At 36.1% G+C, this 72089-nt stretch overlaps 1 protein-coding gene across 4 annotated transcripts; it reads right to left on the reverse strand.

Moving 5' to 3' along the window:
* Positions 1–16262: 16262 nt before the first annotated feature.
* Positions 16263–47451, reverse strand: Cpsf6 (cleavage and polyadenylation specific factor 6). Of its 4 annotated transcripts, none has more exons than XM_026386592.2 (11): positions 47338–47451; positions 39372–39581; positions 37588–37691; positions 34248–34393; positions 33053–33226; positions 32811–32921; positions 31879–32383; positions 31434–31549; positions 30811–30964; positions 27970–28159; positions 16263–21157 (listed from the first exon to the last, which is right to left on the reverse strand). In XM_026386592.2, the coding sequence occupies exons 1-10, from the start codon at positions 47395–47397 to the stop codon at positions 27973–27975; spliced, it is 1767 nt and encodes a 588-aa protein (XP_026242377.1). In that variant the 5' UTR covers positions 47398–47451; the 3' UTR covers positions 16263–21157; positions 27970–27972. The 4 variants fall into 4 exon arrangements, with proteins under 4 accessions (XP_026242377.1, XP_026242375.1, XP_026242379.1 ...); XM_026386590.2 differs by having other exon boundaries at positions 27970–28162; XM_026386594.2 differs by lacking the exon at positions 32811–32921.
* Positions 47452–72089: the final 24638 nt, after the last annotated feature.

Below are 72089 nucleotides of genomic sequence, written 5' to 3' on the forward strand. Positions count from 1 at the left end.
TATTTTTGATTATTCAGATTCTTCTCCATGATTGCCTTTATAGGTGGTTTGTTTCTAGGAATTTATCCATTTCTTTCAGATTATTCAATTTATTGGCATATTTGTTCACAGTAGTCTCACAACCCTCTTAATTCTGTGATTGATATCTTTTGTAATGTCTTCTCTTTTTTCCAGTTTTTGTTGTCTTTTTCCTTAGTCTAGCTAAGAGTTTATCAATTTTGTTATTAGAAAAAAGAATTGGTTTCTCTTTTTTCTATTGTATTTCTATTTTGTTCATATCTCCTCTAATCTTGACTCCTTTTGTTGACTTTAGGTTTGTTCTTTTCTAGTGTGAGGTTAGGTTGTTGATTTCAAATTTCTTCTTTTTGAATGTAAGCATTTGCCACGGTAACAATCCTCTTAGTATTACTTTCATTGCATCCTGTAAGTTTGGTAATGTTGTGTATTTGTTTCCAGATATTTTCTAAATGCCCCCTGATATCTTTTTTGCCTCACTTGTGGGCATATCTAATGGTAATGACTTCTGTTTTTGTGCATCTGAGAAAGCTTTCCTTTTTAATGACGTTTCGCTGGATATAGTGTTCTTGGTTGGCAGTTTTTTTCTTCCAGTTCTTTGACTATATTGTATCACTCCTGATCTGCAAGGTTTCTGATAATCTAATAGAAGTGTTCTTGTAAATAATGAGTTGCCTTTCTCTTGATACAAGATGCTCTCCTTCTGACTTTTTTTTTAGTTTAATGATGATGTGTCTTGCTGTGGTCTCCTTAGATTTATCCTAGTTGTAGAGTTATTTGAACTATTTCTCTCAGATTTAAACCATTAGTTTTTCAAGATGTTTCTGTTTTTCCTTTTCCTTCTGGAACTCTCATATGTACATTGTTCTGCTTGATGGCATCCCATAAGCTCCCTTTTTTTTTCTCTCCTCTGCCTTAATAGTTTCAAAAGTCCTGTCTTTGAGTTCACTCACTGGTTCTTTCTTCTACCTTGCTGTGGTTTGGATGAATGTCCATATGTTAAAGCCTTGGTATCAAGTGTGGTGCTATTGAGAGGTGGTAGAGTCTGTGAGAAATGGGGCCTTGGGGAGGTCCTTAGGCCACTGGGAGTGTATCCCTAAAGGGGATTATAGGATCCCAGTTGGTCTTCTCTGCTTCCTGGCTCATGATGTAAACAGTTTGCTTTGACAGGCACTCCCTGCCATTGCCATTCAGTACCCTCAACAGAGGAATAAAGCAAAAGTGAATTTTCAATTCAGGTATTGTATTCTTCAGTTACAGAATTTGTTTGGTTCTTTTTTACAGTTTCTTTTTTTTTAATTGCTAAGGCCCTTATTTATTGATGTTCTTATTTATTTATCATTTTCCTGATTTTATTTAGTTGTCTGAGCTTTAAATCAGTAAGCATGATGTATGTTTGAATTCCTTGGCAAGTCACGGTTTCCATTTCTTTCAGGTTGGTTTCTAGAGATTTGTTTCTTTACATGTGCCATGTTTCCATTCTTTTGTATGACTTAATTTTTTCTGGATTTCAGATTGAAGAATGAGCCACCTCTTCCAGATAATGTGGTCTGGTTTTATACAGTGAAGACTTTCTTAACCCAGTCTGGCTAGAGACCTTGGAAACATCTCAGGCCTTTTCTGACAATGCATTCTCTCTTGGCTTGGGTATATCATTCTAATTGAAGAGGTTTTCTGGTCAACTCAGAAGCTCCTGGTGTCTGTGATAAAGTGGCCCCTCTGGTGCTAGGGTAATCATGATACTTGATCTCCACCTAGCATCTATGTGCGGTACTTCAAATTTCCTTTGTTCTCAGAAACTCCAACCTCACCCATCAGTGATTGGATTCAGGCACAACAGAACCAATCCCTCTGACAGAAGAACATTTGACATATGTTCTATACTTTTCTCTCCCCCAAGGAAAAGACATGTTGAAGTTTTTCTAATTGTGCCATGCTGTGCAGGGAGAGGGGGTTGTGTTGGGATACTCTGGCAAGAGATACCACCCTTAAATTTCCTATCCTGGCCTCATTGAAGTTGATTTCAGCCTCACCTGTAGTACAAGAACCTTTAACTGGTTTCTGCATTTCTCCAGAGACATCTGGTTTGTACATCATTGTTAAATTCGTTTGTCTTGGGGGGGGGCCTATGGTTTCCTGTTCTACAATCTTGCTGATGTCCTACAACAGTTTTTGAAAGACTATTTCTTCCTCCCCTCTCATTCCTTCTTGAATTCACTTGAATGATCTTTTTGTCCTTACCAGTCCACAGGTACTACTCAGCCATTAGTGAGTAGTACTAACCATCAAGCCAAAGCTTCATCTTAGTCAATCTCTCGGTATCAGGTAACACTACATTGCTCCCTCTGAGGTGAAACCTGGCTTCTGTGACACTGTCTTCCTCTCTACCATCTCATCTTTCTTTCCAGCCCTCTTTTTCCCCCCCTTTTCTTATCTCCCTTTCAGTCAGTCTTTATTGAATCATTCTTAGTTTCCCTATTTAAATACAGGAGCATCCCATGATTCAGCCTTTCTTTTGTCCATCATCATTTTCTCAGTGATTTTATCTAGTCCCACTGCATAAATACCATATATACACCCATACTTCCCACAATTGGTCTCCTGGGCTGACACTGACCCTGAATTTCAGATATGTATATTCAGATGTCTAGATATTTCCATTTGATGGGTTAATAGTTTTCTCAAATTCAACATGAAACATTTTATTCCTACCCTCTAAAAAAGGCCCCTCGTGAGCTGGGGTTGTGGATCACTGGTAGAGCACTCACCTAGCACGTGTGAGGCCCTGGGTTTGATGCTCAGCACCACATATAAATAAATAAACATACTGTGACCAGCTACAACTAAAAAATAAATTTTAAAAAGTCCCCACCCCATTTCCCAGTCTTCTTGACCTCAGTTAAAGGCATTTCCATTTTTTTTTGGTCAGAAACATTGAAAATATTCTTGATTTCTTTCTTTTACAGCTGCTTGGCAACAAACAAAGTTGGCTTTATCTTTAAAATACTCAGCCAGATACAGTGGTGCACACCTGTAGTCCCAGCAACTTGGGAGGCTGAGGCAGGAGGATCAAAAGTTGGCCAACCTTGGTAACTAAAAAAGACTGTCTCAAATTTAAGAAATAAAAAATAAAAGGGGCTGGGGATGTAGGTCAGTGGCACAGCATCCTTGGGTTCAATTCCTAGTACTGATAACACACACACACACAGAAAATCTTAACTGTGCTGTGTCTCCACTGTAGTTACCCTAATTTAAACCACTATAATGTTTTACCTATATTAATGCAAAATTATTCCCTGGAATGCCTATTTCAACCGTCCCTTATGTTTCAAATAGCAACCGATAATAAAATGTTAGATTACATAACTTATTTGCACATACCTTTCCAAGTTTCCTTTCATACCATCATACCACACCACCATAAGGGCAGAAATTGTTTTGCACAGATGTTTTTACTATGGGGTACAAAGATATTAAGCATGGATACTGGTCCAAGATGGATAAAATTCCAAAGCAGTCTGATTCATGAGAGAAGATAATGGTTATTGCCTATTCAGATACATTACTTGTACTGATTTGTTATCCCATCTAAGACAATGAATACAACAAGCACTCTGTGTAGCATTATGTGTAGTCAATGTTTAAGATTGTTTACCTTGTTACGGACCTATAAATACCATCACTGGTAACTGCACTCTTCCCAACCTTCGGTCCAGTACCTGGGACACTGGTTGACCAGAAACTTCCTATACCCAGTGCTGTGTGTAGACTAATAAGGTCACTTTTTAAAAAAAAAAATATTTTATTAGTTGTCGGTGGACCTTTATTTATTTATATGTGGTGCTAAGAAACAAACCCAGTGCCTCACACATGCTAGGCAAGCGCTCTACCACAGAGCCACAATCCCAGACCACTTCTAATAATTTCCTTATGCTTACCAAAAGAATGGAATTTTAAGGTTTTTCAAGTCTCTTTTATGTTGAGATTCTCTGATACAGCAGATTATTGTCCAGGCTGGCCTTGAACTTATGATCTTCCTGCCTCAGCCTCCCAAGTAGCTACAATTATAGGCATGCACCTTTGTACCCATTTGAAATACTTTTAACGATCATCTTCTAGGTATGATGGTAACTTAAATGGTTTAGAATCCAGGTAGATTTATAACTGTATCTACTATTTTTATTGTATCTATTGTAAAATACATCATACATGTGCATTAAAATGTATATTTACAGAGTAAAAACATATGGGCACCAACATTGTGGCCAACAGCTAAACTAGGGGACATAAGGAGCCCCCAATGGAATCTCAATTGTATTCCTCTGCTTCCATAACAATGCTGAATTATGTTAATAATTTCCTTGTATTTTATTTTCTATTATTTCCCCAACATAGGAATCTCTAATGTACAAGTCTCAATTTTGCCTGTCGTAAAATTTTACATAAGTGGAATACTTATGTACTTACTTTCTTCCAGTCAACATAATTTAAAAACTCATTTATGTAGCTAGAGTTGTTTCCAGGCTACATAGTATTTCACTTATGAATGTCCTACTAATCTACTGGCATATACATATGTATTTTGGGGAGTATGTGTGTGGGTACGGGAAATTAAATCTAGGGGACTTATCAAGCTACAACTCCCTTTTAAAGACAGGGTCTACATTGCTGAGAGCCTTGCTGAGTTGCTGAGGCTGGCCTCAAATTTGTGAACACCTCAGCCTTGTGAGTTACTAGGTCAACAAGCGTGTTTGATGCCTGGCTAGGGGTGCATCTATTTTTCTTTTTTTGCTATTAGAAGTAAATGATCCTATTCACAATCTTGTAAATGTCTCCTAGCTTAAAGATCCAAGTTTCTGTAGGAAATACATGCATACTTACTCTACAAAGAAATACTAATTCGTGTTCCAAAGTGGTTGTACAAACTTACACTTCCTCCAGCAGTGCCATATACCAGCCAGTATTTAGAACAAGCCAAAAACTTTTTGCCAGTCTTGCAGGTGTAAAATGGCACCAGTGACTTTCATATGAATTTTCCAGATTACTAATAAACTTTTATTTCATTACTTATGGACAGTTTCTTCTGTGAAATATTAGTTCTTATTGGTTGCTCACTTTTATACCAGTTCTCTTTTTCTTATAGATTTGTAATTTATTTATTATTGATACTAGTTCTTTGTTGGTTATATGCATTTCAAGTATCTTCTCAGTTTGGGACTTCTCTTTTTACTTTCAATGATTGTTAGTTCCTAATGTATTCAAACCTATCTTCATTTACATAGCTTCTATTGTCTCCTTATGTTCCCTGATCTGTCTATTCACACACAAAATCTGTACTACCTTACTCATTACAGGTCATTGGTATCCATTAGGAAAGTTTTATCCCATCTCATTCTTATTTGCCTCTGAACCTCCATAAGATATAGAACCAGATTGCCACATCAATAACAAAAACACCATCTTTTGGGATTTTAACTCCATTTGAGGTGATGCTATGGGTCAACTTGGAACTGTCTTACGTACAATGCTAATTCTTCCTGTCAATTAATGTCCATTAATTTGGATCTATGTTAATATCTTTGCTAAAGGTTCAAGATTTTCTACAATGAGAAATTTATTTATTTATTTTTGTGCCTGGGATTGAAGTTGGGTGCTTAACACTGGCCTACATTCCCAGCCCTTGCTTAAGGCCCAAGTTGTTGAGGCCGGCTTTGAAACAGTAATCCTCCTAGCTCAGCCTCCCGAGTTACTGGGACTACAGGTGTGTAACACCATGCCCCAAAATTTTTAAATTTAACACTAGAAATATCAAGCTTCTAAATTGATTTTGAATTCACAGAGTTTGCTCAACTTTTAATTCTAATTTATCAGTAGATTCTTTTACATGGTATCTTCACACATTATCTGCAGGATGACTACTAAGAAATTTAGTCCTGCTGTTACATTCTATAGATGGCTACTCTAACTCCAAGATAAAATGGACCACTGCTTTACTACTATTACTTTGTTACCTTACTGGTATGATGAAGAACTCCAATGGGACTGTTTTGATGCTTATATAAAATTGCAAAGGGGAAAGTGACCAATACTTTTTAATTCCTTTCTTTCAGACAGCCAATTGTTTTATGTGCTCAAGGTATTTTGCTTGATGCAATAATTTTGAGTGTTTATTGGGTGGAAACCATTTTATGCCCTGGATCCCAAAAGACAGAAAGCATGTTGCTTGGCTTTGTATCCCTCTTCTGAATCCTACATGCACAGAATGGACACCTAAATGCTATTCACTTAGCGTTAAAACCAAAATCAGTGCTGGGTGTGGTGGCACACGGCTGTAATTTCAAAGACTTGGGAAGCTGAGGAAGGAGGACAAATGTGAGGTGCTAGGCAACTCAGTAAGACCCCACTTCAAGTACAAAACAGGGCTGAGTGGGGGTGGGGGGTTTGGGGTTGTGGCTCAGTGGTACAGTGCCTGCCTAGCACGTGCAAGGCCCTGGGTTCGATCCTCGGCAGCACATAAAAATAAATAAAGGTATTGTGTCCAACTACAACTAAAAAAAAAAAAAAAGGATGTGGCTCAGTGGTTGAGTACCCCTGAATTAAATCCTCAGTACTCCTCCCTGCCAAAATCAGCATCACAGAACTATGTAAAACTAATTCCAGTCTAAAGCACCTACTATAAGACTACGACTTAGGGGGTTGGGGTTGTGGCTCAGTGGCAGGGCACTCACCTAGCACGTGCAAGGCCCTGGGTTCAATCCTCAGCACACATAAAAATAAATAAAATAAAGATTTTTTTTTAAAATACAATTCAGCAAGTTGGGACACTAAAAATTCCTTTTAAAAAATGTTAAACATGTTCTCTAAGCAATGACCTATGTATTTAAGTATAGACTTCTTTCCTTTTAAATGACTCATTATATGCATCTTAACAAATTTAGAAATACTTTCAATATAAGGATGAATACAAAAAAGGATTGTGGGGCTGGGGATATAGCTCATTTGCTAGAGTGCTTGCCTTGAATGCACAAGGCCCTGGGTTCATTCCCCAGCACCAAACACACACAAAATGGATTGTGATTAGCTGATTTCACCACAGCAGACAGCATATTATCATACTCACCAGGATTTGAGTGTATTGCTTTTGCGTAATGGGGATTCTGGATTAGAAAACAACCTTTCAGATCTTTCTTGGTTCTTTCAGTTTTTGAGTTACCTTTTATTGGTTGTATAACTTGGGTCCTGAATGCATTCACTGAACTATTTCCTATTATAAAATGGAAATACCAAACTGAGGCTTACTTTCATTTTTTTAACACCAACTTACCACTAGATGACAGCATAGCACTAATATTTAAAAACTGGGGCAGGCATATTGCTCAGGCTTATTGCTCAGTGGTAAAGTAGTTGCCTCTCATGTGCGAGGACCTGGGTTCAATCCCCAGCAGCACAAACAAACCACTATAAAAAGCACAAAATATGTAAAACTAATATATCAGTTTTAATCTCCAAAACTGACATTTAAAAAAATTACTCTATTTAAGAAATGCAGAGAAACGGGTATTTTTACCTACAGCTATGGTAAAGGTAGGGCAGTTCAATGTGTCACAAACCTCAAGTTTCACATTTTGAATGAAGCAGTTCGTAAGAAATTAATTTTTGGAAAAAAGATCTTACACTTATATTTCTTAAAATTACATCCATTGCAGTACCCTTTATCCTACCAAAAATTTAGTGAAATAATTTGAATACCCAAAGACAAAAACTAGTTAAATTAGTCAAAATATGATGTTTTAGACAAAAGTCTAAAAACTCAACTGGCCAACCTTTCATGTGCATACAAATCACCTGGTCTTATTCAATTGCAAATTCTGATACCAGTTCCAAGGTCAGAACTGATACCTATGTTTCTGGTTTGTAGACCAAACTTTTAGTGCCAAGTTTTTTGGACCATTTAATAAAAAAATGTTGCTATTTAAGAGTCCTCAAGTCCCCCACACAAGCTACCCATATATTCTCTCTATAAAATGGACATTCATGCAGCATTGGAATCCAACATAATCCTACCAATTGAGCTAAAATAAATAGATAAAATAAATATTAAATAGAGTAGGCTGCATCTATTTCTAAACTTTGTCAATAGTATACCTGTGGTCTCATAAAGCAATATATATAATATATAAACCAACAGAACATGAATGCAAAGATAATTGGTTCCATGAGAACAAAGTTAAATACTTTGGAAAGACTCAATTAAGATGAGTCACTGGGCTGGGGATGTGGCTCAAGTGGTAGCACGCTTGCCTGGCATGCATGCGGCCCAGGTTCGATCCCAGGACCACAAAGATGTTGTGTCCACTGAAAACTACTGTTGACAATGAGATACCATTTCACACCAATTAAGATAGTTATTATAAAACAAAATAACAACAATAACAAAAAGGGAGGTGAGGATATTGGAGAAACAGACATCTTCATGCACTTCTGATCAAAATGTAAAATGGTACAACTGCTAGTTAAAAAGTTTCATGATTCCTTCAAGTTTCTTATAATTATATCCATTGCAGGACCCAGAAAATACAGACACACCATTATGATTCAGCAACTTCCCTCCTAAGTATATGCCCAGAAGGATCAAGAATGGACTTTAAAACGTAGTTATACATCCAGGTTGACACCAGCATTACTCACAACAGCCGGAAGATGGAATCAACCCAAATGCTTATTGATAAATGGATAAACAAAAGTGGTATATACAATAAGATATTATTCAGCCATAAAAAGGATTAAATTCTATGTTTACATACTACAACAAGAACTTTGAAAACTTTATGCAAAGTCAAATAGGCCACACACCAAAAGATAATTACTATATGGTTGCATTTATGAGACACCTAGAGTAAGTAAGCTGAGAAGTATAATCTAGGTTGCCAGGGCTGGGGCTACAGTAGAAATGGGTAGTTACTTCTGGAAAATGGGGGGGGGGGGTGATGGTTATACATCATTATGAATAAGCTTGGTACCATTGAATTGTACACTTAAAACAGTTAAAAACTTGCAAAGCATGGTAGTACATACCTATAATCCCAGCTACTTGAGAAGCTCAGGCAGGAAGATCAGAAATTAGAGGCCGACCTGGGCAACTTAGTGAGACCTGAAGCTAAAATGTGATATATTTTTTAAATTTTTTATTAGCTGTTTGAAATTTTTATGTGGTGATGAGAATCAAACCCAGTGCCTCACACATGCTAGGCAAGTGCTCTACCACTGAGCCACAATCCCAGCACCAAATGTGATATATTTTTTACAACTTAAAAAAATGAGGTGGCTAACTAAGGGTGTGGCTCAGTTGTACAGTGCTTGCCTAGCATGTGTCCTGGGTTTGATTTCCAGCAACACCAAACAAAACCCCAAACAGCTCTTAAAACTGCAGTAAGTTTAAGCTAACAAAATATGGTACAACTAAAAGGGCATTCATTCTTTTGAAATATTTGCTGAGTATTTATGTCACACACCGATAGACACTGTAATTTAACAGGATCCTTGCTTTCATGAGATTTATATTCAAATGGACAAAACCCAAGATATGGTCAGAAAAAATAAAGCAGAAAAAAGGGAAGACTAAGTAGGTTCTATATTTCAATAGAAAGGTGAAAATAAATCTCATTTAGATACTTGTCACATGCAGATATCCACAACATTGCAGGTAGGTGAAATAATGTCTCCTTCAAAGGCTTTGAGGGAGGAGTATGCCTGGCTTGTTTAAAAAAAAAAAAAGTCACAGTGGCTGGGATGAACTGAGTACAGAAGAACTTGATAGGGATTTTATTCTGAAATGGGGAAAGCTGATTAAAGCAGATTAAAAAGTCTTGACAACTATTCTGAGAACAGATTGTATATGGTGGCAAAGGCAGAAAACAGTGGGGATAGTATTAAGTGATGGCATGTCCAAGACTTCTATGTGAGATGTGAGGAATCAAGAGCAACCTTCAGTTTTGAGCCTAAGCCACTGAAATGAAGGTACTGATGTTAGCTATAGGAGAAGGCACTGGGCTAAGGGAGTGAGAGGGTAAAAGATTTAAGAATTTAGGGGCTGGGGATGTGGCTCAAGCGGTAGCGGGCTTGCCTGGCATGCGCGGGGAGCTGGGCTTGATCCTTAACAACACATAATAAAGATGTTGTGTCCACTGAAAACTAAAAAATGTATTTGATATCAAATCGGAGACTCTTTGCCTGATAGAAGAAAAAGTTGGCTATGATTTACATATTGTGGGGTCGGGCTCCAAATTCCTTAATAGGACACCCATAGCACAAGAGTTAATAACAAGAATCAACAAATGGGACTTACTTAAACTAAAAAGTTTTTTCTCAGCAAGAGAAACAATAAGAGAGGTAAATAGGGAGCCTACATCCTGGGAACAAATTTTTACTCCTCACACTTCAGATAGAGCCCTAATATCCAGAGTATACAAAGAACTCAAAAAAATTAGACAATAAGATAGCAAATAACCCAATCAACAAATGGGCCAAGGACCTGAACAGACACTTCTCAGAGGAGGATATACAATCAATCAACAAGTACATGAAAAAATGCTCACCATCTCTAGCAGTCAGAGAAATGCAAATCAAAACCACCCTAAGATACCATCTCACTCCAGTAAGATTGGCAGCCACTATGAAGTCAAACAACAAGTGCTGGCGAGGATGTGGAGAAAAGGGTACTCTTGTACATTGCTGGTGGGACTGCAAATTGGTGCGGCCAATTTGGAAAGCAGTTTGGAGATTCCTGGGAAAGCTGGGAATGGAACCACCATTTGACCCTGCCATTGCCCTTCTCGGACTATTCCCTGAAGACCTTAAAAGAGCATGCTACAGGGATGCTGCCACATCGATGTTCATAGCAGCACAATTCACAATAGCTAGACTGTGGAACCAACCCAGATGCCCTTCAATAGATGAATGGATAAAAAAAAATGTGGCATCTATACACAATGGAGTACTATGCAGCAATAAAAAATGACAAAATCATAGAATTTGCAGGGAAATGGATGGCACTAGAGCAGATTATGCTTAGTGAAGCTAGTCAATCCCTAAAAAACAAATACCAAATGTCTTCTTTGATATAATGAGAGCAACTATGAACAGAGCAGGGAGGAAGAGCAGGAAGAAAAGATTAACATTAAACAGAGACATGAGATGGGAGGGAAAGGGAGAGAAAAGGGAAATTGCATGGAAATGAAGGGAGACCCTCATTGCTATACAATATTACATATAAGAGGTTGTGAGGGGAATGGGAAAATTAACAAGGAGAGAAATGAATTACAATAGATGGGGTAGAGAGAGAAGATGGGAGGGGAGGGGAGGGGGGATATTAGGGGATAGGAAAAGTAGCAGAATACAACAATTACTAATTGGGCATTATGTAAAATTGTGGATGTGTAACCGACGTGATTCTGCAATCTGCATTTGGGGTAAAATTGGGAGTTCATAACCCACTTCAATCTAATGTATGAAATATGATATGTCATGAGCTTTGTAATGTTGTGAACAACCAATAAAAAAAAAAAAGACACAGACTGGCAGATTGGATTAAAAAAAAGACCCAACTCTGTTGCCTACAAGAAACAAAACTCACTGGCAAAGATATACATAGTCTGAAAGTGAAAGGATGAAAAGATTTCAGTTAAGCAGGAGTAGCTACTCTCATATCCAATAAAGAACACTTCAAGCCAAAATTAGAAGAGACAAAGAAGATCCCTACATATTGCTAAAATCCACCAAGAAGATATAGTGACTGACAATACCTATGCATCAAACTTTAGTGCACCCAATTTCATAAAACAAATGCTATTTGATATAAAAGGACATATAAACATCAATATAATAATGAGTGACTTTAATACCCCATTCTCATAAATACCTGTTATCTAGACACCCCTTACACCCCAATCAACAAAGAAACATCAGAGCTAAACTACCCTATAGACCAAATGGACTTAACAGACATCTATATAATTTTTCATTCAGCAATAGTAGAATGCTGTGATGATGGATTTTTTTTTCATTTCTTTCTGCAATTTCCTGTGTGACTTATACATTTATTTGGGAGATATTTTATGTTTGCAGTTTTAGAATATTTTTATATCTTAATGAATTAAATATTTTAGTATTGTCAGTCAATTCAAATTTGGAAACCATAAAAGTAAAAGGAATTTATTTAGGGTCTTAGGAATTGCAATTCAGGGGATATAGTTCAGATAGTTATGAGTCAGTGTTCCAAAGAAGACAGGAAAAAAAAAAACTAAAAAATGAATATTAAAAAATTCTCTCTTTAAAAAAAAATTCAGCCTTGGCATTTAAAATGCTAGTTTGGAAGAAAGGTCTGAATTGGAAAATATTTATGTGGAAACTGACATTAAGACTTAACTGAATAAGAACACCAAAGAGTGCCCCCAATTTTTTTTTTAAATATCAGGGAAAAGAAACAACAAAGCATATCAAAGGTGTAAGAAATGAATTTCAACTTGCACTTATGACTCCTTGCTTTAACTGTCCCCACTAACTGATGAAGCATCAGACTGGCTGAGTTTGATAAGAGGGCATGTTCTCCGTCCTTTGTATGTAAACAGGGGAAATAACTCTTAGAAGCCAACTTTAGGTAATAAAAGAGGTTAGACCATTCATGCTCCTCTTCCTTTTAGTGTCCACTCACCTATTTAGATCATTTATTGAAAACAATGTAAAATGGGTCGCTATGGAACTTTGTAGATAGGCAATCTCCTTGTGTGCAAATACATATATTCATAAATTATTTGAGCTCATTCACTTGGAGTAGAATGGCTGCAGCATTCCTGGATCAATTTTTGAGTTGTATATAAATGATTTCAAAGACTGGTGTTAATAATGAATAAACTAAGATATGCTATTAATTCTGAAAAGCTAGTCATAACTAGCTTCTTATTGTTCCAGTTTGTGCAAATTGCTTGCTAATTCTTAGGATGAAAGATGCTTTACTAAAGTGATATACAGGGCCCAAGTTTCTATACTATACTGGGATGATATTTAGCGTTTACATGTAGGGCCCAAATTCCCCATAAGTGTTAGTTATACCTGTCTACCTTATATTCTTAATATATAGCTATATTATATAGGTAGAATCTGTACAAGTATTTACATCAGACTTTTTTTTTAAATAACAAAAAAGGTACCACTAAGTTTCTAAGGTCTTGTATACATGTAAGCATCTAACAGCACCTTACAGAGCAGGTGTTCAAGATATGTAAAAACAAACATTTATAAGAAATATATTCCCAAGTGTGTACAGTTTCAGGATGAACAAAGTTTAACTGGAAAACTGACATCATAAAATTATTCTAATCTCTACTCACCCATTCTTGCCAGTCCCTCGGAGCTGCCTTTGTAAAAGTAGAACATTATCTTACCTATTTTAGTAGTCAAACTAGTGAGTTAGCAAGTACAAAATCAATTTTTAAGAAATGCGGAATGGCAATTTGACCCAAAATGGGAGGGCAGGGTGATTCTATTTTGTAGATGGGTTGACAATCACTAAATTGTAATATTAGTAAGATAATTATTACTTTCCTCATCCCACAGGTTTATTCACCCTTATGGCTATTATAACTACAATATAATCTTATGGCTATTATAACTCCTTTCGTGGAAAAAAATGTTACTGACTGGACTGTTACCACAAAAATGGAGTGTTCAATCTTAGTACACTCACTGAGTCCCCAAATCCTACCTCTTGCAAACTTAAGCCATACTCACATAACAATGTTCTCAATTTCTACTTCAAATCACCAAATATAAACATTTTTAAAGTTTCTACCACCTACTACAAGCCTACAACCTTCCATATTTTGTATCCTTTTCCAAGAGAAGTTCCTCTTTGTTCCCAAAGCTACTTTTGACACTATTTGTTTTGATGCTATTGTTTTTGGTATCATTCAGTTTGATTCACACACCAAACATGAACTCCTCAGGATTCCCCTTTACAGACTCATCCCACATTGGGATGTTTTCTTCTCTATTTTAACTCCCTTATTTCAGGCTACAAAATTAAGGCTTTAACCTATACTTTCTTCTCAATTCCAGAATCTTATGGCTATTAATAACTATTTCTTGGAATGCAAATGTACAAAATTCATACCACTGCCCAATGTTTTTCTGGTGTTTCCCCCCCTGAGTGAATGGCACACTATTATACAACCTCCAAGTCATCATCTTACCTTCTCATAGCCTAATTTTCACAGCATCCTGTTGATTTTGCCTCCTAGGTCTTTCAATCAACTTTTTTCTCCTATTTTTATTCCACCTCCAGGTAGCTAAAGACTCTTGTAAAAGTTTCATTAGACTACCTTATTTACTTCCTTCCCAATTTAATCTGCAACTAATCTACTTGAAATGCTTTATTCACTTCCAAGGATTCCACAGCATTCTTAGGACAGTCTTTAATGTGAGTAGGCCTTGCCTGTTGCTGAGTTTCCACTCAGGCTATGTTCTTCACCACTTGCTTCATCCAACTGGCATTCTTTCAATTCCTACTAATAGATACTCCTGCCAAAAGGTCTTTTTCCAAATCTCTTTTTTTGCCTAGAAAGGTACCTTCCTTCTTTTTCTCCAAGTCTTAATTCAGATCTACATTAAGATAATAAATTCTATCTTCTGAAGTTCTCTTGTAAGTGGGGTATGGACTTTTGAAAAGAATGTAAAAATAAAACAAAAGTATGATGGTGCCTGGTGCCTGCCTATCAATCCTAGCAAACCAGGAGGCTGAGGCAGGGGAGTCCCAAGTTTGAGGCCAGCCTGGGCAACTTAGCAAGACCCTGTCTCAAAATGAAAATGGCTGGAAATATAGATTACTTGGTAGAATGTCCCTGTGTGGAGGACAGGAATATATATATCTTATCTAGCATTGACAACAGCTGATCAGAACTGATGTGCCATTTAAAAACCCAAGAACTCTGTTAATGAAATATAAAAGGGAGACAAAGACCCAGGATAGCAATGGAAAACACTTACTATTAACAATTCTTGTTTCATGTATTTGTTGAGAAACAAAACTAGGAAGACTGGGGAAACTATCAATCCTTTATTTAAAAAAAATCTCCTTGTAAAACTTAAAAAGAAGAATAATAATTTTTTAGTATCTCTTTGTTATACTGTATCAGGCCTTGACTGACTCCTGGAGTGTCGGCTGGCATTTGATCAAAATTGCTCTCAGCCATCTTTTATTGTGGTTAAATGTTCCCTGCCTCTGTAGGCTACAGACAAAATCTCAATTTAATCCAAGTGGGATTAATGAACACCATCTTCTTTAAAATGTAAATGTATAATAACATAGAAAACAATCAGGGGGAGAAAAAAGTAACAGAACCTAACAAAACCTGACCCACAACTTTAATGTAAGCACTGAAAGAGACTCCACTAATGGTAACTTCCTTTCTCAAATGATAATTTTGATTGCTCAGAACTAATCTTCAACATACTCTAAAGCCTGCAGGTGACTCATCTGGACCCTGATTCAACTCCCCCCCACCCCCACCCCGCACGTATTCTTTCTCATTGAAATAACAAATATGTCACTGTTTAAAAGCATTTTTAAGGGGCTGGGATTGTGGCTCAGTGGTAGAGCTCTTGCCTCACACGGGCAAGACCCGGGTTTGATCCTCAGCACCACATAAAAATAAAGATGTTGTGTCCACTGAAAACTAAAATAAATAAATAATAAATATAAAATCATTTTTAGTTAATAATCCCCTAAAACTGGGCAAATCTGAATCTTAGATTTACAAATAAAACAGTTTACAGACTTTCTGAATTCCTTCATCTTAATTCTAACCAGATACCATCTACTTGAAAGAGCATCAAAATGCCAGCAAAGAATTTAAAAAGTCTCCAAGAAGGCTGCCTTAAAGACAAAATGTAAAGTCCAATTATATTACCCTTCATATTACCCAATAGTACTCAAAACTACACACAATGATAGCTAGATATGGTGGTACACACCTGATTCCAGAGGCTGAAGCAGGAGGATCACAAGGTAGAGGATAGTCCAGTAACTTAGTGAGAAACCTTGTCTCAAAGTAAAAATAAGGGAGAAGGAAGGGGTTGTAGCTTAGGGTTAAAGCACCCCTGGGTTCCATCCCTGGTACCAAAACCAAACCAAAACAGAAATACTCCATACACAATGTTTAACAAATTATAAATCAAACAGGACAAACTGCAAGTATTATCAAAATTTTGTTTTATTTTCAATACAAGATAAATACCATGCTTGTTACTAGTGCAGTTTAAGGCCAACAATGGCCATATAGCAAACTGCTGAACAGTCACCTAAATGCTAAAGAAAAGAAAAGACAAAAATAAACATTAAACACAAAATTGCAATTACAAACATTTTAATAAAATGTGAAAAAGCTTTTTAGTAGAAGCTAATATGGAAGTGTAGTTCTCATGGACATCAAAAAGATGTCTATTTGATCAAAAATCACCTTACCTTTTGCACAGAAATCTTATTGTGAAGTCACCATAGTCAATAGCTAAAATTTTAAGACTTTCTTTGGCCTTCTGATATTAGACAAATTATTTACAAACTGTGATTCAGTAATCCACGGATACTGGTAATATGATACAATTTTTTTTGTCTGTTTGTTTTTTAAGGACTTTCCATTAAAAATTGTAAAACAACTTTGTAAGGCTGTACCGGGCTGTAAACTACTTTGCTAATACACCATGGGATGCAGAGGAAGAAGGAATAATAGACCTTTTTTTAAGGCTAAAGTCATCAATATTATAGATGCATTCCTTAGAATACATTATGATTTACCTCAAAGGATCATTTCCCATTAAATACCACCTGAGTACTACATTTTCAAAGTAAAAAAATAAACAAACATGAATTTACCATTATATTTTAAAATAATTTAACTTACAGAATGCTGAGAAGTGTTACGCAGTAACAGTGTGACAAAAAACACACCTTCAAATTGAATTTTTTTTTAACTAAATGCAGGGTCTGTCCAATTATGAAATTAATGTAAAACATTTACACCCATGGTGGAGTTTTAGGATACTCCCACATGAAAAACTGGTAGTGTTCATTATCCACAAATACCATATCAAGATTTGTTATGACTTCAATTAAATTTTACCTAATATTTTTAAAGCCTCCCATACAATGTTAATTAATGCAGCAGGAAGTCTTTAAACATTGAAATCTATCTGTAGGTAACCAAGTGTTTATTTATACATCCCATACAAAAATCATATACCTATATACTCAGATAGTGAATGCCAACAACCTGAAATTTTAAAGAAACATTAGTTAAGACAAATCTAAATCAATCTGACAATACAATTGCCTGAATATTTTGAATATTCATAAAAATTCATATTGCTTCTTTCTAATGCCAAGAAAGAAGATTATAAGAACTTCCTCCCAGAAGCCTAGACATTTTAACACATTTTCCATTTCAACTTAAGACGAAACTTTAATCCTGAATCTTGATTTCTCTAAATAAAACATCTCATATTATAATACAAAGAATGCCATATGTAAGGCCACATCTTAATAAATTTATAATTTTTGGTTGAATATATATTTAAAAACTAGTCTAAGGCTTCTAAGAGTCAAGTTGCTAAAAAATAAGTACAACAATGTTTAAACTGAAGGTTAATGTTAAAAAAACAAACAAACAAAAAAACAAAAAACCACCACACACACGCACACACTTTAAGAACAGAAAAACAGAACGCTTTGCTACAAAAATCCCACTTATATATTACCACAAAAAATGACTAATATGTACAATGGATAAGCGTGCATTTAAGTACATACAACAGGGGAAAACATTTACAGACTATGGGATGCAAATGAACTTAATGAATAAAATTTAAAAAACAATTACCCATAAAACAGTGAGAATCTCAATACTATATTCTCAATAAAGAATTAGAACATAAACTTCCTCTTAAAATAAATTAAGCTGAAGCTTGAAACACAAAATCGGAGCCACCTTGTAAGATACAGAAAATGCAATGACCATTTAGAAAACCAAAATGTTGAGCACTCCAACAGAAAAGTTTTATAGTAGCATGTCATTATATAAAACAGTGTGTAGTTAGGTTATTGGCACATTTAAATACATTAAGGGAAAGATAAAGTCTTTACCCTTTCAACAATTTTCCCCTTCACTATAAAATATTATACAACATTCATTAAAACCTCCATGTTTATTTTTAGAATTGACCTTAAACTAGTAAAAAAGTAAAGCAACATTCTCCATAGGAGAATCAAATGAAAATAATACCTTAAGCTACAAGTAATTTGTGAACTTCAAATTGTATTTAACTGCTTAAGAATATTCCGGTAAAGGGGGTCATTAAATTGGTTAACCTATGATCAACAGCCATGGCAAGTTATTTCAAATCTTAATAAAACAAAATAAAATACATGTAGATTCACATTGGAATATCCTTTCCACAACCTATTTCCTTTAACCAAAAGCAAACACATTCAATTCAAAGTGTTGCTTCAGAATCAACACCATTCAGGTGCTGTTATCACTCGTCCATAATTTTACCACTACCTGAAAAGGAATGTGACTGCATAGCATAAACAAATGCTATGGCTCAAAATCAACTCAAGTTTTGTTTTCATGTCCACTAGTTATTATAAATTAAGAAAAAAAAAAAAGGTCTCTGAGACACTCACTTTTTTTTTTTTTTTGGCGTCTTTGTAAAGATTTCTCTCTTTGGATTGTTTTTAACATTAAAAAAAAGCTTTCAAATAACATCAATTCATAAACAACAGAAGGGGTATGACAAATAAAACAAGGTTTGCAATTTTTAGCTTTACTGCTATACATTCATATGTTACCAGGTGGAGAAAGACTTTGCAAAACTACTTGGTCAAACCAAAAGTCCTCCTGACAACACTTAAAACAAAAGACTAGATAGAAGCAAACAAATCTAGTACACTCACACTGTCTGCAACAAAAGTCATGTAATGAAGTAAGCCAAGCAGGGAGAAGAATAATATAGAAGGAACAATTAAAAGGTTCCACTGATAAAAAAATGAAAAGGTAGATGAAGGATTAAATTAGTACAAAACTTCCAGTTTCACTTCAAGTAGAGATTTTTGTGATTTCATTTTTAAACTGTTCATAGAAAATTTTATTCTCATGGACATTTTACTTACCTTTTAATCTTACTATAAACTAATTTCCCTTGTAATATATGTAAGTCCAAACTTCTTCACATTAGGGCATTGTAATTAAAATATAAAAAAGCTTAAGAAATGACAAAAACTTACAACACCTATACATAAAACAAGAAAACAGATTTTGATACAACTTTCAAATAATGTTAAAAAGGCAACTGCATTTTCAACAAGATAAAATACTTTAAAAATCATTTTTGAGAGCAAACAGTTCTGGTAAACATCAATGATCCCTTACACAAATACTCCACTCACAAAATATAAAACTAGTAATAATATAATTTGAAACAGCTAATTTTGTGAGTAGTTTGAAAGCAGACAAGACAAAACTGAAGAAAGGCAATGCAAATTTCTAGAGGGCTTGTATGGTTGCACATTAGATAATAGCTATGGTACCAAAATATGTTTAAGCATTGTCCTAAAATTTGGCCATACTTTAAAAACCAATGTGTACTATCCAAAGGTCTCTCAAAGATTATCAGATCTTAAAAATATATTTAAAAAAAAAACAAATTAGCCTGTTTAACAATTTTAACTCAAATTTCTGAAATAGTGATTCAGAATTATCTTTCCATAAAAATATCCAGTTGATGATCTGGTCTCTGCTAATTTTACAATTAAGAACACGTGTAAGCCAGATGCTTTTCATGTAGGCCTTCATGTAAGGCAGGTTTTTTTTTTGGGGGGGGTGGAATCTTTGATTAACTCTAGCATGAAATCAACAGGCTGCACAAAAATATATAGAATTTCTCAACTGTAGAGACAGGTACATCTATAATCTCCCATTACACTGGAGAAAACACCCCTATGTTAATACAACACATCCTTCAGAAACTGGTACCAACTGGAAAATAAAACCAAGGCTCTTCCTACATTTATCTGCTGCATGACTGTATTTACACTGCCTATGGCTTCAAAGTTAAACCATAAGCATCATCAATAAAAATCAGTAAATCACTATAGCATCAAATCAGAATTCAAAATCTCACTTCAATGCTAGCAGTTCACAATTAAGTGTTTCAGTACACCTGTGTTGTAATTAAACTGCACTACTGTAGCAAATATGTGAGACTTTTCTAAAATGTTAAAACCTCAACATTCTTTGACCCCTAGTGCATCGATGGGATTTGCTGTGTCTGTCAAATTTCAGTTTTTACAAGTTTACATACCATTCAGCAAAGTCACAAGCTAACTAGGTAAAAACAGCTAGAAAAGCAGAATATAGAAATATTAAATATCCATGTAATCACCTATTCTAATATCAAAATCAAGGGCAAGAGACACTTAATTAGTTATGTTTAATTCACTGAACGCAAGATTAGATTGATGCATATCCAAAACCGCTATTGCAATGCTTTTTTTTTAAAGGACAGTAAAAATGTTGTCATAGTAACATTATCTTCAGATATTGCTGAACACAAGACTTTCCCTGAGGTGTAAACATCAAATAACTTGAACAGCTTTACACATCAGCCCCATTAAACAGTTTATTACAACACTACATCTATTGTAATCAAAGTGGTGCTGTTTACAGACATTATCATATGAACATTTTTAACAAGAACAAACTACTATAAAAACAAGCATATACTTGACTTTTTTTTCCAATTGCTTGCACATTATAATGGCCAAATGTATATAACCAGTAATAAAGTTGCAAAAGCTATTAACTTTTTAAATCACACAGGTTTCCTTCAAATAAAACAGTTAAGCAACATAAAAAATAAAAGTAGAGCTACTGGTTACCATTTATGCAGATTTGCTTTATTCAGATCTATTCCTGTTCAGTTTATCCATGAATCCTTACAGGTTCAGTTCAATCACAAGAAGCAAACTGCTGGACAAGCGTCATTTTCCCCCATGAAGACTGTTTTGTCTTGGAAGTTGTTCCTCTTCCTTCAGCTGTAATGTGTCAAAATTTGTGATGTAGATTTTGCTATTCCCCATCATACACAGAAAAACGCTGGCTTAACTATACATACACAAGTCGTGCATCTACTTCACTGTTATGTATTCTAGCACAAAATAAGAATTAAATGAAACAGTAGCTGCCTGTGTGGTGGAGAAATGCTCCCAATTTATTTGATAATTAAAAAATGAGACACTAATTACATTCTTCTTAGATATTATTGCCTTTGAAATTTAATGACTAAGACAAATTAAAATATAGCAGCTACTGTTTCTATGATGATGGAAAACAGTCATAAGTCATTTTCTAAAATATGTATACTACAAAAATAAATGGAAAAATGTTTGGATGATTTTAATGTAGATTTCATTCACCCACATATCAATTCTATATTAATTCATTTAACAATGCTAAACTGGATATAAAATGCAATAAATTTTACAAATCAACTATTTGACAGCATACAGGAACTTCTGAAATTGTTATAAATCAAATGGTGTTCCGTGTTACAAAATTTATAAATAGTTCAATATGGACATTAAATAAATATGACATCCACGTACAAATCTTTTAGACATAATACAAACTTGACACATTTACTTTACTTTCACTCTATTCCACCTATTTCGAAATATCTAATATAGAAGCATAAACTAACCAAAAACAAGCTAAATAGGAATCGGAATCTACAATGATAAACTTCATTGTAAACCCACATAAAGAAAAAAAAAAACAATAAAATTGATAAACCAAAGTCTCAAGAATACATATGTAAGCAAACTGCATGTAGAGTTCACAAAAGAAACATTCATTTAATTTGGAAGTGTTCCCAGAAACAACGAAGTTTTTAAGTGATTTAAGCATCCAAAGGGCACAATGTTCAGTACTAAGTAAAAGTAATTTTAAAATACTTTTGCTCTACAATTAATTTCTGTCACAACTATAAATTTATCTTTATGTCTTTATCTTTTATCTTCTTTCTCCCCCTAACTAGGAAGTATCTTAAGAACATCAACACACATATGTATGTATTCATACGGCCCAGCAATAACAACTTATTTTAAAACTAAAAGGAAAAACCAGATGTTATATAACTGTGGTCTTTCTCTCCTAAATAGTGTCTATATGCCTACTTTTTTTAGATACATGTAAGTCATTTCCAATGTTACCATTTTAATGTTCCTTCATCTTATGCTGATGAAGCTTATTTGGTGGAATTATTTCATAGAAAAAATATAAAATGTCTACTATCAAAAGTTTTATTTTTATTACTTGTAAAGTATTGGGGGTGGGATGGGGTGGAGATTGAACCCAAGACCTCATGCATGCTAAGCATGCACCTTACCAATGAGCAACACCCCCAGCCCTGCAATGTATATGCATTTAAAAAAAAGTATTATTAGGAAATTCAAAAATCTTACTGCAAAAGTATACTATCTCCCTATTTTAATTTTTTTTTTAGTTGTCAATGGACCTTTATTTTATTTATTTATATGCAGTACTGAGAATTGAACCCAGTGCCTCACACAGGCTAAGCAAGTGCTTTGCCACTGAGCCACAAACCCAGCCTCCCTATTTTTTTTTTTAATTTTGCTGAAAAGGGTGAAGAAGAAAAACAACAATAAAAATAAGCCCACAGCAGGTCATTAGGAGGAAAAAATATTTTGAAATCATAGTGAGCAAAACAAAAATATTCAACCCTTCTATGACAGGTGTAGTATAAGGCCAGCCTGGGCAACTTGGTGAAACCCTACCTCAAGAGTGAAAAATAAAAAGGGAAGGGAATGTAGCTCAGTGGTAGAGTACCTCTAGATTCACTCCCAGGTGCTCAGAAGTGGGAGGAGGAGGCATGTACTGCAATTTTTTATCAATCAGTATTACTCCAAATGGAAATTTTATTACTTTTAATATAGAGAATCCGTTTAAGTTACAATACACATTTTTATCCAGAATTAATGCACTCATCTTTTGCATGATTATACTTTATAGATTTAAGTCTTTACTATTAATAAATCTCTAATTTTCACCATACGCACATAAAATTTGGGGGATAATTTAAGTATTTGTTTCTATTCCTAAACACTTTTACATTTATCCACTTGGAAATACAAATTTTACAATCTCAAAAGGAGGCAATAACCCATTTCCAATAATCCAATTTCATATTATAGTCTCAAATATCTAAGTAAACATCTACATAAACAAAGATATCAAAAAGAAGCTTCAAAGTGAAAAATACATTCAATGCCCATGTTTTCAGAATAGTATCTGGTCAAATCTGCATTGTCAAAGCCACACAATTACTTGCTTTAGCTAAAAAAGACAAATGAAATCTACCACTCTACAGACTAAAGTGACCACTAAGTAAAATCTTAATACACAGAGAAGTACCTGCACTTTCAGATAATATAAAATCAACCCATTATTAACAACTCAAATTATGAGTGTTTCTGTTAGAAACTTATCTAAGCAAATTTGTTAGCATTAGTATATTAAACTCACGGTAAATTCAATTGTTAAGTAAAATGCTCTAAGGTGTATTTGTTAGAGCACTTTTATAGGTTTCCATGTTAATATATTTAATTAAAAAGATCTGAGGTGGGCAAGAAAAGTGTTTAAAAACGTGTTAACAGATATTTAGTTTCTTCTTATAGTGACTAGAACATCATACAAAAACCATTCTGTTTATTGTAGATGTTTACAAAAAGTTCCTTGCTACCACATCTCCTATTTTTACCTTTCTACTTCTGGACATGGTACTTACCTCATTTCAACTATAACATATTTACTATTCTATAATTAAACACATATACAATTGTTGCTCTAGGCAACTTACTGAATATTAGAAATAAACCCCATCACAAAGAAAAATCAACGTTGTTCCAAAGATTCACAAAATAGACATTTCCAAACAAGCTGCTTGTTATTTAGAATTCACTGTGAGTTAAAACATGCTACCACGGACGGCAAATTCATAAATTTGGATAGCATCAATGGCATCCTTACCCCAATTGGTTATCAGGTTTTCTTTAAAACAATGCTAACTAAATAGTCATTCAACACATTATTTATTCAAAACAATCTAATTTACAAACTAAAACAATGGTAGTAAATTTCACACTGAGATGAGGGTGAGAGCAAGGTGACTCACATTGGCATTGGCATTGAATTTTTTTTTTAACAAGGAACATTATTCATTTATAAACAAAAGTATATTCTTAAACCACAGTGAGCAAAACACACTATACATCCATTAAAGGGATCACTTCCTGGCCTCTCTTGTCACTTTTGAGTAAGATAGCTGTGTAGTCAGACAGGTTTTGCAAATAACACTAAAAGCAAGAGAAATTAGAACTAACGAAATTAGAGCTAGCATATCCAAATGAAGCAGAGCAGTTAAGCTATTTGAGAAGGCACAAGGAAACACAGGGCTGGGAAATATTTAGGCAGATCTCAGATGACCTAAGAATTTCAGAAATAATTTTTACATCTTATTACAACCAGTTATCATTCATCAGGCAACCAAGAGAATGTAATTTTCACAAATGGCTCAATTTAACACTAATTTCTAAGCAGATTAAAACACCTTAACACAAGAACTTTTTATTCTTTAGGCTTTTTCTTTTTCCCCCAATTATCAACAAAACTATAATAAGCAGAATAAGCAATGCAAAGCACCCTACTTCCTGTGCAGTAATAAAATCTAAAGACATGTTATTTGTGGTAGAAGTAATCTCATAGTCAAGGAAAAGTATAGTTACTAATCCAGACCTGATACACAAATGTTAAAAACTTTTATCAAGGAAATGGATAATTATTTGAGAATATATAAAACCTTATAACTTAGAGAGCAGGAAAGTGAAATAAAGAAAATTTAAAAATACAATTTGCTTTCATTACTCTTCAGCATGCAAAAACTGAATTACAAACAGAAATTTGATGAGTAGGCCTGTTTCAAACAAGTAATAAGGAATAAAACCTAAAATAAAATAACTAATGAATGTAAAGTTATTTTTGTAATAAGTGTACAATCTTAAATCACTTTTATTTTGCTCAGAGTGGTCTGAGAATAGAGGCAAAAATTACAGAATATGAAACACAATTTACATACTGAAATTTACAATATTGATATTTTCCTCATTGAAATATTATCTACTCAAACTTAATATTAAATGCTTTTAGAAAAACTAATACATTTTTAAAATGAGAATGTAATTAACATTACCCAACAGTTCAAACACAAAAAAAACCAAGATGGGACAGACATTAACAGCTTGCCAACATCACTGTTTCCAGTTAAATTAAGAACTTGCCCGTTTAGCCATTCATCATCTCTTTAATAATAGATTACATTATTACTTATTTGTATACAGACTTACTACTGACATTCACTTTAGCTTTCAAGTCACTTTATTCATTTTAATCCATTTAAGATTTACATGAAAGCTCAAAAGGACTCATATTTAAAAACTTCTAAACAGGTCACAATAGACCTTATAATAGTAACGAAATTTGTAAATCTTTTTTAAAGAAGTTTTTCACTTGAATGTAATCCCAGTCCCCATTCCCTCTATTCATGTCTACTTCCATAATAAATAATGTTTGGTATAGCAAAGGTACAATAATCCAGAATAACAGAATTATTTTTTGCAATGGAAATGCTTACGTAAAGTTTTGCTTGGATGAAGCAACTGAAGCATTACAATATTACAACTCAATTCTGATTAATGTACAAACAACATGGGAATTCTGGCATGGTACATCAGGGATTCAGAAAAATGTCAACAATAGTTTTCACGTTAGGAATTCATAGTTAATGTCTGAATGTTATGAAACTCAAATCATGATCTGTTTTGGTGCACTCATTACTGAAATATAAATCCAAAGTATTTAAAATCAATGGACTTTTCAGGAGGAATTTACTTGCTTGACTTCACTAGCTTTACTAAAACCGGTATGAAAACTATCCCTAATTAACTTTGGGTATAAACTGGTTTAGAGACCCCTTTGATGGGCACATCCAGGTTTGAAAATGTTCTCAAGTTTCATTATCATGCCTTTGGTAACCAGAAAACTGGTGGCAACTTATAAAGTCTTATGGAAAAAAAAAAAAAAAGATTCAAGTTGTAGAATTTAAACATTTCTATAAATGAAAAGGATAATACAGTTAAACATTGCAAGTTATGCCCTGGCAACAATTCACCTTAATCACTGCTAGACAATAAGAATTTTTCATAGGACAGGATCAGAGGTATTCAACTTGTGTGTGTGTGTATGTGTGTGTGTGTGTGGGGGGGAGCTACATCTTTAAAATTTACTATTTAGACTTACAAAGCACAACATTCAATTTTCACATCCAAAACAAATATCAATTTCAATAAGCTTAGTTTTAAAATAAAAGATGTTTTGTTTCATATTAAAGGAATGCTTTGAGAATGACATGTTAAATTTTGTAATACAATACTTAGAACTATATAAAAAAATAACATTTTGAAAAATATCCAAGCTGCATATTCAAAATGCAAGGAAAAAATGTATTAAAATGGGCCTTCTCATTTTAAAAGTCCCTAAAATTGCAAACAGTGTAATAGCTTATCTGTGTTCCATAAAAATGTTTTAAATACTTATTTCCTATAAGTATTATTCAAAAATGATTTTGTTTGCTAATATATGTGTTATGGTTAAAGAAATTTCTCTTCTGTTACAGAATTACATACACTTGATAAAATTTCTGATATATGCCTATTACAATTTAAATACTAACAATTACCATTGCTGAATTTTCAGTAAGTTTCCCATGAATTGCACTTATTTACTTATAAGGGGTTTGTTTTAAGCCTAATTTAATTTGTATATGCCACCAACATATGAAGAAAAAAATATCTTGTTTACAGAATAACCTTCATGTCTTAAGCACAAGACTTATAGTGACCTCCCCACACTCTTCACATGGATAAAATGCTATTCACAAATATAAAAATAAAATTACATGTGAAAATGAAGCATAAACAGACAATTCTCACTTTATGAAAAATGTACAAGAAATAGTTTAAAATACAGAAAAAAAGACAATGATTATGGTTTATGAATGAAACATCAAAGGAAATTATTATAAGATTATTCTAACCTGGGATGTATGGCATGACACAATTAAAAATTTTGGTGTATGTACCCTGAACCCCATTTTAATTAAATAACTTTTTCATCTTCTTTGCAAATTAAAGGATAATGTTTTTCTTTTAAAAACAAAAACCAGATGCCAGAAAAAGTGTCTTTAAAAAAAAAAAATTAAAGAAAAAAGCTCTTTCCATGACAAGAAAACATCCTTTTATAAATTATTATAGTGTTAGACTTTCTTTAAAAGTTTTAGGGACAAATGAAGTTAGTTCAAGGAAGTACAGAAATCTTATTTTTAAAAATCCAAGCACATAATATTTATATCTGAAATGACTCCCTGATAGATATTTTAATACTTTAAATCACATGCAAACTATGTATGTGATTACAAAAATCCCGATTTTTAGATTTTAGAAGTACACAATGAGTCCTCTTGATTATTTTTCTTGCTTTAATACCATTAGTGATCTGAAATCTAAAAACAATTAATACAACATTCAAGGACAAAAGTCAAAATTTTTACCTGTGATCACTTACCTGTTTTCTCAGATGTTTTCAGAATTTTAAATTCAGAACAAGTACTTGGACCATTTATATGTAGATATATACTGTATAAACAATAGCCTTGGAGTTATAATGACTGTTAATAATGCACATGCTAAATATACTGGGAACAAGGAATACCCACCTTCTAACGATGACGATACTCTCGCTCTCGGTCACGTTCTCGGTCACGATCCCGGTCACGATCCCGGTGTCTCTCTCGTTCTCTGCTTCTCTCTCTATAATAATCATCATGGCGATCTCTACTACGGGATTTATGACGCCGACTCTTTTCTCGTGATCTACTATGGTCCCTCTCTCTTGATCGTTCACGTCTTCTAAAAGAAATTACTGGATTAATACTCTCCATAACTGAAAAATATAGTACAGTTGTCCTCCCCCAACCCTTATATGTGGTTCCACTTTCTGTGGTTTTAGTTACCCACAGTCAACCACAGTCAGGATTACAGTTTTAAACTGCACACCATTCTGAAGTATATGATGAAATCTCACATTGTCCTGCTAAATCCTACCTGGGATGTGAATCATCCCCTTCTGCAGAACATGAAGACTGTACATACTACCTGTCCATTTAGTAGCTATCTTAAGTTATCACACCAAGTGTCATGGTATTATAGCACTGAGTTAATTAAGCAACTTTTATTTCATTTAATAATAGCTCCAAGTGAAATTCAGATATGGTTAAGTGAAAAGGTGAAAGTTACTGACCTAATAATAAGGAAAGAAAAATCATGCTGAGATTGCTAAGCTCCACAGTAAGAGCCTGTGAAATTGTGAAGGTATTTGTGTTTTAGTATCACATCTCAAAATGCAAAAGTTACACACAGTGTTTGGTACGTGCTTAATTAAGACAGAAAAGAAACATGATGAAATATTACTCAATATTACTCTATATAGTTGGTTTTCCATATCCAATAAAAAAATTGCAGCTGTATTGAACACAGACTTTTTCTTGTCACTATCCCCTAAACAATACAATATAACACAACTATTTACACAGGATTTACACTGTATTGTATATTGGAAGTAAAGTAAGGATGTTTTTTGAAGTACACAGGAGTAAACGGTAGGAGAGAGGGGAAAAAAGTACAAGAAAGGATGAGTGTGGGCCATACATAAATATTCCATTTTATGTAAGGAATCCAAACAACTACAGATTCTGGTATTTTCAGGGGTCCTGACACAACCTCCCACAGATGCCAAGAGATCAATGTATATAAATATCAATTTTACATTTCTAGCTAGCCAAAATATGACTTAGCAGGAGTACTATACCTCATTAAGAAACTTTTTTTTTTTTTGATACCAGGGATTGAACTTAGGGGCACCTGACCACTGAGCCACATCCCCAGCCCTATTTTGTATTTTATTTAGAGAAAGGGTCTCACTTAGGTTAGCACCTCACTTTTGCTGAGGCTGGGTTTGAACTCACAATCCTCCTGCCTCAGCCTCCCAAACTGCTGGGATTACAGTGTGCGTGACCACGCCCAGCAAGAAACTTTCCTGTGTTTATCTGGAGGAGGAGGGAAGGCAGATGAGAAGCTCACAATTAGGACTTGTAGAAAGAATTGGTATACTATTCACACTGTATAAGTAGAAATATTTTCATGAGCTGCCTTTTAAAACAACAATGACAAAAAAAAGTCCACAAAAAAAACCAGACTTTTAACCAGAGTATAAAGCCTAAAAGACCATTAGATCTTCAAAATTTAAAATAAGAAAATAATAATTGTTGGCTGAGCAGGTTGGTACATGCCTGTAATCCCAGCTAATTGGGAGACTGACACAGGGGGGGTCTCAAGTGCAGGGCCAGCCTGGGCAACTTAGCAAGAAGCCCTATTGCAAAATAAATAAAAAAGGGTGAAGACATAGCTCAGTGGTAGAGCACCCTGGGTTCAACTCCCAATACTGCTAAAAAAATAAATAACCACCATCTATTAGTTTGAATAAGAATACCTTTTATCATGCATTTCTGAACCAAACAGCTAGATTTAAACATTATTAGGTGCTAAGCCTTGATCAAAGTGCAAGTTCTTACTTTGTATTAAAACAAAGAAAATGCATGATATGGCCTTTAGTTATGAAATTTCTGTTTGGATATAAAGATCCTTACACTGGGTCAGAAAGATAATAATAATAAATTTGGAGACCATGCCAAAGACAAATTCCTTTCCTTCAACTTAACGAAGACTATCTCCAGATAAAGTCCACTAGTCAAAAATATACAGTATTTCAAGATTGCCTAATTCAAAAAGACTTCAAAAATCTTGTCTATTAAAGAAAAGATTAATCATAACTCCCTCATTCAAAAACATTTATTCTATACCAGGCAATGTTCAGACATGAGAAACACTATACTATAGTAAACAGAATAGCTAAGGCCCTTCTCTTTATTATGTGTTGTAGTCAGAAAAAAGGGGGAATAACAAACAAGAAAAGGTTATAGTAAGTACAATGAAAGAAACAGAACGATATGACGGACTAACCTGGGATAAAAGGCCGCCCCTTAGAAATCAAATTAAGTTGAGATGTGAAGGAATACGGACCCAAAGATATAGACAGGGAAAAGGGTTCCCAACAGAAGGAATATCAAATACACAATCAGAGAGATGGCCAAATATTTGATGTGTCCCAAAGAAGGGATTCCAATTTGGCTAGAGAATAGTGACTAAGGGGAGAGGTACAAAACAAGGCTAAAAAGAGACTACATCATATAGTGCCTCAATTTTTACAGGTAAGAGTGAACAGGAGCCATATAATGCTTCAATGCTTACAAATTAATTTTAAGTAAAAGCCTTCTAAAGGATTTTAAGCAAATACCTGATTTGATATAGTTAAAAAATTCACTCTGGCAGAGTAAAAAGTAAATAAAATCGAAATCATACTTTAAAGTCCCAAACACAGTAGTATTTTCTCCTTTTGCTAACTAGCAGCTTTAAAAAGACATGGGACAGGAAAGTTTTACCTTGATCCAGAACCATATGACTTGGATTCAATTCCATGAAGGCAATCTTGCAAAGAGCTAATAAGAACTTTGCAACGATCATCTGCAGATACTTTGGATTGTTTAATTAAAGAAATTGCAGTTACCAATGTCTCAATAGCACTCCCATAATCACCTATAGGGGAAAGGAAAACAGTTGATGTCAAACAAATTTTGTTTTCAAAATGCCGTTAAAGCACTTGGGGATAAAAGTGATAAAGCATTTTACCAAATTATGTGCTTTTAAATGATAATATCTTTTTCTGTGTGCTTCAAAATTTGCAACAGGCTTTTACGTTCATGAAATCAACACAATTTATTGTTACAGCTCTATGAAACAAGTTATTTTGCAAATATGAGAAAAAAATGAGTTGTCATAGGTCCCTAAAACATTAACAGTGAAGGTTAGAACTTATATCTAAACCTAATAAAATTAGGGGTCTTTCCACTATATTGTGACATACAGCTTCTTTCAATGCTTTTAAAATAGATAGCTAACGACATCAGAATATAAAAAGACTAAATTTTTAAGACTGCACTTAAATTTTTAGATAATTCTTAATAACATAAACAAGAAATACCAATACTGGGAGAAATATACAAACCAGCACTGGCATCAGACACAGCTCTTGAAATAGCACTGCTTGAGATTGCCCTATTTCTATTCATGATTTCTTCAAACTCAGCTTCACTCAATGGTGTTCTTGCAGTATCCATTTCCCTATAAAAGAAAAAAAATCATAAATTGCTATTGAATAGATTTTAGTTAGTCAAAACAGTGTAAGCCAATTCATATTAGCAGTTTTTAACATGTGCATGAAAGATAATAGTTACTTGTCCATATGGAAGATGTTATTTTTCCTACACAAAGAACAAGTCTAAGCAAAATTATCTTATACTAGTGTCTTTCAAGTGAAATAAAGGACTTAGAATCCTCATCTCTTTGGAGGGCAGAAATGATATATTTACATTTTATACAATAGAATAGATTTCACAGAATCACTGTTCTTATCATTAATCAAATACTTTCACTGCTATATACAAACTTACCTTCCAGGAGGGCCATAGTCACCCCTATCATATGGTGGAGGTCGGCCATATGGGTCTGTTGGTGGTGGACCTCTACTATCTGATGTAGGCATGCCACTGTTAGTTGGTGGAGGAAAGAAAGCCGGATTCACATGTGGAGCTGGCGGCGGGGCACCTGGAGGTGGTCCCGGAAGATGCGGAGGAGGAGCAAGTGTAAGGGGTGGCCCAAGTGGACCAGGTGGGCGAGGTGGAAAGGGGCCTGGAGGTGGAGGTGGTCCCTGTTGTGGAGGTGGTGGCCCAGGAGGGGGGCCATAACCTGGAACTGGAGGTGGAGGCCCAGGAGGAAGTGGACCCAATGGAGGCTGACCAAAAGGTTGTCCAGGAAAAAGAACTGGTGGTGGAGGGCGATCTCCTCGATTAGGAGGCCCAGCTAGAGGAGGAGGCAGAACCTGACCGGGAGGTGGAGGGCCAGGTGGGCCAGGTGGGCCTGGAGGACCTAAGGGCGGACGTGGTGGAGTCTGTCCAGCTATAGAATAAAGGAGAGAGAAAAAAACACTTCAATAATAAAGGCATTTTAACTTTTATATGACAAAATTTACTTTTAAAGTACAACTTATAAACCAAGATTCTTTCTTTTTAAATAAAACCCATATCGTAAACACTACACTAATAACTACAAAGATGAAGAATATTCTTACATTTATAACTAGCTTACTTTATGCTTAAGAAAAATTACTAAAACAAAAGATTACAGTGCTTAGAGTTATTTTCCATCTTTCAGTGTATATACACTTCTTACAGTGAAATCACCCACCTTATATTCTACTCTGATGCCAAGCTAGAAAGTGAAACAAGGAAAAATGGTCTTGAAAGGATTTTTTAAGAGGTAAGAAAATAAGACGGATGTAAATATTCTATATATAAGTCAAGCAAGTTTGGAGAAAAATAAAGACCTTTTAGGCCAAAAATGGGTATTTCCTCTATGCTGTGCCCCATATGCCATGGAATCCTAGTTTCCAGGAACAAAGGCCGAGTTCCTTTAACAAGATGCTTGATCAAATTTCCTGGATTCCAAAAATAGCATAACAAGGAGAGTAAGTCACATTAATAATGCATTACTTGAAAAAGAGAGAAAAGGAAAAGAGGTATTAAGGTAGATACGTTTTTATCCATGGTAATTTAATAAAAGTTTTACCTGGAAAAGGTGGGGGTGGCCCTCCTGGTCCTGCTGGCCCAGGAAATCTGTCCCCACCGGGAACAGCCCCTGGAAAACGGCCCCGTCCTCTACCACCTTGTGGAAATGCTGCTCGTGAACTGCCTCCTGGAGGACCAGCTTTACCTTCCCCAGACATCTGTCCCGATTGTGTAGCTGCAAACATCCAAATACTCATAAATAGCACTTACTATACATTTCTCTGAAATGTAACCATTTACATTACAAACTATTCTATTTCAAAGTTCATTTATACTATACTACATATTAACTTGCAGATGTCTTAGGCCTGTGCAAGTTACTTGAGAAGTATTGGTTAGGGAAACATTCACATCTATTTAAGTTCTTTTGAAGTCTTGAAATGTCCATATTTAAATGTTATTTTCACTGAGTAAGAGATTCTTTCAAAATACCAGTACTCTGCAGCAGCCAAGACCGAAATTCTTCAACAGAAATCTTAATTTCAGTAGCACAGATTCATTTAAATTTGATAATGTATTCTTCAGATAAGTGCTAAAACATTAAAAGAGAAACAACCACTTGAATTTCTGTTAATTACATGTTCATCCGTGTTATCTATTTAAATGTTAACATTAGCTAAGTGTGTAAATGACAAATCTTTTCTATATTCACTTTGATGAAAAAAGGTCTTGGTGCCAAAAAGCAAACTTGATAAATACTTTCTGGTAATAAGTGGTCTCTCACCAATCATAACATAACATATAACCATAACATACATATATCTTTTCTTGAGTCTAAGGATTAGGATATAGTTTCTTCCTTTCTCTAACACGAGAATGACAGGACAAGCATGGCAGCTATAGAACTTACACACTAGGGCTGGGGTTGTGGCTCAGTGGTACAGTGCTTGCCTAGCACGGGTGAGGCACTAGGTTCAATCCCCAGCACCACATGGGACAAAAAAAAAAAACCAAAAACTTCTTACACTATCATGTAGTATTGAGTCTGACATCTGGCGAAAAATGGAATGGAAATAGGGGTCCAGTATGTGGATACACAGTCAAAACCAGTAATTAAATCAATTCAAAGCATGAACTTTATAAAAACAAGTCTTCAAAGAACTAAATATTAAGACTAAGTATATAACACCTAACAAATGGTAGAAACAATGGTTAAAATACACATCTTTAAAAAAAAGACCTAAGAAATTGCTTACTTTTCCTGGACTGCATTTCAAATTGACTCAGGAACTGTTTATTGCAGGGAGTTACAACAGGATTCTGACCATGAAGTTCTCTCTTAGGCAACAGATCCATTAACTTTTTTGAAGATGCCTCAGATCCAACACCAACGAGGGCAAATCTAAAAGGTGTTTAAAGGAGTAGAGGTATAAAAGTAAGGAGGAATAAATAATGATAATGTTATTAAAAAGAAAATGGTCTGAACTTACTTTTATGTAAAACCAAAACACAATCCTGAGAATATTTCTTAAAGTTACACAAGTTTACACTTTCATACCTATTTAATACAGAACTCACTCACTTAAAATGTACATTTCAGTGGCTTTCAGTTTGAGTTTTACCACCATCATCATAGTCAATTGTGGACCATTTTCATTACCCTCCAAATGAAACTCCATACCCCATTAGCCATCACTCTCATTTCCTCCCATCCCTCAATCCTAGGGAACCACAATTTCACTTTCTGTATGTGTGAATTTACATATTCTGAAATTTCATATTATAAATGATATTATACAATGTGTCTTCTTTTATGACCAGCTTCTTTTATTTAGCATTAATATTTTTTTTCAAAAATTGTTTTGTAGTTGTAGATGGTCAGAATGCCTTTATTTTATTTCCTTTTTTATGTGGTGCTAAGGATCGAACCCAGTGTCTTGCAAGTGCTAGGCAAGCACTGTCACAGAGCTACAGCCCCAGCCCCAACCTTAATATTTTCAAGGTTCATCTATGTTGTAGTATGAGCACTTCATTTTTTACGACGAATATATTATAGACATAACTTTTTTTTAAAAATCCATATCAGTTCACAGGCATTTATGTTATTTTCACTTTTTACTGCCATGAAATATGTTCAACAAATCAAACAATGATGAAATACCATTTCATACTCACTAGTATGAATATAATAAAAGATTTTTAACAAATGCTAGTGAGAATATGAAGAAACTAGAATCCTTGTGCATTGATGATGGGCATATAAAATCATGCAACCATTTTGGCAAACAATCTAGTGGCTCCTCAAATCATTAAATATAGAGCTGCCATATAACCCAATATTGCTACTCCTAGATATAAATCCAACAGAATGAAAAGATATGTTTACACAAAACTGGTAAACAAATATTCACAGGGATGTTTTCAGTAAGAACACAAAGTGGAAACAACCCAAATGTTCATCAAAGAGTTTTATTGTTGTTGTTTTTTAAAGTGCTATATTGCAGTGGTGCAAACCCATAATCCCAGAGACTTGGGAGGCTGAGGCTCTCAGCAACTTAGCAAGACCTGTCTCAAAAAAAAAAAAAAAAAAAAAAAAAAGGGCTGGGGATGGAGCTCAGGGATAAAAGCACCCCTGGGTTCAATTCCCATTACCAATATATTAAAAACAAATTTTAAAAAAGTGCTACATCCACATAATGGGACATTATTCGTCCATAAAAAGAAAAGCTAATACCTGCAATGACATGGATAAATCTTGAAAACATCATTCTAAGTGAAAAAAAGCTAGATACACAAAACTGCATATTTTATGATTTAACTTACATGAAATAGCCAAGACAGGCAAATCCAGATACAGAAAGTACATTAGTGGTTGTAAGCAAAGAGGGGGAAAGAAATTAGGGAGTGACTAACAATAGGCATAGAGTTTCTGAAATTAGATAGTAGCCATGATTGCTCAATTTTGTAAATATGCTAAAAACACAAAACAAAAACAAAAAGCCACTGAATTATACACCTTATAGGAATATATTTTATGTTGTGTAAATTATATTTCAACAATAAAAATAATTTTTAAAACCCTAAATGATTATCAATTTCAAATACAGAAATTCGAGATTACTGGGGGTAAGGATTTTAGGAGCTTACAGCCCTAATTTTCAATATGGTTCTTATTCTTAACGAGATCCCTTATTCTAGCCAAAAAATTCTGTTGCTGATCTAATATTATCTTGGGTCACAACATTTAGAAACAACTTAATTGGGACTGAGGGTATAGTCCAGTAGCAGAGTATGGACTTAACATGTGCCAGATCCTGGGTTCATTCCCCAGCATTAAAAATTAAAAACAAAAGCAAAATAATTCATTTAACAATTACACATTGAGCACCATCTTCTATATGCCAGCACCATTCTAGCTGGATACACAACAGTGAATAAAACAAAATTTCTATTCTCATGGAGCTTACAATCTAGTGGGAAAAGACAAGTTAATAAACAAGTAAATAAAATGTTTTATAGTAGAGAAAAAATAAAGGAGATAGAGACAGGTTAAGAAAGTTACTATTTTGTACAGGGTGGCCAAGAAAGAGAATTCTTACTAAAAAGTCTGAGTCTAGAATGAAATAAAAGAATGAGCCATGTGGTATTTGGGGGGAAACCCGGGTCAAGAAAAGTAAACAGGGCTGGGGATATATAGCTCACTTGGTAGAGTGATTGCCTTGTATGCCCAAGGCCCTGGGTTCAAACCCTAGCACCACAAAAAAGTGGGGGACCAGTGGGGTGGGGTGAACAGCTAAGGGTCTTATGTAGAGAGTTATATGAAAAACAAGGAGCCTAATATGGCCAAGAAACACAAGACTGACATGTAGGAAAACAGCAATAGATCACAGAGCACTATAGATATAGCAAGGTAACAACTATGAGACAGGAAGCCGTCTGGATTCTGAGTAGAAAAGTATTGATGTCGGTCTAACATTATTTAAAGCTAAAAAACTTTTATCATGTGCAGTATAGGACATAGAGTGATAGCAGGGACACCAGTTTGGAAACAACTGCAAAAGTTCAAGAGAGAGATGATAGTGCCTTGGAACAGGAGATAAGGATGATCTAAAAAATAAGGACTGCGCTTGCCTTGCACACACGAGGCCCTGGGTTCAATCCTCAGCACCACATAAAAATAAATAAGTGAAATAAAGGTATTATGACCAACTATAACTAAATTGCTGAGCTTGCCCTGGAATTTAACAATCCTCCTGTCTCAGCTTCCTGAGTCACCAAGATTATAAACATGCGCCACTGCACCAGGCTTCCATCTCTTAATCCACAGGAAGAGCAATGCTTCTTAAAATTGTTATTTCAACCATAGATGAAGAAAACTCAGGAAAATTTGAAAGTAAGCCTTATCTTGCCCATTTTTTTAGTTTGCTAAATAACAAGGTATATGAAATGAGTATGAATCTTTATCAAAGATCCTCCTTCCAATGTAATCATGTGTCTTATGCACATGTAATTAGCATTAACCTTAAGGAAAACTAACACACATTGCAATCAAAAGCTAACTTAAATTTTATTATAAAAACAACAAAAAATTCTTACCCTTTTGATTGGCCATTTGCTCGATTTTCAAAAAATTTTATCTCCAAAATATCATTTACTCCCAAAGAATGAACTGCTTCCGTTAAGTCTTCATCTGTTGTCCACTGCAAGATATTTTCCACTTATTAACTATTAAGACATACCCGGATCTTTATTTCTTGAATTTAGGTTTTAAAGGTAAACTCAAGTTAAACAAGAGAAAATTCAAGCTCAATAGAAATCTAATTACTAGATTTCAGCTCCACAAAAGAATCTGGAAACCTAACCTCTTTCAGCTTTAAACTACTCTGATTTTAAGTTTTCAATAAAACCAACTTCACTTGTCACTTCCTCCCTTAAAGGAAAATATTTTGTGAAATAAATTTCATCTTGTGTTTGAATATAAACTGGAGAAAAGTGGGCTGGAGCTGTGGCTCAGCAGTAGAGCGCTTGCCTTACACGCATGAGGCCCTGGGTTCAATCCTCAGCACCACATAAAAATAAATAAGTGAAATAAAGGTATTGTGACCAACTATAACTAAAAAGTAAATATTAAAAAAAACCTGGAAAAAATAAACTAATATGTATGAGTACCTTCTACATATCTATGTACCATCTATATGCCAGCACCATTCTAGGGCTGGATACGAAACAAAATTTCTGCTCTCATAGTGGTAACAATCTAGTGGAAAAGATAATAAACAAATAAAATGTTTTATAGTAGAGAAAAAATAAAGGAAATAAAGACAGGTGGTTAACTCTTAAAACACAGGTAAATCCCATCATTTCCATTTTTTTACATTTGATGCAATAGAGAAGGTAAAAAGCTTGCCCAAAGTCACAAAATCAAGACGGTGGAACCAAGATTCGAATTTTTACTTAGCAACCACGCTCTTAACTATGCTATTATTTTCAACACTGCAAAGATTGCTTGGACTGGCAACCAAGTGGTGCAAAATCAGTCACTTAGTTTGAAAAGACTGTTCAGTAAAAATTAAAGACATTCTTACTAAAAATAATTAATTTTATTAAAGAAGTAGTAAATATTAATAAAAACATTTTTATTAAGGAAGTAGAAGAGTGCCATGTTTCAATTTGACTTATAGTACATTATTTTTAAACTTTCAAATTTATATAACAGCTTAAGTAGAAAAATTCTACCTGGATTACTTTTATGGGTATTTCAGGTTTAACACCAATAAATAAACAAATAGAGACACTGGACATTCAGATTTCAAATCAACAGTCTGTAATATGAATTGGGAAATTAACAATATTTTAAAATCAGGAGTCTCTTTGTACATTGATGAATCCTAGTTTGAGACCCTATGCAAACATTTTTCTTAATTGGAACACCCTAAGTCAGGTAGGAGTAGTAACATATAAAGCATAATTAAAGACAAAAAAAATTTAACTATAATTAATTGGTATGTCCACCCAAGAAAAAATGAAGGACTACAAAATTCAAAACTAGGAAGAATTAAATCAATGACTTTTTAAAGATAAGTGTTTTTACCCTTCTTATTGCATAAGCAAACATAAAGAAACAAAATGGGCTCAATGGTGCACGCCTGACACCATAGCAACTCAGGAGGCTGAGGCAGGGAGATACAAGTTCAAAACCAGCCTCAGCAACTTAGTGGGACCTATCTCAAAATTAAAAATAAAAAGGGCTGGGGAGGGGGCACCACAGGGTTTAATCCCTGGTACCAAAGGGGGGAAAAAAATTCTGGGACAAAAACTAACTACTAAAGCAGTTTACAATTAATGACTAATAACTCAGTTCATATGTTAACTTTACTTACCCATGTTAGATTTCCAATATATAATGCAATTCTCTTTCCAGTATAAGTATAGACAACATTTGGTGCTGCTCCTTTGCCAACATCATCACCAACAGTTGGAGGGAGAGTATCCATGTAATCCCGGTCTTCTGGGGCATCTCCATTATTTGCAGATGGAGAGATGACATCATCATATAAATCTATCTGATCATGCCCACCATATTCCGCTTCCTGAGTATAGAAATAATGCTCCAGATTATACAATGGTCAGAATACTAAACAGACTTGAACACAAATTCATTCAACTCTTCTTTTTATTTTAAAAACATGATGGAAGCTAAAAAAAAGTCCCAAAGATCACCACAAGTCTTTTCTTACTTTATGCAACAGATGTATTCTTGAATGGTGACTATAACTAAAACCTTCCTTGGATGAAGTGTTTCTTAAATAACAATACATGAATATTAGTAGACAAGTTTTAAAAGAATATTTGGCATAAGACTATAACAAAACCCAAAGCCATTTTAAGTTCTTAATATTTGAACACAGAAGAACATAACTTATTTTCTACAGCATTCAGACCTTGTTTCCCAACCCTGAGAAAGTTACTAGAGTTTTAGAAAAAGAACAGTCAGTTGAACTATAGGAAAAGGTCATAGAAATGTGGGTAGGTACATGATTTAAAATGCCATAATAAATTATCTAGAAAAACAATGAAATATAGGTCAAACAATTCAAATTAGTATCTTATTTTAAGTCAACAAAGAGCTAGTGCTTACCTGACTTTTTAAATATCTAGTCAAGTAAATTAGCAAGAGAAAAATATTTACTAGAATAAAGATTTAGTAAAACTCTGCCAATGATTGTCACCAGCAGAACTAAAGCAATGCTAGTGGGTGTCAATGATAAGCAAGGAAGAAGGAAGAGAAAACAAAAAAGAAATAGATATGCAACCCAGAGAAAAATGTAAGAAAATTAAGTAATTTGTAAATAAGCACAAAAAAAAAATGCAGTGTAGGATTCAGCAGAACATGCAACACCATTTAATTGCCGTTAGTAATGATTACTGGGCCACAACCTTAATTAACCCTGTGGCATAGAAATATCTCCATTTTTATCTTCCTCCCTTTCCAAGACTACGTATTTAAAATCAGTATAAACTGTTTTATTCTTATGAGATAGAACATTTGAGGTAAAAAGAAAAGACAAATATAAGACAACTAAAAGTTCGGACATCATTCGTATAATCTATCCATTTATACAATTTATTAAGGAATTGTCATACAAATGGCATATAAGGAAGAACTAATAGTTTTAGGGACAACTACATGAATAAATGACCTAGAGAAAGCATTTGTTACATGATGGCAAACAGAATAGTTAGATATTACTGTGGACCACAAGGGAACATGGCTATTGTTTTGTTCTGAGTCAGAATAAGTTTTCTTTAAAAACAAAGCAAAAGAAAAACAAAAACAAAAAACCCAGAAGGGTAAATACCATAACCCAAGGGACCTCAAATTTCTAATGTCATCTTCAGGTAATCTTCATAAATAATGAGCTATCCAGTTTACTAGAGAATCTTTTACATACCAATTTTATTTGTTATGAGCTAGAGTTTAAGACTTATTTAATAAGGGGTTCAAAATATTAAGTGACTAAAGCCATCTTTAGCAATGGGAAGAAACTAAGACCACAAATCACTAAATAATGCCATTACTTTATTACACAGCAATACCAAAATATCTCTAAGAAATTAGTTTTTGTTAATTTAACATATTCAAAGTGCAGTGACAGTTAAAACTAGAAAAAAAGGAGTGTTTTGTTATGAAGTTTCAGTGTTGCTGAAGCTTCATTCAGGTGGCGTGGCTGTAGCATTGGTTTAATACACTTAAAAATACTAAAAAGCTTCCCACAAGAGATAGTGGGCACTTTAAACTCTCTTGCAATCCAGTTCTGTACATCAAGTAGAGTTATTTTTATTATTCAAAGGGAGCTGTGTTTCCATCCTCCTCAGCAGAGACTAATCACAATATATGGTCTGAGGGAGAGTAAAAAAGAATGCAAGTGTTATTAATAATAAGACTAATATTTAAATTTATACTTCCACTTACACAAAGACATTGTATTTTTCATAGTTGGAAATCTATGAAAATGTTTACACAAATAGACATTAATTTACAACATTGATTGCAGCTACACTAACCTGGTACATTATAATCACTTACTATTTTTTGCAAGTCCATGAATTCCTATGTTGACATCAACCAATTTTCCATATTGATATGATTCTACCAATATAGAATTAGCCACTTTGTCTGGTAGTTGGACTGCTTCCAAATGGTTGAAGTATGATTCTAAATGAGACCATGGTCCTGGGATTTAATCTCCGAGTTGACTAGTTAGCTTCACTCTGTTCCAGGGCCACAGCCTGTACTCCTAACCCCAATGGTATACACTTCGACTTGGTAAAAAAAATATTAATGAATCTGAATACATTTGCCACCATCTCTAAAAATTCAATTCAAAGCAATATTCTTTTGTTGTATCAATAATCTTTGCAGCTTCATTATATCATACTTATCTTTTACATTATAAAATATATGGCACATCCACTTTATTCCCAATTCAATCAAGTGAGAAAATATGCATATTCTGAAATTATGCAAAATATCACTGGTCATCTATAAAGAAAGCAAACTCTGAAATATACTGAACAAACTAAAAAACAAATGTTTCTACTTTGTCAAAGATAAGTACTCAACAGTGTCAAGTTCTATGTGAAGGGTCTTTTCAATTATTTTAATTTTAATGGCATCCAAATACGAGAAAATTTCAATATAATCCCACTAATTATTTTAAATACCCAAAGTTCCCCAATCTTATCCACTTTTCATGGGAGCGAGCAAATCACTAGTAAAGGGGTATTTAACTCCTAGTAAGCAACAGCACTTAGGACTTGTTGAAAATTTTCACTAAGTAATTTTTTTCATTCTCTACCAATCTAAATGACTACAATCATTCTAAAGGCAAGGTATCCTCTCAAGATTTTGTCCTACATGATACAAAATTGCTATTTCCACGTCAGAAAAAAACAAATATATGGTAGATAGAAGAATGACCAACATCCTACTAATTTCCTTAAAATAATCTTTCACAATCGTCTTTTCATTAGCCCCATTCTCTCTCCCTTCAAACAGCTGTATTTTGGCAGTTTTTCCCTATAAAATTTTAATATCACATACATACTATATTCCATTATTGGGATTACCTTGGGCTATTCAAAGTATTCTTCATTCTCCCTGATGGGTTTTAACAATGGTTTTAGGGGTCCTAAAATCATGGTTAATATCTTTTGTGAATTACAGGACACTAATCAGTAACACACAGCAAGGGCCACTTGTTTTAAAGTTCTTCTACTATGAAACAAAAAAAGTAATGGACTTTTATAGTCATTTCCATTTAGGAAACTATAAAAGGAGGAGAGTTACAAAATGTATTCTACACCATGGAAGAAAACTACTTGCACAAAAAATCCAGTAGTAAATAACAGTCATGCCCATTATCAGCAGGTGATTGTTTCCAATGTACCACCCCAACCCTCTAACCAACCCACTTGGAAATACCATACTTTGCAGAGGCTTAAGTCCCATGTATATATAGGGTTTTTTTGCATATAAATGATACACATGCTTTCACATTTTAAATCTTCTTTAGGTTTACTTCTGATATCTAATAAAATGTAAACACTATGTAAATAGTTGACATACTATTCAGGGAATAATGTCAAGAAAAATGTCTGTACATATTCAGTACAGATGCAAATTTTACCCAAAATATTTTAGATCTGTGGTTGGTTGAATCCATGGATGTGGAACCCACTAGAGGGCTATATTTTTAAAAAAATTATCACTTTTGGATTATGTTCTAATATTAAAATTAGTTTGTAACCCCTGTGAAAAGCTCAACTAATACTAAGGAAGCCAACTTGATACTAAAAATATGCCATATAACCCAAAAAGTGTGAAATTCACAGACAGTTGTATTAACCATGATCATAGTAAAACCAAAGTAGAGTTCTAACTCCCCTAAACATTTCTATTCATGTTTCTGAATCAATCTCTGATATACCTCATTCTGGACATTGTAGACTTATCTTAAAACCATTTTCTATTAAGCATAAGCAAATTTATCAGAAATGTTTCACTGATATTTGCCCAATAAAAGTATTTCCCATTACTGGCTAGGGTAAAAACATAACTAAATACAAAGCAAAATCACTCATGAACTAAAAGTGGCTTGTGAGGATGTCTAGGTTCTTAAAGCCTAAAGAATATATGTGTGTGTGTGTGTGTGTGTGTATTTTTTAAACAACCACCAAGTCTGTATACTTTTATCTTAAAGTTGGGAGGTCAGATTACTAAATTAGTATTGCTATCAGTGACCCACAGCCTGACAGATGAGAAATTATATTCTACATTAAGATCTTTTGACGTCCTAAACAATACATACTACATCAAGGCACAAAGTTGAATATCCCTAATCCCCAAATTTTAAAACGTTTTGAGCACCAACACATGCCTCAAGAAGTTTTAGATTTTGGAGCATTTCCAATTTCAGATTAATGATGCTCAACTATTAAACCTGAAAAACTCCAAACTGAAATGCTTCTTTAGCATTTAGGTAGGGGACATACAACTTGTCTTAATTTTCCTCAAAGTTCATAGACTTTTTCTTGATTCCTCCTCATAGCTGAAAATTCTACAGGTATATACATAAAAAAGGGGTAACTACAATATAGGACCTCTATTGTAATTATGTAATTATTTTACTCCACCCACTGGGACTATCTAAACTTTGTAACCTTTGTTGGCACATATAATAGGGCTGAGGCAGGAGGTTCTGGAGTTCAAAGACAGCTTCAGCAAAAGCTAGGCACTAAGCAACTCAGGGAGACCCTGTCTCTCAAAAAAAAAAAAAAAAAAAATAGGGCTGAGGATGTGGCTCAGTGGTCAAGTGCCCATGAGTTTAATCCCAGGTACCCAAAAGAAACAAAGAAAGAAATGTTATTCTGAACAACTGAATATTTAAAATTATTATTTAGCTTTGTCAAAAAAAACACCTGAAATTACTAAATATTAGACTAGTTATTACACTGTAATACAAAGCCCAGTTCAAAGTACAAAACTTTTTTCTGCTCAATTCTAAATTCAAGTAATGTAGATAGAGTCAGAAGTGATTCAAATTCTTCTTCCATTAATGCAACTATTCCCAATTTGATGGCATCCAAAACCTTTCAATTTAAGAACTAAAGGGCACCCATGAATAATAGTCGGTTCCTGTGTCTTGTCCCCTTGATTCTCCTTTCTTAAATTAATTTAAGAAAGGAATTCTACTGTATAGTTTCACTGACTTTTTCTCACTCCATCTCCAAATTAGTTTCTTCTAAAGACTGTTGAATGTCTTTTTGAAATGAGTGAAATACCAAAACAAAATAAAAAACATGACCACTTAAAATAGTGGAAAATGGAAAATACATGACCTCACTGAATTTCCAAGTATACAAATCCAACTAAAACTGTAGCTCACACTGGAAACCAAAGATTAAAAAAAAAAAAAAAAAAAAAAAAATTAAAGCAGCTTAGAAGCCAAAACAAGTAAAGACTGGCTAATGGTACTATAAAAGATTTTACTCAGCTCAAATACAAGTCACAGGTTACTACAGCAGCTAGGAGAAAAAAGGTGATCAGCTAATAAGAATACAGACTAAATAAAATAATTTTGTGGTTGCCTCTAATTCTGATAGGACTTCAAAAAATGATAGTAATCTTGAAAAAGACCAGCAATCAATCCTCTTGTAGACATTTTTGGTTCAGGAATTAGTGGAGCAAGCAGATTACTTAAGTCAATTATATGCAAAACAACAACACACTTCTATTTAATCTCCCCATTAATCTATTCAAACACATAAAGATTTCACTAGTCAAGTTATAACTATGTGTTAGATATAATGCTGTAGGTACAAATCAATGAAAAATTACATTTTAAAAAGCCTACCTAGTAGTTCTTCATTGGGTCCACAAATTTTCATCTTTTTTAACTTCTTGTCTAGCACTAGTTACTGCACAGGGGTAAGAGAGTATCATTCTTTAAGTTTTATCTGAATGGGAAATATCGATCCCAAATTAAGTATGCAAAAGCCTAAAAATATTCCATGAAGAGGTACTAAACAAGGCTCAACTACTAAAATTGGATGCATTGAAAGGTGAAGCACTGTACTCTTGTAAGAAAGGCTAATGCAGACAGTCCTGAACACTTAATTGTTCCTTTCCTTGAAGTTAAGGTCATCTTTAGGATGTAATGTTAATACTCACAAATAAAGGAAATTTCCTAGAGGTCTGTAATCTTAAAAGCATTAAAATCTGTGTAGCAGTCAAGGAAACTTTCCAATTTTGACACAATATTGGGTATTCAAAATACAAGCACAGAAACAGATTTTCAAGCTTAACATTTTATTACAATGGATTACATTTAAACATATCCAGTCTTTAACCGAGTAGTAGTAAATATTTAAAGCTTATGGTAATTGCTTTTTTAATATTTAAACCAGAGGCACAAAGTCACTCCTAAAAAATACAACAGTAAGGATTTCTGAGTTTTCATATTTTAAAAAATCTTGAGCGCCTAATTACAAATAGGACTTAATGGGCGGGGGGGGGGGGGAGGCACATAAACCAACGGAATTGTATTAAGCTTCTCACACGGACCTGGAAAATAAAATAAAATAAAATAAAAGCTTTTAAGTGCACTGCGGTTAGGCACGATTTGATTTTCTAAAATGTTACTACATAAAATGCGGAAAAGATGTTAACAGCAGGTAAAAGGGCTTAAACGTCACCACTCCAGTAACAAACGAGAGAGCTTTTGCAAGGATGCTCATCCTTAGACATCTCAGCTCCACAGCTAATTCTAGGCAAACCGTGGCCTGAGACAACGGGAAAACCTTGCATTTCTCACTTTCTCCAGACTTTCAAAAACGTTAAGCTGAACCCTCGGGGGTGAAACACTTTGCTTTCAAATATAGGGTCATACCCACAACTCTATTTTTCAAATACACGGTAAGAATTTCGGATGGACGTTCTTTCTTCGTTTTAATCACTCTGATCTGTTGATGAGCTACCATCTTTTTGTTCTATCCAACCACTGCGCTTCAGAGTCTTCCTTTTGGCCCAAGCCAGTTATCTTCATGTCAAAAGCCAAGAACGACAGGGCCTTCAAGGCACTGCAAAGCTTTCGATTGACGAGCCAGGCCCGCATACTGACTTTTAAATACCATCTCTGCGCCCTAAGTCAGACGACTTGTTGCAGAAGTGCCCACCCCTAAAGCCGCCTTCACACGGGGAGAGGTGAGGAGGAGGAAGGCGCCACGCCGAAACCTGTCGCAAACGCCAGCAGGAGCCCCGGGGACTGGGCGCGCGGGATACAAAGGGCTGTGAACGCGGCCTTCCATGAGGCGACCGTGCGCGGACAGGCAGACAAAATGGAGCGACGGGAGAAATCGGAGCCCGGGCGGCAGGGCTGGGCTAGAGGCGGCAGCGGGCGCGCGCCCCGCCGGGGTTTCTTCACAAGCCGCGGCGGGGGAGGGGGCGCGGCGGCCCGTTCTCCCCGCCCCGCACACGCGGCCTAGCGCGGCGGGAAGCGCTCGCCGGCCGCCACCAACAATGGGGAGTGAGGCGGCGGCGAGGGAGGGGCCGGCGGCGGCTGCAGCACCGCGGCCCGCATCCGCGCTCCAGGCCCCGCAGCCCGCGAAACGACGCGGTAGAACGGAGGGTGAGGGGCGCCGTGCCGGGGTCGAGCGGCGCGGCCCAGAAGCGGCAAGGGCGCACGGTCTGCAGCCGCACCGGCTCGCGGTCCGCGGCGGGCCCCAGCCGGTGTCCAGGCCGCAGTGCCGCCCGCGGCGGCGGCGGGGACCCAGGGCCTCACGTACCTGGTTGAATTCTTCGCCCACATCGGCGTAAATGTCTATGTGGTCCACACCGTCCGCCATCTTCCCCTCGGCCTCGGCCGCCGCCGCTGCCGCCGCCTCCTGCAGGTCCGCCCGCCGCGGCAGCAGCAGCGGATCTAGCGGCGGGGGCGGGGCGCTCTGCGTCACTTCCGAGGCCCGAGGGACGGGGGCGGGGGCGGGAGCCCGGGCAGCCGGGGCTCTGCAGACCTGCCGCTCGGAGGCTGATGGGGAGGGCTGCGCCTCCAAGCCTAGAGCCCGTTTCTTTTGTGTCTGGTCTAAGCCCGTGGGCGGAGCAGCGGGGGGACGGGGGGGACAATTTCCTTGTCCTACTAGCGCATCCAGCTTACCAGTGGGTCCCGTTTGTTTCTAGAGATTGTCCACGTTGCCTCTGGCACGTAAACATTTACAAAAATATTTTCGTTTTCACATTTTCTTACATTTCTCACAACCAAGGGTTCTAGAGATGAGGGTTATATGTCCCCGGTTAAATAGAAAGAGCAATCCCCAGCATTCTGTGAGAGCCTCGAGACCAAGAACAATGCCTTATTCCTGCATCTTCAGAACAGCAGTTTTATTTGCATCATAAGCGCTAGATACCCGTTGGTGGTTATTTTGAGTTATTTGCATACTTTTTATGTTTCCTTCTCTTACCGTCTGTCATAGTCATCAGCTTCTTCCATCTCTTCTCCCCCACTCCCACCTCCAGTTACCTTCATTTTTTTCCTCCTTAGATCTGCAGTAGGTCTTCTCTGGCATAGTTCAGATGCTTCTAACTTCGTTTTAGAGCCTACACAAAGTAGAGGTTATCTTGAGGCCAAGGGCTTTTTATCTTAGACTCATGGAATATCCAAGTCAAAGGAGAACTTTTAGGTCCAAACTTATGGATGCGAGGACTGAGGCCTAAGGGAACCTAACTGATTTGACCAGGGTCACAGAAGAAATAAAGAGTTTGTTGTTGTTGTTTTGCTTTGTTTTGTTTTGTTTGTGGTGCTGGGGATTGAACCTAGGGCCTCGTACATGCAAGGCCAGCACTCTACCAACTTAGCTATATCCCCATCCCTTTAAAAAAGAAAAAAAATAATAAAAATAATATATATATTATCCATCTACTATATATAGTAGATGGATACAATACCTTTTATTTATTCATTTATTTTATGTGGTACTTAGGATCAAACCCAGAGTCTCACACCTGCTAGGCAAGCACTCTACCACAGAGTCATGATCCCAGCCCAGGCTAAGACCTTTTTGCCACCAATATTTTATTCAAAGATCTCTCTCCAGTTTGAACCTCCACCTACCATCCCAAACATTTTTTCTTTATTATTCAATCGTTTAAAACACGACACATGGGGGTGGAGGGTAGCTCTAGTGCTAAATGCCAGGGAGGTTGATACAAGAGGATTGCAAATTGAAGGCCAGTCTCCCAATTTATCAAGGCCCAAAGCAACTTAGTGAGATCCTGTCTCAAAATAAAAAAATAAAAAGGGCTGGGAATTTGACTCAATGGTAAAGTGCCCCTGGGTTCAATTCCTGGTACCAAATCAGCACCCCACACATTTGAGTGTTTCCTCAGAGACAGACTGATCAGAAATTCTACAATAAGCCAAGCAACATCTGTATTTGGTATAGCGGGAAAAGCTTGGTTGCTGTCATGGAAACCAATCTGGTAATCAGAGTACAAATTTCTAATCAGACATTTAACGAGCTAGATGACCTCAAGCACATTGAAGCCAGATTTAAAGTTAGGTAGTCAGTGTAGTTAGGTAAATCGGGTCTAATATCGAGTAAGATCTAAAATGGAGGCCATGCTGACAATGATTCCAGGAAACGCAGGACAACTCATGGAATGTTAATGAAGTCCACCCCCCAAAAATGTTAATGGAACCCAGTAAACAGCCCCCAACAGATTTGGAGATAGCCCATCCCAAGAAGTGATAATGAAGTCCTGCCTGCCCAGATTACTTGTTTGGCCCACCTGTGTCCCACCCCTTGGGCCTTCCAACCTACATTCAATCACCAAAACTATAAAAAGGGGGAGACAACCGCACTTCCACGGATTCCACCTTTTGGGTCCCCTTCTTCCTCCAGGAGAAGTCTTTTCTGCTGTCCTTTAATAAACTTCTAATTTCTACTCTGACCTTGCCTCGGCGTGCTGTCTGGTGTTATTCTTCAACATTGGGGAAGCAAGGACTCCTCGTCACCGGCCAACAGCGGTAACAAAATTACTTTTATCTTCTATCTCAGAATCTTTAATATTGGGTAATGTCTACCTCATTGAAGTCTAAGGTTGATGGTAGATTAAATGAGATACTATGCAAAGTATCCCTCCTCTGCTTCTTGGAAATACTAATTTGCTTTCCTCCATGGGGCATTAGAGAAGAAAAGAGTCACTGAATGACAGCAATTTTTTAGATTGGTATGTTGTAGGCAGAATAATGGCCCACCGTAGATGTTCATATCCTGATCCCTGGAACCTGTGTACATGTTACCTTACAAGGCAAAAGAGACTTTACTGATATGATTAAGTTAAGGATTCTGAGACAGAGATTATCCTCGATTGCCTGGTGAGAACAAAGTGATCACAGGAGTCCTTTATTAGTGAAAGAGGAAAACAATAGAATAAGAGGAAATGTGGCAATAGAAGCAGTTTATGTTCCTTCAGTACACAAAAATCATTCCAAGTTTCTGGCTTCCATTGTTGCCTATGAAAGATCAGCTGTCAGTGGGTCTACTCTTTCTTGGAAGGCAGTTAGTCCTTTTTTTCTGGATGCTTTTAAGATTTTTTTTTCTCTTAGACTTCGGTTTTCTACTCTTTCACTATTGTGTTTGAAAGTTAATTGTGTTTTTTATGATGCTTTGGATTCACCAAAGATTTTGAATATAAGGATTGACATAATTCAAGAGTTCTGGAAAAATCTTGGCCATCTTTTCTAATTTTATTCTCTTAAAATAAAGGAATCAGGGGCTGGGGTTGTGACTTACTGGTAAAGCATTCACATGTGCGAGGCCGTAGGTTCCATCCTCAGCACCACACAAAAATAAATAAGTGAAATAAAGGTATTGTGTCCAACTACAACTTAAAAATAAATATTAAAAAAAAAATAAAGGAATCACTTTAGTTTCTAATTTAATGTTAACTAGAATTAGAGGTTATGGAACCACTGAAGAAATTTCCCTTTCATGTCATGGAACAGAAGAGTATGAGAGTAACTGTATTCTGGAAAACAAATACATACATAATATGTATATGATGCTGTGTAAAACAAAAAACAAAAAAAAAGAAAAAAATTTTCAGTTATTACCTCTTCAAATATTGTTTCTGCCCTCCCTTTCTATAAATCTAATTAAATATTGTTTTCTTTTTCCTATTTCTCTAATCCTTTTTTTTTTCTTTTTTTGTGGGGATGGGGAGGACAGAGCCTGGATATGTTGCCCTTGTTGGTCAAATGCTTCTCCCACTCAGCCTCCTGAGTACTAGGACCATAAACACTAGTTATTATGATTGGCTATCTTCTAACCTGCCCCATTCCTTTGTCTCCCTATGCTTCTTTTTTGTAGCCTGTTTTTTGATATGTTTGCTAGATTACTGGTTCTCTCTTCTGTGATGTTAATATTTTACCTATTGAGATATTAATTTTGAAATTATTTTTGTAATTTTAGGTTCTAGAATTTCTGTTTTTTTTTTTTTAATTGTGGCTCAGTGATAGAGCCTCGGTACTGTAAAATAAAATAATAAACAAATACAATAAAGGAATTGTGTCCATCTATGACTAAAAATGTTTTTTTTTAAAAAAACAATATTAAGGTTTATTTCTATAGTATCTAATTCATTGGCAACTTTGTCAGCCTTGGCTTTTATCTTGACTTATTTTGGTTTGCCTTTACTTCCAAGCACTAGCCTAAAAACATGGTTTACCAGGGTCACCACTGTTGGAAGGTTTTAGACCCCATCCATATTTTGTCAAAAATGCAGCTAGCTGTCTCAAGCTATCTTTTGGTGTTTGATAATGCCCTAAGGCAGAATTACTCTTAATGTGTTGTGTCCTATTCTCCTTTGCTTCTTGGCCAGGTGATTCATTCACTCGTTGTCCTTTTAGCTTGTTGATAATTTTTAACATGTGACTACAGGGTACCTCCTTAGTTGGCAATTTTCAAAAGAATGAAATATTAATGTAAATTACAAAGGAAAATGTGTAATAACAACAACAACAACAACAAACCTCTAGCTCTTACTGAGTGCCTTCTACAAACTAGCCTCTTTGTTGGACATTTTATGGTTACTATTGAACATAGGTGAAAGGTTGGAGAGTTGGGATCTTATCCTGACTCAACAACTGACTATCCAAGTAACATTTGACAAGTCTTTTATCTCAATTTCTTCATAAGGTCCCTCAACTCTGAAGTTCTCTCAGTCAAATCTACACAGAACTGAAAATTAAATATTCCTTAAGGAGGGCTATGGCTGTGGCTCAGTGGTAGAGACTTGTCTAGCATGTGTGAGGCACCAGGTTTGATCCTCAGTACCACATAAATAAATGAAACAAAGGTATTGTATTCAGCTATAACAAAAATAATTTTTAAAAATTTCCTTAAGAAAAATTTGGACAATGGTAAGTTAAATGTTGCAGAGGAACTGCCTTTTAGCTCACCTGTATTAGTTTCTTATTGCTGCTATAACAAATTACTACAAATTTAGTGGCTTAAAACAACACATTTATTATCTTTTAGTTCTAGAGATCATAAGTCCAAAATAGGTCTTACCAGGCCTATCAAAGTGTCAGCAAGGCTGCATTCCTTCTGTATGCTCTAGGAGAGAATGTATTATCTTCTCTTTAATAGCTTCCTACTCTCCCTAGCTGTGGCCCCATTCCTGTAATTGCATTACTCTAGCAATATAAACAATATAAAATCAAAATATTTTAAAAGACTAGAAAAGAAGCTGGAAAGGAGATAATGTTAAAGTTCTCTACAGTCTGTTGTTTCTCTGTACCAAAGAGCTTTCCTTTTTTTTTTTATGCACATGATTTTGCAACAATGGAAACCTCAGTTTCAGGGTTCAAACAGCTGCCAAGAAAATGGGCACTGTCTTAGGTCAATGACAAAAATCTATGGAGAAAGCAATTGATTAATTCAATTTTTTGTAGGAGTCTACTCCTGGCCAATCAAAATTTTCTGGGGGCAGAGTCAGAGTAAAAATATAGCTGGAAGTGTAGCTCCATGGTGTAGCTCCATGGTAGAATACTTTCCTAGCATGTTCAAGGTCTTAGCTTGATCCCCAGCACTGGTAAACAAAACCAATGAAATGAAAAACATGGTAGACAAATCCTACCTTGTGAATTAGGAAATACTGAATTCTCAATGAAAGAAGGTTACTTTGAGCTAAGCAGACACTCCAAAGGATGTCTAACACATTCTACCCAGTGGATAACAACATATAAACTAAGGAATGATGGTTAGTGAAGTCAAATGTAAATCCATAAACATTTAAAACTTACTCTCATTCTAGCTACTTCAAAAGAGCTAATGCCATCATTTCTTTCTCCCCTCCGCCCTTTTCTCTATCTCTCCCTCCCTCCCCCACCCTCGTGTGTGTGTGTGTGTGTGTGTGTGTGTGTGTGTGTGTGTATGTGTGTTTGGGGGGGAGTATTTGTTTGTTTGTTTTTTTGGTACTGGGTATTGAACCCAGGCATGCTTTATCATCAAGCCACACCCCCAGCCCTTTTTATTTATTTATTTTTAATTTTGAGACAGGTTTTATTAAGTTACAGAAGCTGACCTGGAATTTGGGATCCTCCTGCTTCAACCTCTTAAGTGCAGGGATTACTAGTATACAGGCAAAGGCTATAATCTCTGTAGGAACATGATTTAGATTCCAATAACTATGGGCCATAGTTTAGCTTTATTAGTATAACTCACCCCTATTCATATAACATTTTAAAATGTGCAAGCATAATCTATGTAAACTTAGGTATTATTTTATTAGGGCATTTTATGTTAACTTTTTTATACCATGAACTCAATCCAATATAAAATTTTAAAGAATAAATTAAATAAGATTTTAAAATGTTTAACCAATCATAATTTCTTCATATTATCATTATTAGATATAAACCCACATTTCAAATAGTCTCCTTGAAATTTTTGAAGTTTTGGGGGCCAACTCTTGTCAAATCTGATTACATCATCATTTTAATTTCATTATATAGTCGACAAAAATTCATTTGTAGAAGTATCAGAAATATAGGCTCTGTCATCTTCTCATCTTTTGTACTTTTATTATAAGTATTAGCTATAAAACATGGTTTCTTAGGAATATTTTAAAGACACTTGTGCATTTTTTGATGATTAACTTATTTAAAACTAGAAAACATAATTCATAAGGCTGTGTATCTGGGCTCACATAAACTGTCATGTGTCATAGTACACTGCAGGTGAAGTGTTTTCTGTACCTATAGGAAGGTATTACCTTAGAATACTCTGAATTGTGGAACTTCCTCCATTTTCCCTCAGAATTGCCTACATATCAGATGAGGAATTTCTAGGTAGCTAAAGAAGTTAATGATTCAAAACCTTCCATTTTCATGGAAGGTTCAATTTGTTTTAGACCACTGTTTCTGTTCCATTTCCCCCTCTATCATGCCCCCACAACCACCACGCAGGGTGGGGTTGGAGTGACAGCAGGCATCTTTCTGGATCTAAGTGGAATTTGAATGAAGGATACATTTAGTTTGGGTTTAGTGGAAGATATTTATGTGTAAATTATTTTTAGGTATCTTAGTATAGAAATGGTTTCCAGAAATATTTTTGCTTCTACTATGCTAACTCTGACAACTTCTGTGATACAGAGATCCAAGGCCAGAAGTCATCTTGTGATCTGAATGTGTTCAACTGTGCTACGTACCAGAAGGGTGTGCACAATGGAACAGAAACAGTTAAATATGTTTGGAGCCAGGTACTGCTCTGTAGAACGTTAGTTTAGTTGTGAAACATGCAAATTTTTAAGTGGAAGATTTGGTTCTCATTCCTGCCTAATCAAAATGGAAGTCTCCACTGGAAGGAATACACTAATAATTGGGCATATAAAATTACCAAGTCACTATACATTTTCTTCCTTCTTGTGAGAAAATCATATGAAACTGAAATTCCTGTTTCTTTTCTTCTTCTGAATAACTATATACAGATATGCATCACTTAACAATGGAATATGTCCTCAGAGATGCATTGTAAAGTGATTTTTGACATTATGCAAAAATGACAGTGTACTTCTACAAATGTAGATGTTATAGCTAGGCTCTATTGTGCAGCCTATCATCCCTAGGCTACAAACTTATAGTGCATGTTACTGCACTGATTACTGTTGAAAATCGTAACACAATGGTATTTGTGTATCTAAGCATAGAAAGATACACAAAAATGGTAGGCAATAGAAATTTTTCAGCTCCATTACAGTCCTATAAGAACATTATTGCATGTGATCTGTTGTTGACCAAACCATTGTTATGCAGCACATTGCTGTACTTTTATGATTTGTTACTCATATTTTAAAATTCTTTTTCTTAAAGAAAGCCTCCAAAATATAACCTCACTAAACCTAGATTCATTTTTGTCTCATACCTTGGCGATATGAAACCATGTGACAGGGGAACTGATTCATGTGTTAAGTATTAGTGAAGCTTAATTTTTCAATTATTAAAATAAAAAATATAAAAGTATACAATCAAATACCTTTATATCCCAATGAATAGATTTGCTTATTCCACTTTAGGAATAATTGGTTAAACCAACTATGGTTAATTTAGACTTATTCCAAACCCAGAAAAGTGGTACATCATCATACCTGCTATTGACTTTCCTTGAATCAGTCAGCCCCACATTTCAAACACTGCACTTCCTATTGCCAGATTCTGTTAGGTTAAACCATATGAAATTGCAGTTTTTATAAGTAAAAAATGTCTATCATTGGTAAATACAGAGATTCACCTTAAAACACCTTTTAAGATGCATTCAGCTGCATGTAAATGAAACAAGACTCAAATTAACATAAACAATAAAGAAATTTGTTGTGAGGCTATCGGGAACTCACAAAATTGACAAAACATCTTGAGAACCTGACGATTAGAAAATAAGTAGAAACTAAAGGAGACAAAATGGACTCAAGAGCATGTCATAGAGATCAGCTGCTTAGGGAGCCACCTCTAGCATCATTGCCACTGGGCATTTGAGGTCACCCTACTGTACACTACCACTGGTGGTCACTCAGTGCTAGACTGTTGCATGTTTGAGCCCTGAAGCCATCCCATGCAAACTGAGTTTGTTCATTCCCTCAAGATTCAGTCAAGGTTGGAACATAAAGCCTGCTTCACATGTTCATGTACACACTCCTAGTGTGATCAGATAATGGTCAAATTAAGTAAATAAATAAATTAAATAATGAGTAAAATATATTCAAATTTATTAGTGTTTTGGTGCAGTGTGATTATGGGTACTTAATTTTTAAATTCATTTACACATTTCTGTATTTTCAATATTATTATAAGATTTATTGAGTTAATAATCCAGGAAAAACTTAAACTTTAGTTTTAAAAATAGAAAAACAGGGACTTGGGATTTTATTATGCATTAAAGCCATACATTTGGACTCAAGATGGAGCTTGGCATTTAGAAACCCGCAACTATAGCGAGTCACATACCTGATTTAAAAAGTAAAAACATCTAAGGACTACCTTGTAGCTTACCATGAAACACTTTTTAACATTTGTATGAAAATGTGTTTGAAAAATACAAAATGTGTTTGAAGCAGACTTCACTATGATCTTAAAATGTTTTGTTGATTACAAATGGTTTTAATTTGTATTTGGTAAAATGTGTTTTTGTCTTTAATGATTTATTTCTGGAAATCACTAAAGGTAAAATTGAAATGTAAAGTCCAAGTGAAGGGCTGGACATCAGCAAAATACAGTAATATAAGTAGAAGGGGAAGTACTTTTCAACATCAACAACCACTTTTTATAAGCTAATGGACTCAAAATTAGTAATCATACTGTATATTTTTCTTTCAACATATATAGCAAATAAGTAAATATATAAGCAATGACAATTTATTCATTCCATTATTCAACAAACTTTTTTTTTTTTTTTGGTAATGGGGATTGAACTTAGGGGCACTCAACCGCTGAGCCACATTCCCAGCCCTATTTTATATTTTATTTAGAGACAGGGTCTCGCTGAGTTGCTTAGTGCCTCGCTTTTTGCTGAAGCTGGCTTTGAACCGGCAATTCTCCTGTCTCAGCCTCCTGAGCCCCTGAGATTAGAGGTGTGCACCACTGTGCCCCACCCTCCTCAACACATTTTTAATGCAGCTACTCTGTAGGGGCCACTGTAGAAGGCAGTGCTGAGGAATACAAATGTAAATACGGCTTCATCATGATGTAGTGGGAAGTGGTGTGGTAAGGTGCAATGTGATATATCTTGGTTTGACACTCAAATTTGTCAGTTCCTTTCTGTGCCATTTTGAGGTTTTATAGTTTGTGGTGGTTGTTTGTTTGTTTTGCTTTCGTCTTTTTCTAAGGGCTTTGGCTCTGTTGCTCAGACTGTACTTGAACTCCTGAGCTCAAGTAATTCAGCCTCCCTGCTCCCTGGTAGCTGGGATTACAGGCATGCTTGACTGACTGTGTGCCATTTGGGGCAAAAGTTACTTACATTAGTGGAACCAGTTGGGAAGAAATATAAGAATATTGTTTTAGTCATCTTTTTCACTGCTGTGACTAGATCTGACCACCACGATTTTAGGGGCAGAAACGTTTATTTGAGGGCTCATGGTTTCAGAGGTCTCAATTCATAGACAATCGTCTTTATTCTTCAGGTCTCCAGGTGAGGCAGTACAACATGGCAGAAGAATGTGACAGAGGGAAGCATCTCACTTGATGATAAAAAAGCAGAGAGAGGGAGAGAGACTCCACTCTCCAGATACAAAATATAAACATATCCTGTAGCCACATCCCCAATGAACGGCTTCCTCCAGCCACACCCCACCTGCCTCTAGTTCCCACTCAGTTAATCCCATCAGAGATTCTTCACTGATTATGTTAAGGCTATAGCACAATCATTTCTCCTCCAAACCTTCTTGCATTGTTTCACACATGAGCTTTTGGGGCACACCACATCTAAAATGTAACAGGTAATAAATAGGGGTAATAATACCTCAAGTGGAGTATTAGGTTGGGGATAAGAGGAATGGGAAAGAGCCAACAATTGTTGAGTACATAGTAATATGTACTGACCACTGATATAAATGCTTCACAAGCAATAACTCAAATTATAAACTATATGCATATGTGGGAGATGGGGTGGGGGCTGGTAATACTGCCAGGAGTACAGAGATTACTTTGAAAATTCCTTGGAAGATATGTCAGCCAGAACCTGGCAGGCAGAAGATGACACATTCACTGCAGAAAATGGGGGGAATATTTAATGGAGTAACCATTTTTAAGGGTGTGGACAGGGTTGAAAGAAAAACCACTAGGGGATGGTGAAGCTCTGTAAGTCAAGGAACGGTGGGGAGCCAAAAGGGACAAAAGGAGCCATCAGTAGCTGAGATCCAAAGAAAGATCTGTAATAGCAGGAGAGGGTCAACTGATGGTTAATCCTGATATCACTGGTATCTTAGATCTCCTGATAGGGCCTCCCATGGCTTAAACACAACTGGAAGTTAGAGGAAAAGAGGAACCATTTACATAGTCCACCAAGGTCACCTTGGGACGAGAGAAGGGTACACAAAGAGGAAATAAATGAGAATATGTGGCACAGGAAATGGAGAAATGAGAAAATGTTACATCCCCTGTGTGTTCATTTATGGGATCAGAGAGCTTTTAATTCACTATTTTGGAGTTTATAACCTTCAGAGAATGGATCATTCAAGACTAGGCTTTACTTTAGCATCTGCCCTGTTCTAAATTGTGGCTCAGAAGTAAAGAGATTAAAGTGTTTTGTTCAACTCTGGTAAAACCTTCAACATGACCTATTTAGTGATTAAATCATTCAATAGTGAGCATTTATACCAGTTCTTTAAAAAATGTGTCCTCACTCACAGTCAATAAATCCCAATAGCTAGGTAAGCCATTACAGAACATGATTTCTTTTTTTTTTTTTTTAAAGAGAGAGTGAGAGAGAGAGAGAATTTTTTTAATATTTATTTTTTAGTTCTCGGCGGACACAACATCTTTGTTGGTATGTGGTGCTGAGGATCGAACCCGGGTCGCACGCATGCCGGGTGAGCGCGCTACCGCTTGAGCCACATTCCCAGCCCCAGAACATGATTTCTGATGAACAAGCCATTGCATCCCCTAATCATTCATTTTCATGGACCCTAGCAAAATAAAGCTAATCTTGCTGCTTGTTCCTTTTTCTGTAGGATGTGTCTCTTCAAAGAAACTCTTTACCCCACTTACATGGAACCAGGAATGGAAATATCTAGGATGAAGTTACAAGTTATCTCCACACTTGGCTCTAATAATGTTATGATTGGCCTTAGAAACAAGCAGTCCTGAAGGAAAGAACTTAGGTGATAAAATAGTGATGATGATGATGATGATGATGATATTGATAATAAAAAACCTTTATAGCACACTTATAATATTATAAACTCCTTAAGGTCAGGGAACACATTTTATTCATCTTTATATTACCAGAGAATCTGGAAAAATGCGTTAGTATGAAGTATTTAGTGAAAGTTAGCTGAATTGAATTGTTAAACATAATCAACAAATTTCAGGGCTAAAAAGGACCTGTGAATCCAATTCTCTTCTTTTCACAGAAAAGGAAATTGAATCCTAAACAGGTTGGTGGTAGAGCAGTGCTAGTCCCATCATATTACTCACAATATCATGGACCCTCTCCTAAGACTGAGACACCCCAGAAGGGACAGCTTCTCTTTGGTGTCAATTGTCAACTACCTGGCACTGATAGGGAGATGTCATCTACAGACGGAATTACAATTGGGTTTGGGGTCTATGAGAGGTCTCTTGGTCAGCCATCTTGGATCTAGCTGATTTCCACTATTCTGCAAGCAGAGGATTCTCACCCTGGGAAACACCCTTTCAAAAGAGAGATAGGGGTTGAGCAAGAGTTCAGCCAGGCTGTAGAGTTTTTTTTAAACTGGGTAACAAGCACACAGATCTTTGAATAAAAAATTAAAAACAATTAGAACTAAGATGTGTGTATTTACTAGATAGCATAAAAATTGAAAGGAAAAATGCAATTTGTTAAAAAGACTGGGATCATTGAGTCTCAAACCTGTTGAATTTTCCTTTAAATATTTCTCAGATATTTTCTATTCTGCTATTATTCAGCCCCCCATCACCATGTATTACCAACAAAGATAATCGAATAAATGTGCTAGTGGTGGAATAGATAAACATAGCCTGTGCTAAGGTTCTGTTCTGGAGTATGAAAGAACTGTTGAATAATTTCAGGCACTGTTAGAAAAATAATATACCTTGTCGAATGATACTGGCCAAACTATGTTGTGATATTGTATGTATGTATAAATATGGAACAATGAATACTACCATATGTACAACAATAATGCAGCAATATAAAATATGGAAAAAATAAATTACAGAACTAAAGAACAGAAAAATAATATAGCTAAATATATTATTCAAAATAGCAAGTACAGTGGCACAAGCTTGTAATCCCAGTAACTCAGGAGACTGAAGCAGGATGTTTGCAAGACCGTGCCACAAAATAAAAAATAAAAAGGGCTGGGGATGTAGCTCAGTGGCAAAATATTCCTGAGTTAAGTCTCTAGTATACTACAAAAAAAAAAAAGGTTAAGGTAAAACAAATCATTATGTATAGATAATTAGTGTTAACATGTTGGGTATTTTTTGAGTATTATCAATTAATATCTAGATAACTATAAATCCATTTATTTATACAATTAATATATTAATATTTAAGCAATTAGCATAATTGCCCTGGGTAAATCAAATTTATGATTTAATAATGTTGAATACAATTGCTAATTTTATATATATATATATATATATATATATATATATATATACTTTTTTTTTTTGGTACCCAGGAGCACTCAATCACTGAGCCACATCCCTAGCCCTTTTTTGTATTTTATTTAGAGACAGGGTCTCATTGAGTTGCTTAGTGCCTTGCTTTTTGCTGAAGCTGGCTTGAACTCATGTTCCTCTCAGCCTCCCGAGCCACTGGGATTACAGGTGTGCACCACCACACCTGGCTATATTCTTCATAATATAGTTGGTCTTCTTCTTCTTTTTTTTAAAAAAATTTTTGTAGTTATAGATTAACAGCATGCCTTTATTTGTTTGTTTATTTTTTTAAGGATTGGACCCAGTGCCTCACAGTGCTAGGCAAGCATTCTGCCACTGAGTTAGAGCCCCAGTTGGTCTTCTTAAGAGGGTTATGCAAACAAGACATTCATTTGTTTTATAAAGCTTGAACAGCTTCTTATACTTCTTACTTGTTATACTGCACAGTTATTCTTTGATTTTTTGATATTTCATGGGTCAAATGTGTGATGTATTAGATGCCAAGTCCTTGGTAGTTCATTCCGCTAATCACAACATCTTTTTTTCCCTGAATTTCTTCTTCTAGTTAATCACAGGACCCAGGCAGGTGGAGGGAGTACTATGGTGCCACAGTTGCAGAGAGGTCTGTTAGGTGAAGCTGTAAATCTCAAGAGATTTACAGCAGAGTTAGGTGCAAGACTGAGCCATAGGAGCTGGTGGAGGGAATCCTGGATCTTCAGACTGAATGATGAGGGACAGAGCAGTTATTAGGAAGTCACTGAGCTGTACCAGGAAACAAAAGACAGATTTGCTGTATCCCTAGCCTGAGCCTGTGCACATACCTGTTTGGAAGTTGCTATTGCTGCTTTACTGTGCTTACCTTCATACCATACAAGAAGATGCATTCAAATGTTGGGAGCAGAGCTCTCATCAACTCACTTTTCCTCATCTCTCCAACTTTCCTGCTTCTTTGGGTTCAGAGGTATGACAGCTTCCCTATATTAACAAATAGGCTCTATATCAGTTTGCTATTACTGCTATATTACCACAAACCTTGTTGCTTGAAACAATACAAATTTATTGTCTGATATTTCTGGAGGTCAGAAGTCTGGAATGGTTGGCAATGGCCTGAAGTCAAGGTGTTAGTGGTTTTGTGTTCCCTTCAGGAGGCTGTAGGGAAGATCTGTTTTCATACCTTTTCCATAAAAGATCAGCCTCTAGACTTAAAAGAATGCATGGAGGAATCTTTCGGTTGTGTGATTACTCATACAAATGCCTCCAAGACTGTACCACAGAAGTTTCTTTTGAAAACTAAGCTGCCCAAGTAGGGCACTTTCTACAAAGCCTACTTCATATGTGGCCATAGTAGAATGAGCAGGAGGAACTTCTGATAAGATAAATCCTGGACCTCTGGAGAGGAAGGACAATGACTCAGGAGAGACTCTGTTTCCTTCTCTCTAGGGAGCAGGGATAGGAACTCTGGGTAGAATAAGCTAGGAACTTAGGTTACTTCCAGGGCAAGAAGTCTTTGCAATTATTGTTTTGCAGGATTTGATGATTGCTATGAACCAGAGGCTGGTATGTGTTTCCCATCTTTTTTTTTTCCCAAATGTAAATTTAAAAAAAGAGAACAGTGGCCAGCCATAATAGCATGTGCCTATAGTCCCAGTACTCAGGAGGCTGAAGAGTTTGAGACCAGCCTAAACAGCATAGTAAGACCCTGTTTTTTTTTTTTTTTAAAGGCTTTGACTTTCCCATTTCTACATTACAATTTATAGAATGAAGACTAAAGGTAGATAACTTATCTTTTAGAGTATAAGCTACTAGATCATGAGGAATCTTAGGTAGACATTGTAAAGAAGACTAAGAATTAACCAGAGAATGTGAACTTTGATCTGGGATGCAGAAATTGCATGGGACTTTGGTGTTCTATGACCCCAGAGGAGAAATACATGTGTGGGAAGAAAGGGACACATTGATAGTTGGGTGACTAGAAGAGCAGAACAAGCCAGAAACTATCAGTTGCCCCTCAATATCTCCTTTTCTTTTTTTAAAAATTTTTTTTTTTGTAGTTGTAGATGGACAGAATGCCTTTATTTTACGTGTTTATTTTTATGTGGTGCTGAGGATCAAACCCATGCCTCACGCATGCTAGGAAAGTGCTCTACCACTGAGCTACAGCCCCAGCCCCTCCTCTTCTTTCTTAGTATTAAACATCTTTAGATTGTCACATGACTACCTAGAAAGATAATATATTCCCCAGCCTTGCTTGCAGCTAGATAATTCATATGATGAAGTCCTGAGCAGTGGGATCTGAGTGGAAGGGGTGTTTATGATTTCTGTGTTGTATTCTTAGAGTAGTACACCTCCTTCCTCTTTTCCTTCTTTCTGATTAAAATGTGATGTATTGGTATCAGGAGGCTGAGGCAGGAGCACTGAAAGTTTGAGGCCAGCCTGGATAAGTTAGGGAGACTCTGTCTCAAAATAAAATAAAATAGACTGGGGATATAGCTCAGTGGTAGAGTGCTTGCCTAGCAGATGGGATGTTGTGAGTTCAATTTCCCGTACCATAAAACAAACAAAACACTTTTCTTATGAAAAGTGTAGAACATACACAAAAGTATAAAGATTAGTATAATAACCTCATGTGTGCCTGCCTTCAGCTTTACCTAATTTTAATTATATCTATACCATACACCACTCCCCCCTCCCTCCACTGGAGTATTCTGAAGCAAATCCCAGATATGTGTATCTCTAAGATATAAGGATATTTTTAAGAGAGAGAGAGAGAGAGAGAGAGAGAGAGAGAGAGAGAGAGAATTTTAATATTTATTTATTTTTTTTAGTTTTTGGCGGACACAACATGTTTGTTTGGATGTGGTGCTGAGGATGGAACCCGGGCCGAATGCATGCCAGGTGAGCAGGCTACCGCTTGAGTCACATCCCCAATCCAATATAAGGATTTTTTAAACAGAATTTGAGACATTGCTGAGAAAAACAAATTTAGATATCTATTAGACAGTTGAGCATATCTCTTTAACATTCTGGCCTGAAGATGCTATTTTGAGAAGCATTCTTACACAGATGGTATTTAAGGCCATGGTAGTAGAAAAGAACCCAGGAAAAGTGGTTTTCTTTGTTGAAAATAGGAAATTTGCATGGCTTTAGATAGGCAATGGTTTCTTAGGGAATTTCTTAGAGAGAATAAATGCATATATGTGGGAAGATTTAATGGATGTTGTTCCCACTGTCCCAAATCCATTCCTCATCTTGATTTTCATTGTGGCTGCCCACTCTTAGCTCCCTAGGTACCAAATATTGCTCAGGGTTGGTCATGTGTCTCAATCACAGCTGAGACTGGGGCTTCCAGGAAAACTTCCCAGTTCTTCAGGTACTTCTTGTATCTGCCTAGATGATGTGTTATGATAGAATGTGCTGGAACTGCAGCAGTCATCTTGTTATTGTGGGAGAATTCTAGAACCACTCAAGAGTCTTGGTGTGGAGACTGAAAATGAACCAGCATTGAATAGAGACATGGTAAGAAACCTGTTCCTCAGGGATATGACAGGGTTTGCACTGTAGCTCCAAGACTGTCTTAAAGCCAAATCTCACTCTGGACCTTGGAGTTATGTGAATCCTGAAGTCACAATTTGCCTTTGTTTAAATCATTTTAAGAAGGATTTTCTGTCACTTGCAATACAGAGTTGTCTTAATTGAGTGGGCTATGAAGTCAGCATTTTTCAACATCCTGTGGAATCCCACTGTCAGTTACTTCAGTTTTAGCATTGACAGGTGGTATCTCTGCATAAAAGAAATAAATTACATAAAAGAAATAAATGTATTTCCTTGGTGCTCATTAACAATAAGCACATGCTTTTTGACAGCTTTCCTGCAGGCTTTCACTAATGGTTTATGGTACTGGCCAGTTGCTGGGGTAATGTGCTACTTAAAGAAATGAGAAAATAGCAGATGTGGAAACTGTCTGAAAGAGTAATCTGGATAGAGAAATGCATTGAGTCGTGTATAAAATATGCTTTGGTTATGGAATAGACCTAATTGTTCTCTGGAGAAGTACAGCATTGAGGTATTGCCTTAATATTTCCTTAATGCACCTACAAGGTTGACAAGAGGATGCAAATTTACCTTTTTGAAACATATTCTTCAGAACACCAGGGAAACTGGTGTAGAAAGTTCTTAGAGATGGATATTTCTTTTATAAAATGTTGGGGGAAGGGAGTGTGGGTGGTATTATTGGAGGGCTGGGGCAGATGAAATATACTGTATTGATGTGGGATGACTTTTAAATTTGAGGGTTTTGTTGAAGTCATGGAGCCATCGTCACCTGAATGTGGTTTCAATTTGCAGCACTGACACTTGAAACAATCAGGATGGTGATGTGGATCTGTCAAAAGATAATTACTAACATTTACCTGAATGTTTTCCCCATATATGGAAAGGGGAATTTCTTTCTCCTTTTAGAAAAAAATCTTCTTCCATTTAGAAAAAGAGGTGTCTTGAGGACTATTTGCCAGGAAGAGTGCTCATGCTTTTCAACAAGTGATTTGGGAAGTTTCTTGAGGTGACTTATTTGGTAAATGGAAGACAACATATAATTTTTTTAAAGACAATAATACCTATGTACATTTAGCTTACAGTACTGCAGTTTGCTAAAACTCCATAGACAAAAACTTGCAGAAGGGCAGGTTTATTTACATTTTTAAAATAAGTATCTCCGGGTTGGTGCTATGGCTCAATGGTAGAGCGCTCATCTAGCACGTGTAAGGCCCTGGGTTCCATCCTCAGCACCACATAAAAATAAATAAAATAAAGGTATTGTGTCCAACTATGACTAAAAAATAAATTTTAAAAAAAGTATCTGGGACCCCAACTTTAGAGAAGCTAAAAGTATTTATTATTACAATGTATTTCTGAACATGTGCATTAGCAATTCAAGCATCTTCTTTGGAATCTAGATCCTAAGGTAATGGAATCAGTAACCACATTTGCCAGGAATGCTGGGGTATGGAAAGGTAACTCTTGGGAAAAGAGACATCCTAAGTGGTAGGAGGGACTCCTACTACTTGGTGGCAAGGGTACAGAGCCCCCTGCTGGCAACGACTAGCAAAGAAGGATGGTAGAAAACTCAGAAACTCTTGTCAGGAAAAAATGTGGGTCAGAACTGGAAGTGTTACTGAACCCAGGTTCAGAAGCTCGTGCCAAAGTATCAGAGATAAATGTTGGAGATAAAGAAAGGCTTCATTTAGAAAGAATGAAGAGAGATCTTTGTTCACAAAGCAGTTTCTCAACTCCAGGGGACTGGGATGTTACAGATACAGGACAGGAATGATGAAAGAGACATAGAAGCTAGTAAAGGAGAATATTAATCATGTCTTTTCTGGGAATAGGCAGAGAACTTTCAGGAACTCAGGTACTACCTCTTTTCACATTTCACAGTCTGGTGTTTCTGGTCATGGTAGCTGGTAGGTGTTTTTAATCTTGAAAAGGGAGAAGGGAATGATTAGGCAAGTCTAGGTCAACTTAACCCTCTATTACAGATTTGAACACAATATTTCTCAAATGAGCAACGTGTCTATGCATACTGAATGGAATCTGACCCAAAGGTTAAGGCAACAAAAGAGGCAGACGCAATATAAAGACAAAGATTCCAAGTATTTTCATCCTCTTTTGGTCACCCACTGGACATCTGTAGGCTCAAATGAAAAATCAGTGTTTTCAGCAAAAGCAGTAGCTTTCAGGTCCCTGAATGGTAACCTAGGCAACCATTATCATCATAACCCACACATCAGAGATGTTGTCTACAGCAAATGGGAGGCTAATAATGTATTGTCCAGCTGTGTGACCTCCAAAATTAGTGATTTATAAGTCAACTAACAGTAAGTGAAGATAGAGAATTTATTTAGGTTTTTCCCTGGTAATAGAAGTTTTAAGGTTGACAATGTAGATGACTTCTATTGTTACCCTTGACAGATGGAGAAATACAGTTTGTTAGAATTGGAGGACCTTGGCATGCCCTGAAAGACAGGTGTCAAAGTTTATCCAACTGTACAAATAAAGACTGCAGGTGACAAACAGAAAAGGAGGCAAAGAATCAGTTCCAAAGTAAAATTAGCCCAAATCACAAAGCAGAGTTATAAGTGTTGGCCTGGTAGAGGATAAATGAATTGGTCAGCATGGAAATGGAAATCCAGGTTGTTAGGTCCATTGCGTGTGAAAGAACCACCAATTAGGCGCTGACAGAATCGCTTGTCAATCAGCAGGGTCTCCTGACCCATCCTGGATCTTAGCCAACTCCTCTAACTCCCCCTCTCTTCCTGTCCCAAGCCTTCCCTTCCTGCCCTAAGCCCAATAAAAATTCCAGTCTGGTCCAGCCCTTCGCGCTTCTCCCAGACCCATCCTGTTGGTCTGGAGGGTCTCGCCCAGAGCGAAATCTCAATAAATCCTTGTTCAGCAACCTTTTTAATCTGCATCCTTTTGGGCACCGCTGCCTGACCTTACACAGGTCTGAGGGCAGGTTTTGCCAACAATATCTCCAGAACTGAGATGGTATGAATCCTGTGTAAGTCCCTGGCCAGGAATCTAAAGAGCATATTCATCTAAAATCTGCCTATATTAGTTAGAGTTCTCTAGAGGAATAGAATCAACAGGAAGTAAAATTATAAAAGGTGGAATTATTAGGTTGGGTTATGCAACCAGAAGCTGGAGAGTCTACAATGGCCATCTGCAGGCTGGAGAGCTGGAAGAACCAGTTGCTATGCAGTCCAAGAGGCTGAAGCCCCAGAACAAGAGGGATCAATGGTTCTACCCTAGTATGAAACCAAAGGCTTCTGAAGAATCACTGGCAGAATCTGCTTTGGAAGAGTGAAGATCCCCAGACCTTCACAGGAGCCATCAAGAACACATTCAAGAAGAATCCAGCATGCATCTGCTGCTGCTTCCTTGTTCTTCCAACTTTTATTCCATCCAAGCCATCATCCTATTGGATGGTGCTGCTCATGCTTAGGGAGGGTCTCCATTTCAGTTAGCTATGCCACATGCCAATCATTCCTAAGCACACCCTCATTGACACACCAAGCCTCTTAATCCTTGCCATCTCTTAACGCAATCAAGTTGACAATTCGTATTGATCATTATACTGTCCTCTATATCTGACTTATTTATGAGAAGCATCAAGAGATCTGGCTTTGTGATAATTACAGAACCTCAAAGATGTCATATTTGAAATTACTACCTATTGCTACTGGTTCCCAACTTTTGGACCACCCTCAGGCATTCAGTTTCCCCATGGGCAAGGACTACGAGTTTTTAAAAAACTTTTCTGTTCTGATCCTCCCTAATACAATGCCTAACTCATAGTAGATGCTTAATCCATATTTGGAAGTAAATGAATGAGTTCTTAAACCAGGCTAGCATCGAGGCCTATACTTTGGTGGGGTCTCAGAGGGTTATGCAACCAGAAGCTGGAGAGTTGGGTTATGCAACCAGAAGCTGGAGAGTCTACAATGGCCATCTATATAATTTACTTGTATATTCACCTCCCTCTTTCTTTATAATTATTGTTATGTCCTCTTCCACAAGATTTTTGCAAAAGTTAATGGCAATATGTAAAATCAAATAGAAAATATAAATAATAAAGTCACCATCATGAGAAACATACATTAGGCAAAAAACAAGTTAGTGAAGTGGAATGACATAAGCAAGCAATAGGTATGCACCTAATTATCTAAGCTGATCTATAGATTCAAGTTGAGTTTTCTACTGAAAGAAATGAAGGTCAGTCATGATTCTCTCGACTACAAAGGCAAGAGATTCTTTAGTTTCTGAAGCTCTTATTGGTAACTAAAATTTCTGATATGGGGCTTTATATCTGGGACATTGAGAGTATGATAGTGTCCTCAATAATATTCTTTTTTTGGGCGGGGTGGATATCAGAGATTGAACTCAGGGGCACTCAACAACCGAGCCACATCCTTAGCCCTATTTTGTATTTTATTTAGAGACAGGGTCATCACTGAGTTGCTTAGCACCTTGCTTTTGCTGAGGCTGGCTTTGAACTCATGATCTTCCTATCTCACCTTCCCAAGCTGCTGAGATTACTGGCATGCACCACTGCTCCCGCCTCAGTAATAGTCTTTTAGAAAATCTAATAGAACTTCCCTGCAGCTGTGTCCTATAGCATGAAACCTGTTGCATGACCTCTATAGCTCATCATTGAAAGCAATTTGATTAGATCTCAAAGAAATATTGTTCAAGATTGAAGTTTTCTAAAAATTTAACTAAATCTGAGAATGCATCTAGAAAAATCCAGAGGGTTACAAGAATTGTTGAAAAATAATTCTTTATTGACACACTTCTTTGAACCAGACCTTTACTAAGGGCAGGGAAGCAATTATCTGCTCCTAATTCTCTATTAAGACCTAAAGGATGGTTGTTTGACATGGTTGACTAGTGGCAATACTTTGGCAATCAAATGAGATTTTTTTTGTAGGCTTTTATGAAAAATGAGGTGTCTCACCAAAACCTTCTGAATGATCACTAGCCTTTGGTTCTTTATATTGTATTGCTGCCTAATAAACTACCTAGAAACCGTGTGGCTTAAAACAAGTGCTGTTTTCCCCATGCAGTTACAATCAGACAGTGGCCGAGGCTGAAATCATCTGAACTGAAGGCAGTTATTCACTTAAATGTCTGTTGCCAGGCTGAGAAGACTCAACCACCTGGAGCCTGGAATAGCAGGCTCCCTGGGCACTCTGTATGTGTGTACTATCTGCAAGTGGCTTCTTCAGCAATCTGACTCCAGAACAACTGACCTTGTTGCAAGGTGGCTCAGGATTCTAAAGACACATGACGAGAGAGAGAGAGAGAGAGAGAGAGAGAGAGAGAGAGAGAGAGAGAGAGAGAGAGAGAACCAGCTGGAAGTCACATTACTTTTATGACATATCCTAGGAATATCTTGTCACTCTTGTTCATGGCTAAAAGTAGAGGAGAGAGATATAAGTTAAAAACAAATGGGAGAAACCAACTCTGTAATTCATTTGTTTAAGATTTTTAAAGTTATGTTCATTTAAATCCAAGAAGAATGTGAGGCAGCTAATGATCCATCACACTATTCTTGAATTTTTTTTCCATGAGGTAATAGTGGAGTTTCTGTACTTGAAATTCTATCGAATCTTGTGTAAAATACTGTCCCAGAAATCCTCAATCTGAAATAGACATAAAGTTTAAATGGAATAGTTAAGACATAGATGGGTCTGTATTTTGGAGGAAGTCATTTAGAACTGGCTTTGATCAATTTTGGTAGCAGGAAATCTGTATCAGCTGCTTTTTTATTTAAATTGAGCCTTCTAACCAAATGAAGTGTGCATGAGGAGATGTTCTTGGGTTTCCCTATTGAACACCTTGGGAACCACAGATTTGGGTTCAATCTTAGGATGATAACAGCAGGAAGAAAGGGAGTGCCCCCTATAGTCAACCAGAATTTGAGCTTATTTGTGCTTACCATAGACAATTATCTTCCTGCATCTGTCTTCATTATTGGTTCCAGCAGTAAAAACTCAGGCCTTCAGCAATACCCATGAAATACAATCTTAAACAATAGGTATAAATCTGAAGAGTTCTGTCTAATCCTTTTACACGCCACTGTAGCAATCTAATAACTATCCGAGGAATATTTGACTAGAATTCTGCGCTCCTAGGACTCCAGTTCTGTCACCCTCCCAGGTGACAGAGTGCTGGGAGTACTTCTTGGACCCTTTTCTGGAGGGTCACGGGAAATGCACTGTGGCTGGGATCTTCTGTTTTCAGGCCCTCTGCAGTGGGTTTGGCAGTTACAATTCACTGTCCTTCCAACGGTTCCCTGCCAATTGAACTGTCAGCATTTTAAAAACTTTTATAGAGGAATAATGCACATACACTAAAAGCATCACCCTACATAGACAGCTTGGTGGAATATTACATATGTATATATTGGGTTATCCCACACACATCAAAGTAGAGAAAACTCCCATCATCCCCAAAGGTTCCATTTTCCTCTTCTCAATCTCTATCCCAACCCCGCAGGCAAGAAACTTATTCTAACTGCTGACATCATTGATTAGTTTTGCCTATACAGTATGTATTTTTTTTAAATGGCTTCTTTCATTCAACATCTGTGAGATTTATCCATGTTGCTTATACCAGTAGTTTGTTCTATTTTATTGTGGTATAGTATTCCATTTTCTGAATATACCACAGTTTATTTACTTGTTTTTTTTAAACTCCTGAAGATTGAACCCAGAGGTACTTAACCACTGAGCTACACCCAGGACCTTTCTGTTTTTTTTTTATTTTGAGACAGCATCTGTCTAAATTGCTAAAGGATGGTCTCTAAATTGCCAAGGATGGTCTCTAATTTATGATCCTCCTGCCTCAGCCAAGTTGCTGGGATTATAGGAGTGTGCCACTATATCTGATTTTATTTAACTATTCTTCTATTGATGGGAATAGTTTGCTTCCAGTTTGGTTATCATGAATAACCAAAGCTGTGATGAACCTGCTTTTGTCTGCTTGATTCATTCCACTTTGGGTTGAGCTTTGTACCCAGAATGCAAACCTCCCTGTACTTTTGGACTCCCTTGCCCATGTCCTGTGGCTTCAGAAAAACCTGTTACAGGATCACTCAATGTAGGACACTGTCAGTGAATTGGCAACTGTTCTACTTCAGCTGAAATCAACAGTCGGCTGAGGCCAGGGGCAATGGCTCACGCCTGTAATCTCAGTGGCTTGGGAGGCTGAGGCAGGACAATAGTGAGTTCAAAGCCAATCTCAGCCATTTAGTGAGGACCTAAGCAATTCAGCAATTCCCTGTGTCTAAATAAAATATAAAAAAGGGCTGGAGATGTGGTTCCTCATGTTTAATGTCCCTTGGTTTAATCCATGTTACAAAAACAAAAGAAAACAAAAAAACAAAGTAACATGGACTGAGGAGGTGTTCCCCAAACCATCTTACATTCCAGCTTTGGAGTGAGGGTTTTATACTGGCATCATGAAATCTGACTGTAGGTCTCCCAAAGCAAGAAGCCTAGATGGATCTGTGTTTACCCTCTATGACAGAACTTTTAGCTGCTACCCAAAATCCATGTTCCGCTTTTGCTGAGTGTTTACCTGGCCTACTTCCCAGCCTTCCTTGTAGTTAGGTGTGACCAACCAATGTAAGCAGAATTATGTGGCTTTCTGTCCAGACCTGGTCCAGAACAGTCCTCTTATGTAAACTGGTTCATATATTTCCCCTTCTGCTGGCAGGAAATTCTTAGGTGAACTTCATACCCACGTGCTGAAGATGGCAGAGCCTCTGCCAGTCTAGGTCCTTAAATGTGTGGCCCAGAGAGCATTCCCTCTCCCTCTTCCCACTTCTCCAGTCCCATCTCACCCACCTGAAACTGCCTTCCTCTGAGAGTAAAAAGTAAACTTCTATGGTGTTTGGGTAATTCACTTTGGGGTTTATTATAGCTGTTAGACAATCTCGACTACCTACCATAATACCTTATCCTTTTCCAGGCACAGAAGTTAGGTTTCGAATATCTTTGAACTACACTAGGTAGTTGATTAACACTTAAAAGTTTTAAACACTTAAAAGTTTTAAATTAAACACTTAAAAGTTTTAAAATGATATTGTTAAATTAATTCAAG

The sequence above is a fragment of the Urocitellus parryii genome, chromosome 5, assembly GCF_045843805.1.
Source record: "Urocitellus parryii isolate mUroPar1 chromosome 5, mUroPar1.hap1, whole genome shotgun sequence".
Classification (NCBI taxonomy): domain Eukaryota; kingdom Metazoa; phylum Chordata; class Mammalia; order Rodentia; family Sciuridae; genus Urocitellus; species Urocitellus parryii.

Coding starts and splice junctions, on each gene's coding strand:
- Cpsf6 (XM_026386590.2), bottom strand. CDS start 47,397: ATGGCGGACGGTGTGGACCACATAGACATTTACGCCGATGTGGGCGAA. Junction 39,582..47,337: donor TGGGCGAAGAATTCAACCAG/GTACGTGAGGCC, acceptor TTCTATACTCAG/GAAGCGGAATATGGTGGGCA. Junction 28,163..30,810: donor TCATATGGTTCTGGATCAAG/GTAAAACTTTCC, acceptor AATTTCTTTTAG/AAGACGTGAACGATCAAGAG.